We start from the raw sequence: 72,089 nt of genomic DNA, 5'->3' as shown, positions 1-72,089 counted from the left end.
TTATTGATAATACTGATGATCAGAAAAAGCCTTCCTGGAAAAATGGCTCATGTTTTATGTGTACACTTACATTCTATTTAGAAGAAAATTGTTGGAAGGTGAGGAAATGGAAAGTGTTTAGATAAACTACTATTTAACAAGGTCTGGGTCAGAGGCAGAGCAACTGTGAATGTGATGGGTTCCTCCGGCAAGCACAGCCCAGTAGGCCCCCTGCCAAGTATTCCTGGGCTGATATGGCTGACAAAACTATTTTAGACACAATCGATCAGCCACTGCCTCTCTCCACTCCATCACATTTCCGCTTATGTTGGGTGATGTCAAAATTGTGGGTATTTGGGAATGTACCTAAGGGGAATTACAACGGGGGGATATTTTATTTGGGCCAGAGGAATGTATTTATGTGGTGATTGGTTGCTGTGAGAGGTTATTTGTAGCCGCTTTAGGGAAGTGAAAATATTAGGAATACCCCTGCTTTGCTCTGGGCCTCACCTGCTCTCACCTGCAGAGGGCGAGCGGGGCATGAAACAGATCAGAAACAGAGTTGTTGAGTAGCAAAGTGCTGCAGAAGCATGCGGTGGTAACAAGCAGAAAACATGATGCCAGCTCTCAGGACTGACATCATGTCGGTCAGCTTTTAAAACTTCCAAGTTATTGAGAGTTTCTTGTTCTGCCTACATTTTTTAAAATTCTCGGTTGTATTAACAGTTCAGCTATTTTTTTCTTATGGGGATCTTTTGAATTATATTAAGTCTTAGGTTCTAAAAAAACTTAGTTTGGTTAGGAAAGAAGAAACAAAAGGTAATAACTAAAATGCTTAAGATGGAGGGAAGTCTGGTGGCTCCTTTGGTGAAGGGAGAAGCTAAGAATATGTATGTGTCTCAGAAGGAACAGCAGAAAACAGATAAAAGTAGAAGAAGGTGAAGACAGGCATTTGGTAAGCGGTTCAGACATTGCTTGAGACAGAATAAGAAATTCCCAATGACTTGGAAGTATTTTCAAAACAAGTATCAAGATTTCGGATTGTGTGTTGAATTACAAGGTGAATAGGGAGCCATCTTCTGAGGTAGGAAGTATAATGAGTTTAGTAGGCAACACTGCAATGGAACATGAGGATCAGGAAAGAGAGAGAGCAGAAAGTTAGCTAGCATTTTAAGACATTTCAGTGTGATGAAAAGCGAGAGGGAAGGGAGCTTGAAGGGTAAGGAGAGGTCCTGTTGTCAGTTTTATTTCAGGAGGAAGAGCAAATTTAGCAGTGATGGGTCCAGAGGAAGAAGCCCATTGGGCAGGGCCTGGAGGGATGTGGAGGCGACAGAGGAAGCTGGGCTCTGGGGATTGCAGAAGGATCCCCATCCTCTGAGGAAAGCGAGGCAGAAGAAGCCAGTGTGGTAGAGAAGTTTCTGGTACAGAGGTGTTGTGTAGCAAGTAACGGTCTCTAGTCCCCGCCTCTTCAGCAGAGGAGGAGGCCAGTTCTTTGCTATGAATGGGGTGAAGAAAAGAGCCGGGGGCGGGGGGGATGCTGTCACTGTGGGAGTGGAAGAATGACTTTATCAGGGTTGTTCTGAGCCTCCAGCTTGGCTTACTCGGTGAGTCACACTTTCCTCCTTCGCGACCTTCCTCTGCACACACACCGTTTTATTCATTTAGTCATTCATGTAATGACCATATAGTCAGCACTTACTGGGTGCTAGACTCTGCGTCCCCTCAGGATGCATCCATTCCAGGGAATTGACAACTAATACACAATGCCTGGTGCCAAGAACCAGAAAAAGGAAATGAAGAATCCTCAAAGGGCACATAAAACACTACAATTAGAATTGGGGAACAAGAGAAACTTCTATTCAAGTGGGTAGGAACTCTACGGTTGTCTTTCTCTCTCTGCCTCTTAAATACATGAAGACTTAAATAGCAGCACAAAGCGCTGAGTGCCATCCACCCCCAGGTTCATAGGGAAAATAAAGAATGGTTGCTGTGTTAAGCCTCCATGTCACTACTTGTTTAGGAGTCACAGGCAACAGAAAAAAGATGAGTTAAGTTTTGGACTTGAGTCTGAGAAGTCTGGCAGAGGTAATTAGAAGGCACCAGTTTAGATGTGGAGCTCAGGTGACTGTGTTTGGTTTCATCCCAGGCTTTCATCTGTCTCAGATTATGTGTGTGCATGCACGGATGTGCCACAGTTACAAAGCTATTGCTGTTTGTTTATTTATTTTTTATTTCATTTGCTATGAATAGCAACCCCTTGGAGAGAGGGACAGCATACATGTTCCTTAACCCTGAGAGAGCTGAGGAAACCAAGGCACAGTTAACTTTTCTGATTTAGAGAAAACCCCATCTCGTACAACCTGCATAGAGCATAGATTTGATTCTCAGTACATTATTTTTGGTATTGCCTCCTACTAAATACTGTGGGGAGGCAGGTACACCTCCACACAGAGGGTGTCTGAAATTACAGCCTTGAAATCAGAAAGTTGGGGAATGATGAAGAAGGAGAAACGAGTAATTCTCAGGCAAAACCATCCTTTCCTGCTGAGGAGAGAATGACTTGAATTCCAAGCAATGCAAGGAAGATGCGGTCATACATTTCGCAGACATTTTTGATTTTTAACATGGAAGTGGATCAACAGAAAGTTCTCTGAGGCCATTTGTTTGTCTATTTAGCAATTATTTATTGAGCCATGCTGTGTTCTAGGCACTCTACTAAGTTAAGGAGCAAATTGCTAAATGGTTCCTGTTTCCATAGAGTTCAGAGAAACAGTTACTTCACAAACCAAAATGTGGAGCCAGAGGTTTCCAGGAGGAAGTCATATGATGTCCATTTTGTACAAAGCCTAAAGAAAGGATGGGGCAGAAACAAAGGCGCATACAAGGACACAGAGCAATGAGAGGAAATATTCATCAAGGCACTCAGCAAAATTCAGCTTGGTTAGAACGTGGCAAAGTCACAGCCAACATGCATGCAAAGAGGCAGACACATTGACAGGTTCCCTTGGGATTAATCTCAGAAAAGCATGATTCTGTTCATATGTTTGGAAATTTGCCTTGTGTGTCTTTAGGAGAACCTCTCGATCTAAAAGTTGGCAAATTTATGTAATGATTGCTACTGATGGCCCTGTCACGAAAATCAAATGAGGTCAATGCCCAACACACAGCCTAACACAGAGCAGTGTTTAAAGTTTATTTTATTAAGATACAGAAATCAATATTAATCTAAATTGAACCAATGCCGTCCATTCCAAGGATAACATAATTAGGAATTGGCTTTTTGTTCCAACCGAAGGAGCTACACAGTCCAGAAAAAGAGAAGTCAGAGAATGAGCAACTGTCCGGGTGTTTTTGCCGTGACTAGGGAAAGTCCTGAACTCAGTAAATGGATGAATACTTCACTTCAGCACTCATGCTCAAGCCTATACCAGCAAACTATGAGTTGAGTCAGCCCCATAGCAACCACACATGTGCCTGAAGACACCTGTTCCCATGCTTATACCGTTATTAAGTAGATGCCACCCTGAGAAACCCAGTGTGAGTCATCAACCATGCATCCTCCAACCATTTCTTTCTCATTTCTTGAAAAATTACATATCCTGTTATAACTTAGTGACGGCACATAACTTCCCCCATGCTTGCTCATTTTTACTCATTTTTACCTAAAGTTATAAACATCAAGGTGCTTTAACATAATGAGATTAGAATATTATTTAAGGAGAATAACATAAAAGACAAAAAAAGGTGTGACTTCTGCTTCTCAGCTGGCAAGGAAAGACTGCTGCTTGGTGAAGAAGGAGGGTTGGGCAGCAGTAACAGGGACTCAAAAACTAAGCAGTGTGCTCCTTAGGCACATGAGAGACTGGCACGGCCCTTACTTGTTAACAATCGTGCATTGGATCCTTCGCCACAGAGGCACCTCATGCCTGTCTCAAATCCTCACGTGGAGACATTAGACAATAGTACTTCCCAAGATGTCTTTCCTACAGTTTGGACTCTGTGGGACAGTGACAACAACATTTGCCCCGATTCAGGATCTGATTCCTCCATATAAAGAGATCTCATACAATGCCTAAGACAACACAATTATCTGAACATGAAATATCAGGTTTTAGCATAACACATTGTCTTATTTAAAACAAACAAAAAATAAATACTAAGCTAACACTTGCCCACAATAAAGATATCATCAGTCACGAAACAAGAGGAGTAGTTCTAGTTACACTCAGGGTCTTATTTTTGGCTGCATCTCCTTGGGAAAAGAGATGGATCCCGATTCTCTAATGCCCGGGTAGGAAGGGTCCCCAACCGCATCGCACCCCTGCTACCAGGGCAGGAGTACCTGCAGCCCACAGGCCAGGCCCTACTTCCAGGGCGGAGCCACAGCCCATCTCCCTGTTTGCCTGACCATGCCTCTGATGTGCAATCACAGAAAGACAGTTGGCGGAAAGTACCTTGAGTATTCATCTCCAGGAGCACTGAAGGCAACAGGAGCAGTTCCAGAGCCAGACACCATTCCCATCTGCTGGAACACATGCTAATTTTCAGAGCTTCCAAAGAACGCTGGAGACAGCTGAGGGTGAGGCTTGAAAGGGGCCGGATACAGAAGCAGACTATGACGTAGGCAAAAATGACAAACCCACATTGGCTGGTTTCCCTTCACCCGATGCATGTGTGGGAGAACAGAAACAGGAAGTCTCTTGGGTTTTCTTCTGAAAGTGCTACAGAAATAGCAAAATCATTTTGTTTGAATGTGCATTGGTATTCTTGTTCTCAGGGTCCTGGCTCCTATTGGATTATCAGAGAGTTCAGTACTCAGAAATGAGAAGGGCCTGGTGGGAGAATATCTGATTGGTAGTTTCCAGGCAGAAATCACCCCAATTACTTCAGAAGCTATTTTAGAGATAATCAGGCATACAAGAACCATTAGTAGCAGAAAGTGTGGTGAGATGGAAGAAAGAGGGTAAGCCAACATTTGATAGAGTATACGTTATTGGAGGAACTTAAAGACAGAAGCATAGGGTCTGGTACAATGACTCAACTGGCTAATTCACCCCTTACAAAGCACTGGATCCTATATGGGTGTCAGTTCATGTCCTGGCTACTCTGCTTCTCATCCAGCTACCTGATTGTGACCTGGGAAAGCAATAGAGGATGCCACCCTCCCCCCAAGAAATCTTTTTTTTATGAAGATCTATTTATTTTTTTACAGATTTACAGAGAGAAAGATCTGCCCGCTGGTTAATTCTCCAAGTGGCTACAATGGCCAGAGCTGAGCCTATCCAAAGCCAGGAGCCAGGAGCTTCTTCAAGGTTTCCTATGTGGGTGCTAGGTCCCAAGACTTTGGGCCATCCTCAACTGCTTTCCCAGCCCACAAGCAGGGAGCTGGATGGGAATTGGAGCAGCCATGACATGAACTGACACCCATATGGAATCCTGGCATGTGCAGGGCAAGGATTTAGCCCCTAGGCTACTGCACCTGGTCCCTAAAATAAATAAATTTTAGAAGAAACAAAGGAAAGAAACATAGTTTTAAGTGGCAGTAGAAAAAAGACTTTATAGACATGCGATTTGTTAGAATGGACTTGGGATTTCTCAAGAAAGACTGGCATTTTTTTTTTTTTTTTTGGAAGACACTATACGCATGAGAAAAGAGACAGATTGTCTTGACAACCCTATTTACTTTCTTAGGTCTTGGGAAGACTGTCAGAATTACCTGAGAGGCAAGAACATGGTTAGGTATGAAATACAGCCATGCCAAGCTGAATCCTTACAGAGGCTAAGCCACGGCCAGTGTTCACCCAAGCCTGGGTGGGGCTTCCTCAGGGCAGGAATCCGGGAGATAGGGGCCACACTGCCTAGGCACTGCACAGACCTGAGGGGCGCCACCTTCTGGCTCTTCTTCCTTTTTGAGAAGTTTACCACTCAAAACGTTGCCTAGACCCATATACCGAAAATCAGTAGAGAAAGATCACTTTCCCCATTCCACCCCTTCAGTTAGAATCCCTATTTTTTTGTAGTCTAAGAAATTCCAGGCCCATTCCTCTTGAATTAATAATTTATTTGTCTATCCAGAGTGCTTTGAGAAATGGTAAAGCAAATCATAGCTCCTAGTGCAGCACAGGGGACATTTTTTGATTTTTAACGTGGAAGTGGATCAACAAAACAGTTAACTCCCCTTGAACTGTAAACTGTTTGGGTAGAAACAATCGTGCTCCCGAAGGGCCCTAGACATTATATGACACACACAGCTTATCAAGGAGCAGCATGAGGGAATCCAGTGTTATCACTTGTACTTTCCCGGACTTTGTTATTCTGCATCATACTTGACCCGCGTGAACCCCTGCTCAGGTGAACCCAGTCTTCAGCTGCTCTCCCTGTGTGGGCTACAGTAAGCCCTGGGGCTAAAGAAAAAATGTGATCAGAGCAAGTAAGCATAGTTGATGTGGGATTTACTAAGGAAAATACTGTGTTTTACTGATTTATTTGAAAAGTAGAAATAGATTTAGAGAGAGATTGCTCCCCAAATCCCTGTGCTGGCCAGGGATAGGCCAGAACTTCCCAGGAGTTTAATCTAAGTCTCCCATGTGAGTGGCAGGGACCCAAGTACTTGAGTCATCACCTGAAGCCTCCCAGTGTGTTGCTGGCAGGAAGCTGGAATTGGGAATGCAGTAGGTGATAGTCCCTCCTGGGGTCATAACCGCTGCTTGTCCTCAGAGTCAAAGGACAAGAGGAGATAAAGAAAGGAAGCAAACCGTGGGTGGGCAAACCATTCCCCAGGTATGTCATGGCTCTCCTGCGGAAAAGGGAGAGCAGGGCCAGTTCTTTTCTTTTCATTTTTGTTTCTTTTTCTTTCTTTATTTAAAATATTTTATCTCTGAATGGTTTCAAGTTTACCAAAATTATGAGGTAGCAACACCAAGTTTCCATATACAACTCATCCTATGCCCCATCTATATCTCTTCTTAGAATGTTTGTCATAATTAATAAGCTACATCCAGCTCCTTCTGTTTTCTTACCCAAACTTGTATTATCCCTTGCATCCCTTCCAGCTTCTGGATACCAATATTCTATGTTTAGATTGAGTTTTTTTTTAAACTCCCACACACAAGGGAGCCTATGCAAAAATATTTTTTAAAAGACTTATTTATTTTTATTGGAAAGGCAAATCGACAGAGAGGAGGAGAAACAGAGAGGAAGATCTTCCATCCGAGGGTTCACTCCCCAAGCAGCTGTAATGGATGAAGCTGAGCCAATCTAAAGCTAGGAACCAGGAGCTTCCTCCAGGTCTCCCATGTGGATGCAGGGTCTCCAAGCTTTGGGCTGTCCTCGACTGCTTTCCTAGACCACAAGCAGGGAGCTGGATGGGACGTCGGGCTGCCAGGTTAGAACCGGTGTCCATGAGAGATCCTGGAGCATTCAAGGCAAGAATCTAACCGCTACTTTATCAGGCCAGGTCCCGGGAGCCTATGCAATATTAAGAGTAGACTGGGGTTCCACTCTGTGGCCTAGTGGCTAAAGTCTTTGCCTTGCACATGCCGGGATCCCATACAGGCACCAGTGACCTCTAGTTCCATCCATATTGTACATTTACATTATATAATATAAATGTACATTTTCTTTATCCATTCATCAGTGGATGCACACTTAGGTTGTTTCCATTTCTTGCTAAATAAATATTACTGCAATAACCATGGGAGCATAGATGTCTCTTTGACAAATGGGCTGCATTTGCTTTTGATTTATTAACGGAAATAGAATGGCTGAATCATATGTTTATTTTAGTTTTAGTCTTCCGAGAAATCTCTATATTGTTTGCTGCAACAGTTCTAATTTGCATTCCCATCAATAGCATGCAAGTGTTTATTTTCTCCATATTCCCACCAACACTAGTTAACTTTATTTGTTTTATTAATAAATAGTTTTATCAGAGGTAGTATCACATTGAATTCTCTTGATTTGAAATTCCCTGGAGATCAGTTATGTTGGTTATTTTTTCATGAACTTGTGACCATTTGTATAGCCTCCTTTGGGAAATGTTTGTTTAGACCTGCCCTTTCTTGAGTTGGGTTATTTGCATTTTTGTTATTGAGTTATTTTCATTCCTTACATATTGTACATATTAATTTCCTATCAGATATACAACTTGTAAATATTTCTCCCTATTTTGTAAGCTGTATCTGATTATTTTTTCTACATAGAAGCTCTTTAGTTTGGTAAAGATCCATTTATCTATTTTTGCTTTCATTTTCTATGCTTTTGAGGTTTTTTATTTTTAAAGATTTATTCACTTATTCTATTGGAAAGTCAGATATACAGAGAGGAGAAGACAGAGAAAGATCTTCAACCTACTGACTCACTCCCCAAGTGGCCACAATGGTCAGAACTGAGCCAATCCGAAAACAGGATCCAGGAGCTTTTTAAGGGCCCCCTTCATAGGTGCAGTGTCTCATGGCTTTGGGCTATCTGCCACTGCTTTCCCAGGCCACAAGTAGGGAGCTGGATGGGAAGTGGGACCACCAGGACATGAACTGGTGCCCATATGGGATCCCAGCACATGCAAGGTGAGGATTTGAGGCTTGATCTGGAAAATCCTGCCCATTACAGGCAATAAATAACTTCCATGGCAATAAATAACTTGTGATAGTATGCATAGTTTACCATTATTGATTCTTCCAATATACTGTCATGGGATATCTTTTCATGATTGTCTAATGTGTCACTGAAGCAATGAAAAAGAAATCAAGAACCTTCTTGAAGAAAATGATGCTACTGTATGACCTATAATTCAGTGAAGAATTAAATATGAGACCCCAAAAAAAAAACTGTTTTGAAGAAATGAAGCCATAAACAAAAGCATCAAAATCCACGAAATATAGTTATCACTGATCTTTGTTGGTAAGATGTTTCTCCGGTAGGCAATGAACAGATGGGTTTTGTTTTTTTAATACAGTCCACTTATCTATGACTTTTGATTGATGTTTTTAAGTCATTTACATTCAAAGTTAATATGATTAGGTGGTAGTTTGTCCTATCGTTTTAGCAATGGGTTGTTCATTATTCGATTTACTCTTCTGCTGTTACTTTACTGAGATGTTCCTCACATTTGCCTCTAGGTTTGGTGGGTGCTCTTCTTTTTCTTTGTCCAAAGAACATCTTTAAGTATCATTTGTAGGGCAGGTTGGGAATAGGCATATTCTTTTAACTTTTCTTTACTGTGGAAGAATTTTATTTCATTTTCAAAGACAAAGAAAAGCTTTGCTGGCTACGTTAGTTTGGGCCAACAGTGTTTTGCTTTTATAATTTGGAATATGTTGCTCAATTCTCTTCTGGCTGATAGTTTCCTGTGTGAGCTCAGCTGTGAATTGGCATTCCTGTACATGCCAATTGATTTTTTTTTTTATTATGACAATCCTTACATATTTAATTAGGGTAAAAAAAAAAAAGGTTCAAGGGTTACAGGGAAGTGTGCAAGACCATCACTTCCATACCGCTTCCTTCATGTATCTGAGGTAAAAGGGGATTTAGAGGAAGAAGCCCCACCCAGTTTCCCACCCACCCCAAGTCCCGGATGTGGGGCATGCTCTGAGATACTCGATCAAGTGGTTCCAGTAGTTCACCATTCATAGATCGCTACCAGTCTCGCCACTCCAAGCACAGTGTGGTCGTTGAAGAATCCATTGATTGAGTCTCCATTTTTATGCGCACATGTAAGGATCTTTTCCTTATGTTCAATTGAAGAGAGCTTGCTTATCATATGTTGTGGTAAAGATTGCTTTTGGTCAACCCTGTTGGGAGTTCTGTGCCCTGACTGGGTGCTGTTTCCCAATTCTTTCTCCAGATTAGGGAAATTTTCCTTTATTATTACATTGAATCCATTTTTAAATCCAGCTTTTGTTTCTGTGCCTTCCAGAACTCCCATAACTCTTACATTTGACCTTTTAAGCTAAAAATGTTCTCAGTTTGACTCAGTTCCTCTTCCAGCTTTTTGATTGTTTCCCCAATGTGACAAGAAATATCTTCCAGTTCTGAGAAGAGTTCCAGTTCTTTTGTCTCCTTCATTCTGTTGTTGAGGCTTTCTACTGAATTTTTAATTTACTTCATTGTGTCCTTTACTTCTAATAATTCAACTTGATTTTGTTTGATAAGAAGCTTTATGACAAGATTTTAAGTTTTTTATCCCACATATCCTCAAGTGTATTTTCAGCTGACTCTGAAGTTGGCAAAGCCTTTTGCTCCTTTGCAGTCTTCAGTAATACTAATTGTGCCTCTGTCTCTTCTTTGGTCTTGGTCATTGCACTTCTGATTGTACTTCTGATTTTTCTCCTTAGAGCAGGTTTCCAAGCTGTGTCACCCACAGGTCTTAAGGTCAATTTTGCTGATTGTCTTTGGTACCCTGGTATGTTGTTTGCAGTCACTGTGTCACTCCCTCCCGCGAGTTTCAGGTCTGGACTCTTTTGTTAGACTTCCACCACAGTCTCGGTGGCCCCAGTTCCTGGCTCAGCACTTCCCATCTCCTTGATCCCATGCTGAGATGGCACTGTTGTCTGTACAACCTTTCTCCCACTTAGGGTTCAAGCCATTCCCAGGATTAGGGAAACACCAGGTGTACTAAATAACTAGGTTGCTGGTGGTGCTGATCTTGCCAGAACCTGTTATCTATTAAATCTAAGGGCTACTTGGACCTATTTGGGTGCAATTCATTCAGCCAGAAATGAATTTGCACCCAGCTTAGTGCATGCACAGTCCTGTGCCATAACCATTTCCTCCCTACATAAGATGCAGGTTCAGTCTGTGAAATCCTTTCTGTTCCTGTACAACCTGTTTGGGATCTGCTGTTATGTCTCTGCTCCTGGTCTTATCAAACAAATCAGCAGGGTGGGAAATTCTTTGCCTGAGTTCACCTTATGAGTTTCTGGTGAACTCCCCTTCCCATCTGCCTGTAGAAGCACCTCCAGCTGCCAGTGGAGCTCAGTTCACTCTTCACTGACTGCCACTGGGGTATGTGGTCACTGCCACACCACACCATTGTCTCTGCTGTTTTCCCATATTTGTCAGTCTCCAGGTGGCCGTCTACCATTGGCCTGTCCTCTCCTATTTTCTGGAATGTGTCTTCTCTGCTTTATCCTGGCTAATGATTCTCCATTATACTATGTCCTTATCCTATGTCTGCCATCTTGATTCTCTGCTGATTTTGTTAATCATTTATAATAACCAGTTCTTCATTCCATTTCCTTTTTGTGTTGCCTTTTTAGTCTTTATGTAGCTTACGTGTGTGCTGAGTTTTATTATTTCTTTCCTTCTACTAATTTTGGACTTGATTTTCTCTTGCATTTGTAAGGTTTTTTTTTTTTTAATTAGAGTATTAAGCTGTTCATTTGAGGTCTTCCTTTTTCTTTGAACCAGGTAGTGATTACCATAAACTTTCTCTTATTATTGCTTTTGCTAAGTTCTACAGACTTTGGCATGCCATTTCCTCTTTTCCCTATCTCAAGATTTTGAAAAGTTACTTTTTTGAACAATCCCTTATCTATGGACTATTCAGGAGTAAGCTGTTTGATTCTATGTCTTTGTGTAAATTCTGAAGTATCATGTTATTGATTTTTAGTGTTATTGCAGTGTTTGTTTAACTTTGTTGAGACCTCTTTTGTAAACTGTGTCATAAGCTATCATGAAAAGCTTTTTACGCACTATTGAGAACGATGTGTGGTCTACAGTTGTTGGATGCAAAATTCTGTAGATGTTTTGTGGAGTCAGTTGGCTGAAGGTGTTGTTTCACTCTGCTGTTTCCTTGTAATTATCATTACAGATGACCTGTGAGTTTCAAAATATGATGTGTCAATATTCATTGATTTTATTTTGTTAGAGTATATCTACTCTCCATTTAGGTTCATTCGTGTTTCCTGTAGGTATTTAGATGCTCAAATACTGGATGCATTTATAAGTGTTATTTCCTCTTTCTGGATGGAGCATCTTTTGATTGTACAAAGTTTTTCTTTTTCTTTTTTACTCCTTTTTATTGAAAGTATATTTCTCTGATTTAAGCAGGATGCCTATTCATTTTGGGTTCTATTTATATGGAATATCTTTTCCATTCTGTTACTTTTTCTTTTAAAAAAATTTTTTTAAAGATTTATTTTTATTATTTCTTTTATTGGAAAGGTGGATATACAGAGAGGAAAGACAGAGAGGAAGATCTTCCGTCCAATGATTCACTCCCCAAGTTGAGCACAACGGCTGATGCTATGCCGATCCAAAGCCAGGAGCCTCTTCCGGGTCTCCCACACGGGTGCAGGGTCCCAAAGCTTTGGGCCGTCCTCGAGCGCTTTCCCGGGCCACAGGCAGGGAGCTGGAAGGGAAGTGGGGCTGCCGGGATAGAACCAGCGCCAATATGGGATCCCGGGCGTGCAAGGCGAGGACCTTAACCACTTGCGCCACTGCGCCGGGCCCTAAAAAAATTTTTTTAGAAGATTTATCCACCTTCATTGGAAAGGATCAAAGGCAAGACAGAAAGAAAGATCCTCCACAGACTGGTTCACTCCCCAGATGGCCACAATGCTGGACCCCAGCCAATCCATAGCCAGGAGCCAGGAGCTTCTTCTGGGTCTTCCATGTTGATGATGGATCCCAAGACTTTGGGTCATCCTCTACTGTTCTCCCAGGCCACAGGCTGGGAGCTGGATGAGAAGTGGAATAACCAGAATCTCTATGAGATTTTTCTAGCACTTGCAAGGTAGACAATTAGGCAATGGAGCTATTACGCTGGGCCCATCCTGTCACCCTCAATCCCTGTGAGTCCTTCAAAGAGGACAAGGTGAAGAAAAGAGAATATTTGTTCTGTCAGAAGGTAAGGTAGTAGACCTCTGAGACTCAGAACTTCTGTTTTACTAAAAGAGGGTGTTTGGGGATTTTCAAAGAGGCGATGGGGTGCATTAAAAATACAAGAGTCAAAGGATAGGGCAGCTGAGTGGTTGCTTTCATTCAGGTACATTCCTTCTGTTTTGTGCTCTGATTGTAATAGAGATAAGACAAGGCAGTGTGCAACTTAGGGGCTGGGTAAGAGCAAAGACAGCAGTCCAGTCCTGGAACAACAAGAAAATGCTCTGTTAGCATCATGGTCAAGTGTGTTTTGTCAACCTGGTTGTTACCTGCAGGTGGTATCTTCTGCCCTTGAGCTGGAATTTCCCTGCCAAGACCTGGAGTTCCCCCAAACGAAACCCCTAGAGATAACATAGGTGACCAGCACGCTGTTCATTGGCAAAACAAAGGCCCTCTAGTCAAGTTGACTAAAATATTGTTGGGTCGGTTGCACCACCTTCTCAATTCAGCTAGATAAAACAAGAGAGGGTGGCTAGGAGACTGGCACCTAATGGTATGCGTACTTGAGACAATTTGGGGGCTCAGTTCCTGTAGGGGTGAAGTTGTTAGTGTGGTTTATTGTTATTTCTCCCTGTTCACAACACAAACATATACCTGAGCCCACAGGATGCTAAATGGATGAATTCTACATGTCCAGGAGGATACTAAGAACAACAGAAGTGGCCCCTGCCTTCCAGAACTCAGTTCTGACCAGGGTCTAGACACATTCCCTGGCTTTTCTCCATGCTTTGTGCTTGCTGTTTCCTTGGCCTGAAATCCCCCCTCTTCCTTTTTCTGCTTGGCTAGTTGGCTCCCCTTCCAAGTGGTTCAAGCCTTATCATGTTATGGACCTTCCTAGCATCTCCTCCTCTTGTGCCTGGGATTCTCTCTTCTGTATTTCACTGGAGTGTTGAAGCTGCAAGTCTGAAAGAACAAACCGCTAGCAAGAGTGAAGAGATTGTTCAAATGTTCCCAATTTAAAGAATACATGTGAATTGCAAATCATTTACACAAATAGAAAGCTAGAAGTAAAAATTATCTCAGATTTCCTTAACTGCCGCCCCCTCCCCTGCAAATTCATTGTTAACTTTCCGTAGTCTTCTCTTTTTTTCTACTACTTTTTGTACGTTAAGTTAGATACCTGAGAGCCGACATCACACATACTTTACATATGGCTTTCTGTCTCTTATTGTAACATTGTTCTGTAATAGTGAGCTTCTGTTAAAAATAACATTTTGAATGGAAACAAAATAGTTGTTAATACAGATACTTTTACTTAAGTCATTTCTTATTGGCATTTGGATTGTTTTTAACCTTATTTGCACAGAGATTTTTCATTGGCTAATGGGCTCTCTACCTTCTTGGGGGAAAATGGAGAGGAGAAAGGCTACCAGAGATACTGGAGAGGGAGGGGCAAATGGGATGTGAAGGATTTGCAGGCAGTGTCAGAATGCAAAGGCAGATTGGATGGCTGTCAGAGCTCCATGGAAGGGAGGCTCAAAGCCTGTGGGCAACACTGAACCTGGATCTCTGGAAACAAGGGACCTGGGGTTGAAGTCTCCAGACACCCAGTTAGGCTGCCAGCAATTCAGGTGAAGTACTTTCAACTGTGCCAAAGGGATAATCTGTCCAGCTGTAGACTCTACTCTCCTTACCATCATTCTTCAAAAAAAAAAAAATTTAATATTGATGATGATTACATAGCTGACCAGGGTGGGAAGAATCGAGGGTTAGGGGAAAGTGGGTGAGATCCTTGTTTCCAAATTTTCTTTTTCTTCTTCCTGTATCTGGAGGAAGGGGGGAGATTAAGGGGAGAAGCCACATCCTGCAGAACTATAAATATATTTTCTAAACAAGGATGTAGTGGCCTTTATACAATATTGTAGTTCTGACATTCTTTTGTGATCACTGCAATTAGGTAATTAGGCATAAGATGTCTTTCTTCATAATCTGCTGTGGTTGTGTGTGTGTGTGTGTGTGTGTTTTATGGAATTAACACATATGATTCCATTTTGATTCATTTTTAAAAATACATATTTATTAAAGTGTAAATATTTATTTATTTAAGTTAAGTAGAATTACCTGAGCAGGAGGAGGTGGGAGAGAAAGACAGAGAGCTCTTCTATCAGTCATTCTACTCCACAAATGGCTGCAAAATCCCAAGTTGAGCTAGACCTAAGTCAGGAGCTCAGAATTCTATTTGGTTCTCCCATGTGGGTGACAATGACCCAAGTTCTTGGCCATCTTTCTCTGCTTTTCTAGGCGCAATAACAGGGAGTGGGAGTAGAAGCAGAGCAGCAGGACTCAATGGCGTTAACGGATGCCAGCATCTCAGGTGATGGCTTGACTCACCGTGACAATCACTCCATTTTGATTTTGACAGCTTTTACACACCTTAAGGTAATCATCACTGCTTTGATTCTTCCTTCACCTGGAAGAGAAATAATACTTCTCTTGCTGTTTTCTGTTACAGGTAAAGAAAATTCCTTATAATCCCCATAGGTATGCTTCCATGTGGCGACTAACATCCATGTCTTGTGACCTGTCATGAAAACAGAGGACTGGGGATAAATCTCAGGCGAGAAGTCTTCCTCTCTCTGCATGGTGGCAGTAGGCACTGAAGCCCTGCAAATATCCATTCTGAGGTGCAGGTCTGGCTGTGTAGGACTCTGATCTGTTGTACAACAAAGGAGAAGCAACACATAGAAACTCCTATCTGGCTACGGATGAATCAGCAGTGTAGATATACCCAAAAATGAGGCTACAGAGATGCCAGAAATGAAGATGAAGTACCAGGTCAACAAACCTCAACATGCAAATTAAATAGAAGCTCTTCTTGATATCTTATCTGATGCCAAGGCATTATTTGATATCAAGGCATTCCTCTTACTGCTTGCCTTTAAACAAGGTTATATTAATTCTAGAGCTATAACATTCTGTATGCTTACTGAATCTGGTATTTATCAAGAATTTTGTCTACATTATCTCATTTTGCTAGCATCCCTGTGAGGATGTCTATACACATGACTTCCACTTTACAGAAAACTGAGTTTCAGAGAAGGTAGATGGCTTACTCAAGAACACTTAGCTAGCGGAAACCAGAATCAAAATTGAAACCCACAGCTCTCTGATGCTGAAGCTGCCTGCTCAGCTACTGTGCACATAGTCTCTGGAGTTGCCAGGCCCCTAGCTTGCTGGAGACAAAGAATTGATCAGAAACAATGTGATCAAGCCAAGCCAACCTGGGATCAGTAACTCAGGCTGAAGCCCAGAGTATTCCAAAAATATTTAAGGAGAAATTCGATGTTGTGCTGAGAACAGCTGAGGACAGCAGAACACAAACATGTAAATCCCATTGTGACCATAACTTTGGAAAAAACTCAATCCATTCTAACAAATTTTTCTTGAGGGAAAAAAGAAAGGAGAGCAAAGATAGGAAAGGATCTGCCCGCCAGAGAGCACTGGTGATACTGGTGGCTAGGAGTGTTCACTCTCCACGTTTCTGACTTGAAGGAAGACGCCCACAGATCCCCTGGCCAGAGGCGTCCAGGGCCACTCTAGAGTGGTTGCTGGCCTCTCAGTGGCTCCAGCAGGGGGCAATGTAGCACTGCAAGCACTTGACTGGGCTGCAGCCTAAGGGGCTTTCTGAAGGAGTCTAAGGGAAGAGGGACCAAGGACAACGTCCTGGGATAAACCCACCATTTAAGAAACAGACATAAAGAGTCCTGAAGAGGAAAATGAAAAGTGTTACCTGAGAGGTGTCTAGAAGAAAGTCTCAAAAAGAAGAGAAAAACTTTAAAAACTACATCCTGATTAGCAAATTCCTTGGTATCAGATATGAAGAAGAGCTTCTATTTAATTTGCATTTAAGCAATTGTGTGGTCATTAATAACCTGGACCCTCAAAGAGTGCCTTTTTTGGAGGAGGCACAAGCCACATTCTCCTTTCCTTGTCTCTTGTCTCTCCTTCCTTTCTCCCTGTTCAGCATTTCTTGAGCTCCATCATAAAAATGTTGAAGTGAGAGCTCAGTCCTACACTTTGGCAGCTTAAGTCTCGTGGAGCAACCAGAGAATGTGAAATGTGGTTGTGAAATGGAGAACTAGAAGGTCACATGTAAAGGGCAACAGCATTGCTAGTATGGTCACAGGAGGTGATGGGGAGATCAGTGAAGAGGTGTGGCTCTTCTAAAGTAGAGGACAAGCATGGGGTATATAGGGGATGTCCTGTTTGAAGTCTGAGCACTCAGTGCATGGCTAGTTCAGGAATGTTAGGATATTTAAATGTAGCTGAAAGAATGAAAAGGCTAAATAAGGAAACCAGTCTGGAATGCTAAGATTTAAGTGTCTATGATTAGGTGTTTCCATTTTATCTGGAAGCCTCGTGATGGGAGATCCTGAAAGGGTTTTGAGCAGATAAGTGGTGCATTTGAATTCACAAATTAGGAAGAACACTTCGATGAAGAAGAGAATAAGAAGCAAGGAGCTATTATACAGTGATTGGAAAAATGCACCTGGGCCTGGCGGCATGGCCTAGCGGCTAAAGTCCTCACCTTGAATGTACCAGGATCCCATATGGGTGCCGATTCTGGTCCCGGAAGTTCCACTTCTCATCCAGCTCCCTGCTTGTGGCCTGGGAAAGTAGTCGAGGATGGCCCAAAACTTTAGGACCCTGCGCCCCTGTGGGAGACCTGGAGGAGGTTCCTGGATCCTGGCTTCGGATTGGCATAGCATCAGCCGTTGCGCTCACTTGGGGAGTGAATCATCGGATGGGGGATCTTCTTCTCTGTCTCTCCTCCTCTCTGTATATCTGACTTTCCAATAAATCTTAAAAAAAAAAGAAAGAAAGAAAGAAAGAAAGAAAGAAAGAAAGAAAGAAAGAAAGAAAGAAAGAAAGAAAAATTCACCTGAACAGTAGCAAAGGACTCAGCTGAAGCACAGTTGGTGTTATAAAGGGAAGGGTAGGCTACATGGCACCTGATACTCAGTTGGATTGGCAAGGAGAGGAAAAGGGAAAAAGGGAGTTTGATTCAGGTTTGGGCAAATGAATCTGTGGGCAGAGGAAAGGCTGCGATGGGACCTGGGAAATGGCAAGTTATGCTTAGCTAAATTAGCCAGTCCTCAAAAAAGAAGTATCAAGCATTTCCACTGATAAGTGGTAGTTATTATAGAATACAAAAATATTTTTTAAAAGTATGTTATGGCAAACAGTAGAAAGGAAAAAAGTTTGAAAAAAAGGGAAGGGACGGAAATATAGTTATCTTTTTTAGAGTTGTATCAGAAACATATGAAATTTACTCTTTTATATCAGCAAATACTAGTTATATCAGGTAGCCTGGGGCTGGCATTGTGGCATAACAGGTTAAGCCACCACCTGCATCACGCCTGCAGCACCACTGTCCCATGTGGGCTGTGGCTCCTATCTTGGCTGTTTCACTTCCAATCCAGTTCTCTGCTGATGAGCTGAGAGAGCAGCAAAAGATGCTTTGCCACCTATGGGGATGCAGATGGAATTCCAGGCTCTTGGCTTCAGGTTGACACAGCCACACCTCCAGCACCAGCTGTTTTGGGAATAAATCAACAGATGGAAGATCTGTCTTTCTCTTCTCTTACTCTATTTGTAACTCTGCCTTTCAAACAAATAAATGAATCTTTTGCTTTTAGATTAGGTTGTATAAGATGCAGGTGAATGTAATCTTCCCCATCAACATACTATTAATCAATGTCATGTCAATTGATGCCATGAGGTTGTAAATGGCTGTTGAGGGCATGTTGGGGCCTTTAATCGTTTGGGATGAAGCTTAGCTGGACTTACCTTCAGACCAGAGATGGTCTCACCAAGAAATCGTTGAACCCACTAGGATAACAAGACACTGGACTTTATGCTTGGTAAATATTTCCAATGAAAGAACCACAACTGAATTTGAACTGTGCTAATGCAACAAGGTGGAGAAATCCACCATGGGGAGAGGGTTCGGGGAGGGGTGGGGGGAATTCCAGTGCCCATAACACTGTGTCACATAATGCAATACAATAAAAAAAAAAAGATGCAGGTGAATGTAGCTAAACTAAAGAGAAAGCTGAGCCATAGATCAGATATTTGAGTCATTGTTCATATATTATGATTGAAGTCACACCAGTACAGGTCCAACAAGGATCTCACTTAAATAAACCCCAAAAAGCATAAGAAAAATGTTTGTCCATAATGGGAATTAGAGGAATACAGATTAAATAAATGATGATGATGTTGCCTATCAAATTGTAAAGAGATTTCAATTGCCAGAGGCCACTAATGAGAAAAGTAAAGTGTGGTTATTTTGCAGGGAAATTTGTTATGATGATTCAAAATTTTACCTACATGTTCATGGTTCTGTATTTCACATGTTGTTTTGTTTGTAATAGTCTATGAACAAATATTTTGGCACAATTGAACACATATCCAACAATCTTCATTACAAGGACAGAACTTGCCACAGTGGATTGGGTAGGCCAGCATCCCATACAGAGTCCTGTTTTTTGTTGTTGTTTTGTTTAGTTTCTGATCCAGCTTTTTGGGAATATGCATTCTTGGAAGGTGGCAAATGATGACTCAAGGACTTGGGTCCCTTCTGACTCTGGGAAGACTCTGTTTCACTTCAAGTTTCCCGATTTTGGCCACGTTCAGCCCTCACTGCTGCAGCAGTTTTGAGGAGGATGAGTCAATAAATGTAAAATCTCTGTATATCTCATTGATTCTCTTCATGAAGTTGAAATAAATAAATTTTAGAAAAATTTTGGAAATGGGCAAATGTCGAGTGGCAGCAGGTCAAGCTACCACTGACAATGCCAGTTTCCCATAGAGTAGTGTCAAAATGAGACTCAGATACTCTGCTTATGGTCCAGTGTTCTGATAACGCATCTGGGAAGATAATGATCTAAAGCACATATGCCCCTACATCTCATGTTGAAGACATGATGAAGCTCCTGGCTGCCATCCTTCTTTCTCCCTCTCTCTGTCACTGTTGTTCAAATAAATAAATTTTTTATTAAAAGTTGTAAGAAAACAGTATTCAATATAGTGTAATTTATAGTGAGATAAATTGGAAATAGGACCTGGCATAATGGCTCAATGGCTAAATCCTTGCCTTGCAAGCACTGGGATCTCATATAGATGCCAGTTTCATGTCCCAGCTGTTCCACTTCCCCTCCAGCTCCCTGCTTGTGGTGTGAGGAAGCAGTAGAGGATGGCCCAAAGCTTTGGGACCCTGCTCCCATGTGGAATGTCTGAAAGAAGCTCCTGGATCGTGGCTTTGGTTCAGCTCAGCTCTAGCTGTTGCAGCCATCTGGGGAATGAACAGGCAGATAGAAGATCTTTCTCTCTGACTGTTTCTCTCTGTATCTGATCTGCCTTTACAATAAAAATAAATCAAATCTGAAAAAAAGAAATAAATAAGGTACTAATCAATAGGAACTTGGATAAAGTTCGGTATAAGCATACAGACTCATATGGGACCATGAGATGAGAGAATACAGAATGCATTGACTTCAGATGAAGTCTATATTACTTCCAGATTTCAAAAGAATATTAACTCCTTTCAGAAGAATCACTGTGATGAATTACTGAGAAAAATTATACACACACACATACAGACTTTTATTTATGTTAAAATCTAACATGTAGGAAGATTTCATTAAATATGTTATATATGCATATTTAAAATCTATAAGAAATTACATAAAATTGAAAACTAGTGTAACTAGTGTCTAACTTGGGAATGAAGTGGGGAGTTTGAATAAACCTTATAAATCTCCTTCGAAACTTTCGAAACATTTTTTATTTGAGAAGCAGACACACAGAAGGGGCGGAGAGAGAGAGACAGAGAGTGTGTGTGTAAACATTTTCTTATCTGCTGCCTCACTACTCAAATGTCCTCAGTGGCTGGGGTTAAGCTGCCCCTGGGTCAAGCTGAATCTGGGGACTTGGAACCCAACCCAGCCTTCCGCGTGTGTGGCAGAAATTCAGTTAGCCATGTCTCCCAGGGTCTGCCTTGGCAAAAAGCTAAAGCTAAAGCATTGAACCTAGAGAGTGTGACATGGAATGTAGCATCTTAGTTTCTCAACTTCTGGGCTAACTGCCAGCTCCTACACATTTTTTTTTTTAAAAGATTTATATACCTTTATTGGAAAAGCAGGTTTACAGAGAGAAGGAGGAGCAGAGAGAAAGATCTTCCTTCTGCTGTTTTACTTCCTAAGGGCTACAATGTTCCAAGCTAAGAAGATCTGAAGCCAGGAGCTTCTTCCAGGTCTCCCATATGGATACAGGGTCCCAAGGCCTTGAGCCATTCTCTGCTGTTCTCCCAGGCCACAAGCAGAGAGCTGGATGGGAAGTGGAGCAGCTGGGACATGAACCAGGGCCGATATGGGATCCCTGAACTTGCAAGGTAAGGATTTAGCCACTGAGCCATTGTGCCGGGCCCCTAAAGTTTAATCTTTTTTTTTTTTTTTTTTTTTTTTTTAGTAGCAAGCATGGGTTTATCTTTTAACCTGTTAAGATACACTCAAAGGACTTAAGCTTCCCTTGGTTTTAATAAATTATCAATTTCAAAAAAGTCATAGGAGAAAATACAAACCTGTATTGAGTCTGGGAATACTTGAGAAGTGAAGAAGGGGGAACAGAAGTCTAAGGCTAAAATACAATGATGAGAAAGGCAAAGAAGAAGAGGCCAGAGTAACTTCTGGACTGGCTATCATCCACCACTCATCCTCACATTCACCATTTAATCGGTGCTGCTGCCTCTGCACCACGCCCAAGATGCAAAGGTCAAGACAGACCAGTGAGGAGAACCACAGCTTGTCTGGTAATTCCTGCTACAAAATCAGAAACCAAAGCTAAAAACTTGATTCAGAAACTCCTGCAAAAAAACCCAGAGAAGATAATGAAAAGAGTGGGGGGACACTGATGCCAGCAATGCTGCAAATGACACTGTAAGAACAAGAGAGACCGCACAGACCAGGAGCAAACGGTTGAAGGTGCTGGAATGCAAGGTATGCTCATTTTGATACATTGGTATTTCTGTAACTGTCCTATTTGCTATTCTTTAATTTTTTTCAAGGTTTATAAAAAACAGACTTTTAATTTCTTTGAAAGTTATGTTGTTAAAATGCTTCCTTGTCGTTTCTGAGGCGAGGTTAAAATGGCACTAACCTTTCTTGTGCTTTCAAAGAAGTTTTGGTTCCCATGAGGAGAGATTTCTGAATGTCAGCATGCATCAGCCATTTAGCACAAGCGTCCTGCTGGGGAGAGTCACAACACTGAAATAAGAAATTCTCTTCTCTTGTAAACCAAGACGCAGCATTCTGAATCATAGGATCCCAGTAGTGGGCAATTTGGATCTCCCAATGACAATATTGAAATCACTCAAGTATGATTCCCTTTGTGGGTTATTGATACTGAGACTTCCCTAGCTTTCATTTTATTTCACCAAAATCAGTTTCATAAAATATTAGCAAATGAACTTAAATATATTCTTTTTTTTTAAGATTTATTTTTATTATTTTTTCATTGGAAAGGCAGACATACAGAGAGGAGAGACAGAGAGGAAGATCTTCCGTCCGATGATTCACTCCCCAAGTGAGCGCAACGGGCTGATACTATGCCGATCCGAAGCCAGGAGCCTCTTCTGGGTCTCCCACGCGGGTGCAGGTTCCCAAAGCTTTGGGCCGTCCTCGACTGCTTTCCCGGGCCACAGGCAGGGAGCTGGAAGGGAAGTGGGGCTGCCGGGATTAGAACTGGCACCCATATGGGATCCCGGGCGTGCAAGGCGAGGACCTTTAACCACTTGCGCCACCGCGCCGGGCCCAAATATATTCTTAATATCTAGAGCTGAATAATTCTTTTTATTTAATGACATGATTTAGTTGAAAAAGTTACTGAGAGAATGAGAGACACGGAGAGAGTGAGAGAGAGAGAGAGATCTTCTATCCTCTGGTTCGTTCCCCAAATCCCAGCTACACCCAGAGTTGGACCAATTTGTAGATGGGAGCCAGGCCTTTCTTTTGGTTCTCTCACTTGGGTGCAGAGGCCCAGGGACTTGGGCTCCATTGCTTACCCAGGCCATTAGCAGGAAGCTGGATCAGAGGTAGAGCAGCCAGGACATGACCTGGTTCCTGTATGGGATACTAGCACTAGGAGGAGGATTAGTGAGCTATACTACTGTGCTGGCCTCATAGATAATTCCTAATTCTTTGTTTTGAAGAGCTAACATGCACACTGAAGAACAGCACACTCCCGTGGTATACTCCTGGCTTCATATGTAACAGCCAGAATGTCTCCAGACATTGTCAAGTCCCAGGCTAGGGGTAGGGGCTGGGGATAGGGGTGTGTGTGTCAGACTTGTTCTTAGTTGAGGACAATTGCATCGTAGTTCCCTGTTCAGAACATCTGATAAAGATATTACTGGGGTTCTTGGTGATTTTAAAATTTTGATAGATCATGAATGAAAGGAGTTTAATAGCTGTTGCATATTACTTTCGTGGTTTATCCGTGTGTTACTTAAAATATTGTGGTCATTTAAGACAAAATCATGGTCATTTAATGAAGCCAGATATAGTTTAAACGAGTTGGTAACTAGCCAAAGGGTAGGGAGATTCGTGCCTGGAAGCTGTGGGATTGGACAGGGAGGTGGTGACCCTTTCTACTGGAACCAAGGGTGGTCTCAAATAATTCTAAAATGGAGGTATTTGAATAATATGTGGGCCAGAGAAGAGGTAATACAGGGAATGGGGTTGAACATAATGAAGAGTTAGGGGACACTGGTGGGTCACATTCTTTAAAGAAACAGTGGTCTCCATTGCACTAATGGACAAGAAAAAAAGATATCTTTTCCATGAAGAGTAGATCGGCAGGTAAGGGCCCACACCTAATATTACCTTGGTGTGTGGAACGCAGAGGACTTGGTTATCTACAATATGATGTAATATGGTCAGTGCAGTTGGGAGCCAGCAGAAAATGGCTGTAATTGACACAACCATTCTGGGGAGTTGGAAAGAGAGTTTTCCAGAAAAATGACACCAACAATGGTGGATCCCAAATGGCCATTGTAGTGACTCAAGCTCACTGTCAAACCCCATGTGCTGGACGACGCACAGCAGTTTGTGCTAAGGACACAGTGAGGTTTGCTTTATGCTATATTTTGATGGGGATTTAACAAAGAATAAATAAACCAAAACTGAGAGAAACACTCTATTAGTTTTTCCCTCTTTGAGACAGATTCACTCATGTCTGTTTTCTTGTTCTTAGAAGATGTCTTGCTCCAAATGACTTGACCAGCTTTCAGTTCTTCCCTGAGGCTTTCCTTTCGTTCAGGTTGGGTAAATCTCTAATCTGTTTCAGCAATTTGAAGACCGAGTGTGTATTTGTACATACAGACAATTATTTCCCTTACTAACATTTATTCTAATCCCTGCAGAAGAACAAATAGAGCCTACCCTGACTGGTGAACACATTTGGGGCATTAACAGAAGGCCGGGCTAGGGAGAACAATCAGCCTGCACATGTGGCCACATCCACGTGGGCTATCCTTTCTCATGCATGGACGTTAGATTCTGATTGTGTGGTATTTGACGCTATGAAGGTATTCTCTGAGTGCATTCTCTCAAGCTTGAACCTGAAAATGACTTAAAATCAGTTCCGGCCCACTCTATGTCTCAGAGTTAAATTTGGGATGATACATAAGTGCCAAGCACAAGCATGCTCTGTTTTCCAGCTCTGATGTCCCTCTGATAACAATGCATGCTGATGTAGTTTATCACTGTTCATAACATCGTCTGTGGGAAGATGTGCTCTGGATAGCAAGTGATCAGAGTACACAAGCATGGTGCTAGCTCCTCCAGGGCCGTGCGAGATGAAGAACACTGAGGAAGAATTATAAGATGTGGTAGTCTTGCATAAAATAACTATCACTCAGCAAGGAGCACATGATCCAGGCTTTGCACAAGGGCTTGTCTCATGGAAAATGAAATTAAAATTTATTTTGGAGCCCAGTGCGATAGCATAGTGGTTAAAGTCCTCACCTTGCACCAGGATGCCATATGGGTGCCGGTTCTAATCCGGATGGCCCAAAGCCTTGGGACCCTGCACCTGTGTAGGAGACCCAGAAGAGCTCCTGGCTCCTGGTTTCGGATTGGCTCAGCTCCACCCATTGATGCCGCTTGGGGAGTGAACCGTTGGACATAAGATCTTCCTCTCTGTCTCTCCTCCTTTCTGTGTATCTGCCTTTCCAATAAAAATAATAATAAAAAAATATTTTGGTGCAAAAATTTTGAAATCTAACCATAGGTGTTTTTCTCTTTTTTTAGACTATGCATTCTCCATGAACTTAAAAAGAAAGATTTATTTATTTTATTTTTTTAATCAAAAAGGCACATTTACAAAGAGAAGGAAAAACAGAGAGAAAGATCTTCTGTCCTCTGGTTCACTCCCCAAGTGGCTGGAATGGTTGGAGCTAAGTAAATCTAAAGCCAGAAGCCACGAGCCAGGAGCTTCCTCAGGGTCTCCCACATGGGTACAGGATCCCAAGGCTTTGGGCCATCCTCTACTAGTTTCCCAGGCCAAAAGCAGGGAGCTGCATGGGAAGTAAAGAGCTGGGATAAAACCGGTGTCCATTTGGGATCGTGGTGCATCCATGGCAAAGATTTAGCTACTGGGCTATGGTGCTAGGCCTTCTCATGAACTTTGGATGAGCTGTCCATGCATGGGTTACAATTTTTTTTTCTGCAGCAAAATATGCTTCTAAGTCTGTTCTTTAAGAAATTCTCACAGGGACTCAATGAAGTAGTAGGTTTTAAAGTTCTTGTTCCACATAAGAAGTTACTAAGGCTCAAAGAAGCCAAAATGTTCACATTTGCAAATGAATATGATGAAACTTGTCATTTAAATCCAAATAGCATTATACTACCCAGGTTTCTTAGCAGGTTGTGTGGGAGAACTGGGAGAGGGTAAATGTGTCTGGGGAAAGCTGACGCCACACTGTAGAAGACTCACTAGAAAATGGGTTGGTAGTGATGGAGGCCACACCCTTGACTGTCACCACTCTAGATGCTGTGGGCTGAGTCTTACCTAGATCTTCATTAATGCAGCTGACAGTTCTTTTGCTCATTCTTGATCAACTTTGTTTCATCCACACTGGAAAGTGACATTTACACATGCCCTCTTGGTGCCCATTGCATCTCATCTCCCTTCCAAAGCTGACGATCTCGTCTGTCCACAGATACAGCGCTGCTTGCCCTGCATAAAACTCAGTCTAGGAGTTATCAGTGTGACAAAGCAGGATAAGCCATTACTTTCAACATTGGATTCCTTATTGGAGCACTGCTTTGAATCCAGGCTGATGCAGTCTAGCTCTCTGCTGAGGTGTCTGGGGAAGCAGAAGATGGCTCTAGACAGCCCTGTCACACATGTGGGCAGATAGGCTGGAGGTCCTTGATCCTGGCTCTGGCCTGCCCCAGGTTTGGCTGCTTTGGCCATTTTCTGAGTGAAGCTGTGAAGGGATGATCTCCCCGCCCCTGTGTGTGTGTGTGTGTGTGTGTGTGTGTGTGTGTGTGTGTGTGTGAGAGAGAGAGAGAGAGAGAGAGACACTCTGGCTTTAAGACAGTAGCAACAGCAGTAGCAGTGGCAGTTGTAGGAGTAATAAGGTTAATGTAGGCCACCTTACCCTTGCCCCCACATACTTCAGAAAAATGAGTGGCATCTCTGTATGCGGAATCTACAGTAATGCACAGTCAATGTCTCTGCCCCCTCATCTCCACCTGCAACAGACGGGCTTCCTTCCTCCTTAAGCCACCCAGTCTGTGATTTGATGCCAAGTTCAGCTGCTACTTTTAGACCTCATCCTCCCAGCCTTCCCCTGAGCATGTGCTCCTAGAACACTGGAACCCACTCCTGTTTTCTGACTATTTTGTGCTCATTCTTGTTATCAGCATCTCCCTAAATCAGGTCCTTCATCCTTTTCCCTTCCCACATATGGCCACACTTTCCCTGTGATTTCAAGTACTCATAGCATATTATTTCTGAGCAAACCTTTATTATAAAGAACCTTAATCATGAACATGGCAGCTTTCTGTAAATTATTTGAGTCCTTCCCATGAATTAGCAAACTTCATTTTAGTTTTGGCAAGTCCCTGAAGTTGTAAGTTAGTGTCAGAAATGAGGGGATTCTTGGGGACTGTCCCCTAACTTTGTGGTTGGCTAATTTGTCACAGTTTTTCTGGAGGCTAAGAGAGTGTTGAAACAGGTTCCCTAGCCTCTTCTCATTTTGGATTTTATAGAATTAAGCAGAACTCAGTCGTCAGAGGTAGGGATTCCCAACAAAGGGTTTAAAACAATGGCTTTCAATTTTTCTGCCATGGAAGCAATGCACTATAAAAGGCTCAATTTGTAGGGCCTATAGACGCCGGGCAGGAGCTTGGCCACCCCTTGAAACACCCAAGACACCTAATTGATCCTAAGACTCAGTACTTGGGATCAATTCCCACCTCTACTTCTAATCCAGCTCCCTACTAATGCATCTGGGAGATAGCGGATGATGCTATACATGCTTGGGTTCTTGCCACTTATGTGGGAGATGGGGGATCTCCTGGCTCTTGGCTTTCACCTGATATAGCATTTGTTGTTGGAGGGATTTGGGGAGACTTAACCTATATGCCTCTCTCTCTCCTCCTCTCTCAATTCTTAAAAGCTTTTTATTATTATATATAGGACAGGACCCGGTGGCGTGGCCTAGCGGCTAAAGACATCACCTTGAACGTGCCAGGATCCCATATGGGTGATGGTTCTAATCCTGGCAGCTCCACTTCCCATCCAGCTCCCTACTTGTGGCCTGGGAAAGCAGTCGAGGACGGCCCAATGCCTTGGGACCCTGCACCCGCGTGGGAGACCCAGAAGAAGTTCCTGGTTCCCGGCTTCGGATTGGCACAGTACCGGCCGTTGCACTCACTTGGGGAGTGAATCATCAGACGGGGAGATGGGGGATCTTCCTCTCTCTCTCTCCTCCTCTCTGTATATCTGCCTTTCCAATAAAAATAAATAAATCTTTAAAAATGTATATATACAGGACAGAAGATATAGAAAGCCTGTAAAAATTCATAAGCAAGACTGAGATTACATGAGCAATAAAGAGCCTCCCAACAGAGAAAAGCTCGAAATGGATGGCTTCACTGCTGAAATCTGCAAGACCTTTGAGGAATGATTAATCCGAATTCCTGAACTATTCAAAAACAACTGAGAATGTGAACCCTTCTAAACTCATTTTCTGATGCCAGATAAAGAGACCCAGAGACCAATATTCCTAATAAACATAAATGCAAAAATTCTGACCAAGTTACTAGAAAACCGAATTCAACAACACATCAAAACGATCACCCACTTGGACAAAACTTATCTCAGGGATGCAGGGGATGGTTCACATATGCAGATCAATAAATGCATTACATCTTATCAACAAGAGAAAGAATAATATGATCATCTCAATAGATTTAGGAAAGCATTTCATAAAATAAAACATCCTTTAATGATAAAAAGGTTAAAACTTGGGTATAGGACCCAGCACGGTAGCCTAGCAGCTACAGTCCTCTCTTGGCTTGTGGTATAAGAAGCAGTAGAGGATGGCTCAAGTCCTTGGGGTCCTGCACCAATGTGGAAGATCTGGAAGAAGCTCCTGGTTCCTGGCTCCTGGCTTCAGATCCACTCAGCCCAGCCATTGTGGCCACTTGGGGAGTGAATCAGCAGCTGGAACATCTTTCTCTCTGTTTCTCCTTCTCTCTGTAAATCTGACTTCCCAATAAAAATTTTAAAAAATTAAAAAAAAATCAATAGCATTCTTATCCACTAACAGTGGTCTGGCTGAGTAATATATCAGTCTCATTCAAAATAACTATGAAAATTTGAATAAATGAGGATCAACTCAACCAAGAATATGAACTATATCTATAATAAAAAATGATAAAAACATCACTGAAAGACATAAAAGACAAACAATAAAAACAATTTTTCAGGTTCAGGATTTGAAGGATTCATAAAATAAAATGTCAATCGCATTAGCTAAGATCTGTAATCAGTATGAATCTTCATCTGTTGATGACTGGATAAAAAAATGTGATACATATGCTTGTATACATCTATGTATTATATATATTTATATATACATATGTGTGATTTATTAGTACTCAGCCATTAAAAAAAAGTTCTGATATTTGTAGCAAAATGGATGCAACAGATCATTACACTAAGTAAAATACTCAGACGCCAAAAGACAAGAATCACATGTTTTCTCTTACTTAAAGTAGACAATATAAAGAGCATAAAAACTGTGTGGTTGAACCCAGCGCAATAGCATAGTGGCTGAAGTCCTTGCCTTGCATGCACTGGAATCCCACATGGGCGCTGGTTCATGTCCCAGTGGCCCCGCTTCCCATCCAGCTCCCTGCTTGTGGCTCAGGAAAGTGATTGAGGACAGTGCAAAGCATTGGAGCCCTGAGCCTGTGTGGGAGACCCGGAGCAGGCTCTGGATTCCTGGCTTTGGATTGGCTCAGCTCTGGCCATTGTGGCCACTTGAGGAGTGCATCATCGGACGGAAGATCTTCCTCTCTGTATATCTGCCTTTCCAATAAAAATAAAATAAGTCTCTAAAAAAAACTGTGTTTGTTAAATGATTTAGTATTGTACATGTTGTTCCACTGAATCACACCATGTAAATGACAATATACTCTTCTGCCCCATGTTTTAGAAGAAGAAAAAGTGAGGCTAGAGTAATGACGACCTTTACAATGCTTTGGCCTTGATTTGCGTGTTGACTATGAGTGTAATCAGGGAACCAAATCTCATTTATCTGTATGCTCATAGATATACTGATTTCAGTAAAATGTTGAAAATAAGCATCGTTTTAAATGACTGACAATTTCTACCTCTTCACTAATCTTTCACATATGTGTTTTTTAATGAGTTTTCACTTACAGAAGCTCTGTGCTTAATCACCCAGGTTACTGGCCAATTATCTGCTTTCATGGGATCATAGCTGATCACAGCCTGTCAATGTCATGTGGCCAGGAATTCTTTCAACATGTTTTCCATTCTTGGTGTGAATTTTATATCATTTCAGCTTAGTGTCCTAACATAATCTCTCTTCTTATATCCTAATAGGGTGTTTTATATAAAAATTATCCTTAATTCCTACAAAATAGAACCCACCATAATTTGGGTAAAATGTGTGAATTTACAATTAGGATACAAACCTCCTGGGAGAAGGATTGTATGTAACAAACGCCCATATCTGTCACCACTATAGGTCTACCTACCCCTCCCTGGATCTCACTACTCTAAGCCAAGCCTGACACAAGAGGCTACCTGTGACAGCAGAGGGCAGCAAGGAGTCAGGATGCATGAGGTGAGGTAAGGGGGCGCTCTGGTCTGCCTACAGGAACCAGATGGCTTCTTTCTGGATAACAGGAAGCTGGGTTCTTAACTTTGAGGACAGAGACAAGGAGAGATGGACCAGACATGTGGCTCACCCAATTTCCCACTGAAGACTGGAACTGGATCTCCGCTGCGTACCTCTAGCTTGGATGATCAGAATTGTCAGAGCACACGCATTTGACACAGTGGAAATGTGCTGCCTGGGCCCCTGTATCACATTTTGAATTGCCTGAATATGAGTCTTAGCTATACTCCTACTCCTGGCTTCTTAATAATGGGAGGCAATAGGTAATAGCTTAGGTAGTTGGCTCCCTGACACACAGATCAAGGTCCTGGATCCTGGCTTCAGTCTAGCTCAGGCTTGGATATTGGGAGTATTAAGGGAAATAAACAGAGGATGAGAGAGCTCTGTCTGTGTATCTCTCTATGCCTCATTGCCTCTCAAATACAATTAATTTGTGATTGAGTTTTTAAAACTTTTCAGAACTGTTTTAAATTAATTTATTAAAATAGCAGCTATTACTCACCAAAGATTTCCTAGGAGCCAATCCCTTAGGCTATTTTAATATATGGATTATAGCATTTAATAGTTCCAACCCTGTGAACCAGGAACTGTGGGTATTCCCATTTCGCAGATGGGCAAACTGGGAAATGTGCAATAAAATCAACTTTTCCAAAACCAAAGGAAGGGAGGGACAGAAAGACAAAAGGGTAGGCAATGTGGCTAGAGGATGTGGAGTTCGTTCTCTCAGCACACAGCTGAACAGAGTGAGAGAGACAGGGTGATGGATTCAGGCGCCCAGTCAACAAGAAGAGCTGGGGGAAGGAGTGAGCATAGGGGCCGCACTGTGAGTCACAAGGAAGTGGTAGCTGTTGCGTACACATCGACAGTGAGCACATAGCAAATGCCTTTCTTCCTACCTGCCTTGACGCGTTTCAGGGAGGAAATTTCAGAGAAGCTTTGTAATTGTCTTCTCCTCCAACGGAATTGGAAATGGTCACATGTTACAGCAGGATAGACAGAAGTTAAATCCCAGAACTGTGCTCTAGGACCCTGGAGTGGAAGACCAGCTGAGAGGGAGGTGGTGAGCTGTCTGAAGTGACCCTACCTTTGGGTCCTTGGAAATGCATGCTGAAGAAGAACTGAGGTCTGACACACTCTCCTTTCCTCTAGCTTGCTTTTCACGTTTCAGAGGTTGCGGAACTGAGCCAGCACCACTTTTAAGCTTTACGTGTCTGAGAAATCCAGTCAAACTTCAGGAACCTGGCTCAGGAGGCCTGCAATAAACACGCCTCATGTTTCTGTGGTAGCCGTAAGGCTGCTGGTTCAAGTAACAAAGGGATTTTACATTCATCCAACAGGGTTGTCCTCACAACAGCCCATGAGGTAGGCAAGAGGAGGTGGTTTTGTTCTAATTTTACAAACGAAGATATTTTTAATCATAGAAGTAAACTGACTCGTAGTAGCAGTTCCTATATTAGAAATTCTTTGTCCGCCTAAAAGCACCCTGGACTTTACCCATGGAATTCCTTGACTTTTGCGTTGTAATTCTTAGTCTATGTGTGTTTGGAAAAGCATGATGCTTTTGAAGACAGGGACTTGCAAGTGTGTTTTCGACACATAGAAGTGTGTAACAAGGCAGGTCAATGACAAATTTGGAGCCTGGGGTTTCAGTCCTAGGTCCTCTACCCTCTACATTTCAAATGTGTAGATCTTTGGGACTCAGAGTCAGTGTATGGGAGCGTAGTCACGTCAGGCTCTTTCTGGGAAACAGGAGAAGGCCAACCTTCTCTTCTTTCTTGAAAAGACATGCCCTGTGATTGGTGGAGACAGTGTGAGAGAAGTAGCGTGGAAACTGGAATTCACAATGGAGATGGCAGATTATAACGATTCTCTCACCTCTGCCCACAAAATTGACATGTAGTAACTGGGGCAAGTTTCCAGAAAACAAAGCTATGTGTCACTGTCAGCTGAGCTAAACAGGACATGGCGATGGAGCAAGGTCAATGCTGAGTGGCGAGGAGAGAAAATAAGGCCCATAGAGGAAAAAGACAGGCTCCCAGGTTTGGGGATGTGAACTTAGGATTTTAGCATGACTCTCTGTCCTGTGAAGCAAGAAAACCACTGACTTATGACGAAATAACATTCTTGTCAGCTGTACACCTGATTTTCACGAGGCACCAAGCATTATGTTTTTAATGTTATGTGCAGTTCCAGGAATACTTTAATACTAATACAAACATTTTAGAATAAAGTAGAAGATACATTTTATTTAATTTGTCCAAAAACTTGGTTAAATGTTAATTAAAAGATATTAGATAGCAAAATGCCTAAATGTTTCCTTTTTAAAAACAAACTTTCCTTGAAATATAAAGCTCTGGCTTTGCATTTTAACACCATGCTTGTTATTTTTTCAGAGATGTATTGGGTCCGGTACAATGGCCTAGTGGCTGAAGCCTCACCTTGCAAGCACTGGGATCTCAAATGGGCACAGGTTCATATTCTGGCAGCTCCATTTTTTCCATCCAGCTCCCTGCTTGTGGCCTTGGAAAGCAATAGAGAATGGCCCAAAGCCTTGGGACCCTGAACTTGCATGGGAGACCTGGAGGAAGCTCCTGGCACCTGGCTTTGGATTGGCTCAGCTCCAGCTGCTTACACTTGGGCAGTGAACCAGATAATGGAAGATCTTTCTCTCATTTCTTCTTCTCTTTATAGATCTGCCTTCTCAATAAAAAATTAAATATTAAAAATGAGAGAGATTTATTTATCTACTTGAAAGGCAGAGTTCCAGAGAGAAAGAGGAAGAGTCAGTGAGAGATATTTCTGCTGGTTCACTCCCCAAGTGGCTGGATTATGTCGAGCTAGGCTGATTGGAAGTCAGGAGCCAGAAGATTCATCATGGTCTCCCATGTTTGGTCCAGGAGCCCACGTACTCAGGCTAGCCCCTGCTGCTCTTCCAGGCACACCAGCAGGGAAATAGACTGGAAGTGAAGCAACCAGCATTTGAAACAGTGACAGTATGGTATGCTGACACAGCAGGAATCAACCTAAACCTCTATGTCATAGTGCTGGCCTCCATGTTTAGTTATTTTATAAGAAGAGATTTCAGACAATAATCCAAATCTTGGAAGATAAACACTGTTCTTGTAATGTGATCACTTCTGCTTAACATGATATGGTCTGAATGGATCTTCCAAAGTTTATGTTTGGGAGGCTGATGTGTTGACTCAACTTGCTAATCTTCCACCTCCAAGTGCAGCATCCCATATGGGCCAGGTTTGTGTCCTGGATGATCCACTTCCCATGCAGCTCCATGCCTGTGGCCTGGGGAAGCAATAAAGGACGGCCCAATGCACTGGGACTCTGCATCCAATATGGAAGAAAGTTTCTGGCCGTGGATTGGCTGAGCTTCAGTAACTGTGGTCATTTTGGGAATGAATGAGGAGATGGGAGATCTTTCTCTCTGTCTCTGCTTATCTCTATAAATCTGTGTTTCCAATAAAAAGAGATAGATCTTTTTTTTAAAAAAAAAAATCATGTTTTAGAAGCTTAGTCCCTGTGTAGCAGGGACGCTTGTTGGATGGGGCAATGCCAGTATCTTGGGAATAGCTTCCTGAGGAAAGGATGAATCCCCCTCCCTGCTCATGATTTCTTTCATTTTCCTTCTCCTTTCACCATGAGGTGATACAACAAGAAGTCCTTGGCCATACACAAGTCTCCTTACCTTGGACGTTGCAGTCTACAGCAAGGTGAGCAATTAATTTCTGTTCTTTTTCTGTAACCCAGTCTCAGAATTCTAGTATAGCAGTACAGAATTGCCTAAGACAAAACCCTAATAATAGGCATTTTGAAAAACAAATGACTACTGAACTACTGGTTTTAAAATAAAATAAGTTGTAGCAATACTGTCAGGATCTAAAAAGGTCAACAACAGTTTCTCACTTTGAGACAACGCAAGTCCCCTCCCCCCAAATACAGAATCATTTTTTTCCTCTTTCAATTATCTCTCATAATCACAAAGTTTCTGGAGTTCCTGCCATATTCTGTTCTGTCACCAATACTGATTGAACAATACCTGCCTTGGAAATCCCACTCTTTTTTTTTTTTAAGATTTATTTTTATTATTATTTTTTTTTATTGGAAAGGCAGATATACAGAGAGGAGAGACAGAGAAGAAGATCTTCCGTCCGATGATTCACTCCCCAAGTGAGCGCAACGGCCGATGCTATGCCGATCCAAAGCCAGGAGCCTCTTCCGGGTCTCCCACGCGGGTGCAGGGTCCCAAAGCTTTGGGCCATCCTAGACTGCTTTCCCAGGCCACAGGCAGGGAGCTGGAAAGGAAGCGGGGCTGCCGGGATAGAACCAGCGCCCATATGGGATCCTGGGGCGTGCAAGGCGAGGACCTTAACCACTTGCGCCACTGCGCCGGGCCCAAGAAATCCCACTCTTTTATGTCCTCAATTATTTTGTCCAAATAGAAAGAAGGAAATAATGAATGTAATTCATATTCACTGAATTTTATTGCTCATGACATTTATTTATTTATTCATTCAGTATCTCAGTATTTTTAACAGATATTTATTTATTTATATATTTGCAAGGCAGACCTAGAGAGAAAAGAAACAGAGAAAGCAACTCCATCGGCTGATGCACTCTCCAAATGGCTGCAGTAGGCAGAGCTGAGCCAGTCCAAATCTGGAAGACAGGAGCTTCTATGTCTCTCATGTGAGTACAGGGACCCAACTACTTGGTCTATCTGCTATTACTTTCTCAGGCTGTTAGCAGGGAACTGGGGTGAAAGCAGAGCAGTCAGGACTTGAACCTGTGCCCATAAGGGATGCTGGCATCACAGGTGGCTTCGCCTGCTGTATCATGGCGCTGGCCCCTTAGTAACTGTTTTGAGAGTTACTATTACCAGGCACTATTCTAGTTTTTGGGATAAGAGAGTGAACAAAGCAAAATCCCTCTTCTGACGCTTCTTATACTTTAGTATAGTGTCCCGATGTGGCAAAATAATAATAGAGCAGAATAAGAGATTAGAGAACAAAAGATGAGGATTTGTCTCATAAAACGGATAAGGAAGCCCTGTTTGGTAAGTTGTCATGAGTAGACCTGAAGACACAGATTGACCTGTTGACTACACTGGGAAGAGTTGTTCTAGAGCAGTGGCTCTGAGTTGGGAGTATGCTTATGGTATGCGTGAACAATGAGGTGTTTAGTGAAACAGGTGTGGATCAGACCGGGGGAAAGTGACAAGAGATGACACTGAGAAGCAGCCATGAATCATCATGTAGAATATTGAAGACTCTTAAAGGGCCTTGTATTCTAGGTGTTAAGAGAGACACCTGACAAGCAGAGGAATAACACGTTCTGACTTGCATGTTAAAAGTATCATTCTAGTAGCCTGTGAAAAACAGATTGTAGGAGGCCAATTTAGAAACAGATTGCAATAGTGCAGGCAAGGGATTATGCTTGATGAAGGTGATTGGTTTCTGGTGGAGCCAAGATAATTTGCTGATGAATGGTTATTAGGTGTGGGAGAGTAGAGTGAAGGGTAATTACCATTTAAGGGCTGAAAGACTGAATGATTGAAGCTGCAATTTACTGAGGTAAAGAAGACAGTTGGAGGAGGAGGCAGAGAGTTAAGACACAGGAGTTTGGCCAGCACATGTGAAGTTTTAGGTGTCTGCCAAACATACAAATGGACATGATGAGTAGGATGCAGAAGACTTGATTTCAGGAAAGAAGTCAAAGTCAGAATAAAACTGTGTATCTCAAGGCAAGAAACTCACTGAGATCAAGCAAAGAATGGGGTGGTTAAGTAAATTAGTTTACTCAGCATCAATCCAGAGCTAGTTCAGTATTCACGGATAGGAGAGATTTTCAACAGTAAGCAGAGAAGACCAAGAATATTTTGGAAAGAAAAAGCTGAGAATGGGTGAGGCAGATCTTTTGGATCAAAACACCTCAAGGAAAACTAATTGAATGCTGCTGATGAAAGATTATGTTTTAAAGGTCCTCATTTCAGCAGATACTTTCTTTTTCATCTTGTCTCAGATGTTTCTAAACAGGGCATCCCCAGGAGTTTTTACTGATCTCATTCTGCCCCATGCAGGGTCCTCCCTGTTTCTTCCCAGAAACCTTGACTTGATCCAGGAACAAGGAAAACTGTGACGTTGAACCCCAGAGTGAAGTTGATTTAAGGAGAGTGAAACATCAAATCCAAAACCACCTGCAGGTCAGTTTATTCAGAATAGCTTCTCTCTGTTCTCACTCTGTTTACCAAAATTTCAGGGATCAAAGTCATAACCTTTTAAATCTGCTGTTGTGACCATTGTCACATTTGTACTAGCATGCTACAAATGTGTTAGTTCGTGATATAAACTTCACTGAATCTGAACTCACAGTACTTGTATTTCTGTCTTGGGTTGGCTAATGAAATGCAGCATAACATTGGGGAAGCCACCTTTCTGGCACTTAATTGAACTAGAACAACGTTAGTAAACAAGTAGAAGCAGACTTGTGAGTCAAGTTGGAAACATAACTATGGGACACCATATAACATGGTAGTTAAGACACCCTTTGGGGATCTTAATCCTACATTGGAGTGCCTGGACTTGAATCCTGTCTTGGCTTATCCCAGCATCTTAGAATGTGCACTCCAGGAGACAGCAGATGATGACTCAGGTACTTTGGTCCTGGTGCCTATGATAAAGACCTGAATTGAATTCTGGGTCCTGGTCTCAGCCTTATCTTTTATATTTTATGTACAACTAGTGGTTGTGTTGGAATTCTTGCACACTCTCTTGTTAGCCCTCAAGTTGCTTTGAGGATTCCTTTGTATTTTCTATGTCCACAACAATGTTGATACAAAAACAATAATAATTTGTCTCTCCTTCTCTAATCTATTTACAGCTTAATTACTTTTTCTGTCTTGTTGCTTTGGCTAGATACTAGTGAACTAATGAACCTTCTCAGTGACTTGAGAAACACTTTTTTTTTTGTTCTGAATCCACCACATTGCTTCTAAAGATTTAACAGTAAGTATAATGTATGCTATAGTTTCCTACAAAATTTTGAAGTTGTGTTTATTGAATTTTGATAGATTTTTGTTATCTCTTCTGAGATGATAAAATGTTGTTTAGCATTGTATTAACGAGCTGGATGATGCTGAAAATTTTTATAGGACTGGACCATTTTTAACATTGTTAGGTAAGTGCTATTTTGTCATTGTTTCATTTGGGCTTTTTGTGCCTATTTTCATAAATTATAATGTTCTATAATTTTCTTTTCCTGTTTTTTGAGCAATGTTAGTATCAAGTTTCCTTTTAGATACTCTCTGTTTTCATGTGCCATGGATTTCTGCACCGTTACTCATCCATGAAAATCGCTAACTTCATTTTGAGCAAAGCCATATAACTTACTACATTAGAAAATGTTTCTTCTATCTTTTTTGTCAAAGCTGAGAAAAGACATGTTCACATAGACTAATTTTGCCCACAAGAAGTAGTATTTAAAAATTTTACTACTGGGGACCAGGGTTGTGGTATAGTGAGACAAGTCCCCATCTTCAATGCCACAACATATTAGGGCACTGGTTAATGTCCCAGCTGCTCCACATCTGATTCAGCTCACCACTAATTTACCTAAGAATGAATCAGAACATGGCCAAATTGCTTGGGCCCCTGCCACCTGTGTGGGAAATCCAGATGAAGCTTCTTGCTCCTTGCTTCAGCCTGGTCATTAGAGTTATGTGGGGAGTGAATCTGTGGATAGAAGATTTCTGTCTCTGCAACTCTGCCTTTCAAATAAATAAGTAAATATTTTTAAAAATAGAGAGATCTCATCATTATTTCAATGGAGCCAGCCGAGAGAAAGATATTAAAAGCACATGATCAGACTTCTCATTCCAGGTTATATGAAGTAAACACAGCTTTATTTTCACCACTAAGTATAAACTTCATTTTAGAACACAAACATGGGAAGTTTCTAAAAAGTTGGGATGCACAAGCTAAGAGCCTTGAAATCAATGAACAGCATGGCAATGAGTTCCCTAAGTTTCATTTTTATCTTCTCTTTATTCTGAGATGTGAGACTAAAACCCAGAAACATCCTTCAAGAAAAACCTGCACCAATTCATCGAAAAAACAAATAGGGGTAGTCTAGCAAGACAGAAACCTTTAGTAATAACCATTCTGTTGGAGACAAATGTCGTGGGAAATATAGGCAAATCCACCCCATCAGCAAATGTCAAATGAAAAGCCTAGACCTCTACAACTCTTGGTAGTAATAAAGTTACTCCCACTTCCCCCTTCGCACCCTGCTCCAAAGACATAGTAGGGCGACATCAGAAGAGGCCAGGTCGCAAGGATGAATACACATTCCCTCCTTGCGGTAAGGTGTCAGAGAGTCCTGCCCTGTACATCAGAAGTCATCAAATCTCAACCTGGATCAAATCTCAACTTGGATGAAAACTGGCAATCAACAAATGGCAAGATCAAGATAAAACAGATGTTGCAATCATCTGACCAGGATTTTAAAGCAGCCATCATAAAAATGCTTCAGAAACATCCAGGCATGGTAGCCTAGTGACTAAAGTCCTCACTTTGCATGCCCTGGAATCCATAATAGGCACCAGTTCATGTCCCAGCAGCCCACTTCCCATCCAGCTCCCTGCTTGTGGCCTGGGAAAGCATTCAAGGATGGTTCAAAGCCTTGGAACCCTGCATTTGCATGAGAGCTCCAGAATAGCTCTTGGCTCCTGGCTTTGGATTGGCTCATCTTTGGCCGTTGTGGCCACTTGGGGAGTGAATCAGTGGACCAAAGATCTTTCTGTGTCTCCTCCTCTCTGTATATCTGACTTTCCAAATAAATAAATAAATATTTTTTAAAATGCTTAATAAAGCAATTACAAACACATGTAAAACAGACAAAACCCCTCTAGAACTTCTTAATAAATGAATAGAAAATATGAAGAACCGAAGAACCAAAGAGAAAACTTTGAACCAAATTAACACAATTACTGACACTTGAAATTCCTTGAAATGGATGGACTTAATAAGGAAAATGGAAGATCATGAAGGACCGAATCCGTGCACTTGACAGAAGACAATAGAAAGTGTCCAGTCTGACTTATGACTGCTTATGAAGGACTATACTACTGTAATAACATAGGGGAAATCAGCATTAGGGAGATTGTATCATAAAATAAAATAACAAAAACAGAAAATAGACTGCAAAAAAAATTTAAGAGAGCCTCAAGGACCTACAATTGTAAAAGGTAAGACAAACATGAATTAAAGTTCCAGAAAAGAAGAGAAAAATTTTGGACTTTTGAAGAAGATATTCTTAAACATATTGGAATTTCCTCACATGTAGCAGAAGGCATAAATCTGTTCATTCATTCCAGAGATAGAAAACAGGAAAAAGTCAGAGAAATTCACATGAATTAAATTTTTGAAGACTAAACACACATACACACACACACAAAATATTTTGAAAACAGCTACAGAATAAAATTCCTTACAGGGAGAAAATCTTCTTTCTGTGTCTTTCAAGTGATGAAAAAGTACTATGCATCTGGATTCAACATCGCTATTTTAGTAGTTGAAACTACAGCCTGTGATCCTGGCAACCCCATCCCACATGGGTGCTGGTTCAAGTCCCAGCTGTCTGATCCAGCTACCTGCTAATGGCTGAAAATAGAACAGAAGATGACCCAGAAGAAACTTCTGCCTCCTGGTTTTGGTCTGGCCCAAATTTAGCTGTTACTGCTGAAAGGACTAATTGTAATGGTGACTTTATCTTGGATGTCTGGAATCTACTAAAAAATGTCTGCATCCTGTTACGGGAAAACCCTGCTTTTTGAGACACCAGGTTGCAAAATAGGAGATAGGAAGGATTTTGGAATTCTTAGGATTCCCAGAAAGGACAGTTAGTTACCTTTGAGGCATGTTGTGATAAGATCAGAATCCTGAACCTTTGCATTGTAAATGTTTATTGAAGTAATAAGATCGGAATCCTGAACATTGTAAATTTTTTACCTGCTTTCTGCTCTATGTCATGAAATAATCCCTCATTTAGTATTTGTCCAACATGTAGCTATTGATTCTTATATAGAAAATTGCTATAAACCCTCCTCCCATTTGCTTTGTTCAAGGTGCTTCTTGTACATGGCAAGAGGTGGCCACCTGACTGAAGATTAAAATTGTTTCACTCGCCTTGGAGTCTCACTCAATTTCTTTGCACCCCAGCAACTGCTACTTGGAGAGTGAATCAGCAAATGGAAGATCTGTCTCTGTCCCCATCTCTCCTCTCTCCACAACTCTGACTTAATAAATGAATGCATAAATAAATAAATCTTTTTTTAAAAAAAAACCTACCAATTTAGAATTCTGAACACAGGAATTGGAGGTAAACTCAACCACACACTGGTTAAGGAAAACAACGAGTATTTGTTACCATCAGGCTTATCTGAAGACAGTAGCTGAAAGAATGTCTTGAAACGGAAAGAAATGATAACATAAGGAAACCCGGAAAATTAGAAGTGAATAAAGAACAGAAAGAGTACAAACATGGGCAACTATAGTACATTGTTGTAACTGCTTGAGTTGTCTGAATTATGTTTGCCAGTTGAAACCTAAATTGTAGCAATATCTAATATGGTTCTCATTATATATTAGTGATATATTTAAAATAAGGATTGTACAGAGGAGGAATGATAAGATTTCTATACTTCAGTTAAACATGGTAAGTTATATACATACAATGTAATGATGCCTGGAGCATCCAAAAAAGCTGCATTCAAGAGTCACTGCAAATGAATAAAAAACTTATAAAAATACTCAATAACCCTTAGGGTGGCCAGGTAATTAAAGCAGGGGGCAGGGCAGATGGAGCAAAAACAAGCAAAAAAATAGACCGGTCAACTTAAATCCTAATATATTGGTAGTTACATTGTACAGATCAGTAAAATAAAATAGATAATTACAGAATACATCCACACAAGTGCAACCATCTGGTTGATGATAAAGGGACAAAAATAAGGAATATTTTATAGTACAGTGTGTTATACATCTACTTGCAATGCTGGCATCCTTTAATGGAGCATTGGTTTGAATATCAACTGCTTTTCTTCCAATCTAGTTTCCTCTAATGTGCCTGGGAAAGCCATGGAAGATGGCTCAGATACTTGGATCCCTGTCAGCCAAGTGGGAGACACCGAAAAACTTTCCAGCTCCAGCTTGGTTCAGCTTTGCCTATGCTGACCATTTGAGAATTTAACCAACAGATGGAAAATTTTACTCTGTTGCTTTTTCCTTTCAAATAATTTTTTAATAAAGTAATTTAGTGTGGGAAGGATAATGTTTCAATAAATGTTGCTGAAATAATTATACATCCACAGGAAGAATCTTAACCTAAACTGCATTTCTTAAATAAAAATTAATTTGTAATAGAGTTTATATTTAAATATAAAACATAAAATTGTAAAATGTTATGAGAAAACATTCAGGATTTCGGGTGAAGCACTCTTTTTAACCATGACATTAACAGCAAGTTCTCTGTGGGGAGCGTTTGGGTGTTACATAATTCTGCTCAGTTGAGATACTATCTACCTAAAGTTAGAGCAGACTCTGTAGATCTGCCTTACAAGAATACATCCAACATCAGATATCAATTGCAATTGGTTGGATCCCCAGGGTACCACAACTTTTGTCCAATTTGATTAAAAATCAGGTTGAATTCCCACGGCCCCACCTGGACTTTGATCACTTACTAGAATAACCACACAGCTCAGGAAAACATTTGTATTTACTGTTTGAATATGAAGGGTATGTCAAAGGATACAGATGAAGACGTGTTTAGCATGGAGTCTCTGAGGCGCTCAGCACAAGAGCTCAGTCCATGCAAGGTGAATACGCTGCCCTCCGATATCTGGATATGCTCACTAATCCATTAGCTCCCTGATCCTTGCATTTCCGGAATTTTTCTGATGACTTCATCATTCAGGCATGACAGATGATTAATTCATCTGCAGAAACTATCCCCTTCAAAGAAAATGTACACATATTTTGTTATGTTGCAATATCACAAGCAGTATACACAGTCTGTATTCTTATTCCTTTCTAATAAATTGACCGTTAGAATTATGAGGCGCCCCTCATAACTGGCATTTTCAATAATAGGGGTTTTCTAGCATGCTTAAGCCTAAGTGGTGAATGACAAATCTTATCCATCTATTAAATTTCATTCCTATCCGTATATTTTTATTTAAAGTACATCTCTTGTAAAAGTATATACTTCAGTGTTAATTTTTAAAATACGTCTTAAATAGAAAGTTTAGTTTGATGATACTTAATGTAATTATATAGCTATATTTAAGACTACCCTTATGCCATTTATTACTTTAAGATGTGGACAGGTGACAGAGTGGGCATGTGTGTGAGAGAGACAGTGAGAGTGCTCCCATCTGACTTACTCTCCCAATATGTTTTGTTTTGTTTTATGTTACATTTTATTATTATTATTATTACCATTTTATGATACAGTTCAATATTCCCTTATATCCTCCCCCCACACCTAGTTCCTCTATATCATTACGAACATATAGTTCTTCATACTCAGTCATATGTCCATCATTGCAGGCATGGACAATGGCAGAGAGTCCAGAATCCTATTGTCAAGATATAGTAAACAGTTTCATTGTAAGTCCATCTTTGTCTGGAAGCAGAAATGCATACTACACTGCATCCTCACATCTGGATGTTAGTCTCCATTTCACAGCTATTGTACATCCGCTTAAATGAAAAGTCATGATACAAAATCAACAATAGAAAGAAAAATGGAAATTTACAATGCCATGAAGTTAAATCGCATGTTACCAGATATGACAATCTCCATTACACAGCTACTTTACATTCCCTTAAATGAAGAGCCACAAAACAAACTCAACATCCAGGAGAAAAAAGAAATTAACAACACCATGAAGTTAAACAACATGCTACTAAATGACTAATGTGTAGCTGAAGAAATGAAAATCAAGAACCTTCTTGAAGAAAATGATGCCACTGCATGATCCACGAGTCACTGAATGATCCAATCAGAAGAAAGTGTCCCGAAGAGATGAAACCAACAGAAAACAACAAAACCCATGTGATAGAGTCTCCGCTGATCTTTGTTGAAGTGTGTCTCCTCCAGACAATAAACAGATGGGTTTTGTTTTTTAACCAGTCTACTAATCTATGACGCTTGATTGAACTTAAGCCATTTACATTCAGAGTTTAATATGTGTGTGTAGTACTTTGGTCTTGTTATTTTAGGAATGGGTTGTTCATTGGTTTAGTCTTCTGTTGTCATTTTAGTGGAATGTTCTTCACGTTTGCCTTTGGTTTTGGTAGGTGCTATTCCTCTTCTCTGTCAAGAGAACATCTTGAAGTATCATTTGTAGTGCAGGTTTGGAAGTGGCAAATTCTTTTAGCTTTTCTTTACTCTGGAAGAATTTTATTTCATTTTCAAAGACAAAAGAAAGCTTTGCTGGATATGTTATTCTAGGCTGACATTTTTTTCTTTTAGAATCTGGAATATATCATTCCATTCTCTTCTTACCTGTAGAGTTTCCTGTGAGAGATCTCTTGTGAGCTTAATTGGCATTCCTTTATATGTCAACTGATTTTTTCACATGCACATTTAAGAGTCTTTTCCTTATGTTCAATTGAAGAGAGCTTGATTATCATATGTCGTGGTGAAGATGGCTTTTGGTCAAGCCTGTTGGGAGTTCTGTGCCCATCCTGGATCTTGTTTCCCAATTCTTTCTCCAGATTAGGAAAATTTCCTTGATTATTTCATTAAATACATTTGCAAACTCAGCTTCTCTTTCTGCACCTTCTGCGACTCCCATAACTCTTATATTTGGCCTCTTAATAGTGTCTTACAATTCTTGAATACTTTTTTTGGCCTGATCCAGCTCTGCTCCCAGCTTTTTTGTTTGTTTCCACCTGGTGACAGGAGATATCTTCCAATTCTGAGATTTTTTCTTCTGCTTGCTTCATTCTAGTTTGGAAACTCTCCATTTTACTTTTAATTTGGTCTACTGTGTTCTTTTTTTTTTAAAGATTTATTTTTTATTATTTTTTTTATTGGAAAGGCAGATATACAGAGAGGAGCAACAGAGAGGAAGATCTTCCATCCGATGATTCACTCCCCAAGTGAGCACAACGGCCGATGCTATGCTGATCCGAAGCCAGGAGCCTCTTCCAGGTCTCCCACATGCAGGGTCCCAAAGCTTTGGGCCATCCTCAACTGCCTTCCAGGGCCACAGGCAGGGAGCTGGAAGGGAAGCGGGGCTGCCGGGATAGAACCAGCGCCCATATGGGATCCCGGGGGTGCAAGGCGAGGACCTTAACCACTTGCGCCACTGCGCCGGGCCCCGGTCTACTGTGTTCTTAATTTCTGATACATCAGTCTTGATTTGCTTTATTGCTTCCTTAAATTCTTTGAACTCTTGCATGAGCTTCTCATTTTTTATCAGAATCTTTAAAATGAGTCTTATGGATTCTGTGTCCCCCATTTTCTCGATGTCTCCCTCAGTTAACTCTAGGGTTGGCATAGGGTTTTGCTCCTTTGCAGGGGAGTTTTCAGTAATATTCATTGTGCCTTTGTCTCTTCGTTTGCTCCTGATCATTGTACTTTTGGTTAGCAGAGTCTTCTCCTTGGGACAGGTTTATAAGCTGTGTCACCCACAGGTCTATAGTTTGATTTACTTATTGCGGTTGGTACACAACGTTTTGCTTGCAGCCACTTGTGCCACAACCTCCAGTGAGTTCTAGGTCTGGCTTCTTATGTCAGATTTCCACCGTGGTCTCCACAGGGCCAGCTCCTGGCTCATCACTCTCCACCTCCGGTGATAGCGTGCAGAGGCTGCACCGTTGTCTCTGCAACCTTTCTCCCACTTTTGGTTGGAGCAGGTCCCAAGATTAGGGAGACACCAAGTGTCCTATATAATTAGGTTTTTGGTGGCGCTGATCTTGCCAGAACCTGTTGGACGTTTGGTCTGGGTGACACATGGACCTATTTTGACCCGTACGATGTCACAGTCAGTATTATTTTCCTGCAGGACCAGTGCAATCCATGGAACTCAGTGAGTCTTGTGAGCTCAGCACATGCGCAGTTCACTGTTGTCCACTGCAGTCACAAAGCTATTGCCACAGTGTGCAAAATGGTGCCTGATGTACCACCACTACAGTTCTTGATCTGCTGGCTGTCAGATCCAAGGGCTATCCAGACCTGCCCTTGGTGGAACCTGTAAAATGCCAAGTCATTGCAGTTCACCGAGTCAGAAATGAGCTCATTCCCTCTCAGAGCATGCTCTGTCCTTTCCCTTGCCCTTTCCTCCTTACACAAAATGGCGCCCAATTCAGCTCTAAGGGATGACTGGGCTGTGAAACCCACCCTGTTCTCATACTGTCTGCCTGGGATCTGCTGCTCTGTCTCTGCTCCTGGTCAAATCAAACGGATCAGCAGGACAGACAGTTCTTTGTCTGGGTTCACCTCCCAAGCTCCCAGTGAAAGTCCCTTCCCACCTGGTTGCTGGTGGAGTTCCGGCAGCTGGTGCAGTTCAGATCGCTGTTAGCTGAATGCTGCTGGAGTATCAGTCCAGTTGTGGCCGCTGCTTTCCCGTGTCTGTCAGTCTCCAGCTACCCCTCTGCTGTTGTTCTGTCCTATCCTATTTCCTGGAATTTGTCCTCTAGGTTTCATCCTGATTAAATGTTTTTCTGTTCATTTAAACGTGTCCTTACCCTATTCTGCCATCTTGGTTCTCCTACTCTCCCAATATCTAATATGGCTAAGATTGAGCTAGGCCAAAACCAGGAGCCAGGAGCTCAATCTAGATCTTCCAAATGGGTGGTAGGAACTCAAGTACTTGAGCTGTTGTTTGCTGCCTTCTAGAATACACATTAGCAGTATGTTGAAATTGAGAGCAGAGACAGGACTTGAACCCAAGTACCCTAATATAGGGCATAAACAGCTTAACCAGTATCTTCAGTGCTAAACCAAACACCTGCAATACACTTTTCTGTGCTTCATGTTTGATCACCCATTTCTCCTTTTCACTCTTTTTAAAAATGTTATTATTAGAAATATTTTTAAGTTAGTGCCTCTGTTAACTTCTTAACTATTTTGCATTATTTTTAGTGTTTACTCTTTATTGAATATTTGGATATACTTTTTGGTGAGGTCTAATTTGAGTTTATTGATCACTGGATTTTCTGCATAATTATTGATTTATAGACCCCCTTAATATATTACAGATATAAGATCCTCATGGGATATCTGCACTGCAAACATCTTCTCCTACTCGGTGGCTTTGGTTTTAATTCTCATAACAGTTCTCTTGGTTAAAACAACTTCTTGTTTTTATTGCAGTACACTCCAAATCTTTATTTTCTCAGCTATAAAACAGAGTTGTTACAGGGAATAAATAAAAGAAAGCAGATATTCCTAACAAAGTTCCCACTGCTTAGAAAACTCAAGCAATGTTATTATTATAGTGTGCCTCAGCTAACCTTCCAAATCTTTGAAAGATTATGTGGTTCAGCAGAACAGAATAGAACCTCTTCAAGTTATATTCTTCACATAATTTCATCACTTTGGGGTTTTAACTTACTTTTCCTCAAATATTGATGGAACGTACACCTCATGTGATTGCTGTTTTTGAGAAGCAAGAGATGACTCATTACACTTTCAGTCCTATGACCCCTCCTACCTGTTAAAACCCAGCTCTCTCAGGATCAGAGTGCTAGTAGCTTGAGCGCACCTTAGTGACTGAGATCCACAGAGCAACATGGCCGGTTTCCCAACACTTCCCATCCTCATCTTTCTTCTCTGCCAACTCCCAGGTGAGTCCAGCTAGGCCCTCTTCCATTCTGATTGTATTCATCCTGAAGTGCAGCTCCAGGTTTCTGGATTGAACAGGATCCTCTGCCTCAACTCAGCAGTCTCTGTTCCCTCTAGCACTTCTTTTTATCATTTTCTGACTTCTGAATTCTAGAGCACAGGAAGAGTCTGAAGTAGAAGCAAGGAAACCTTGCTCCTCCTAGTAGCAAAGGGAGCTAAAGGATGAGGGAAGTGATGCTGAGTAAAAGAAAAATGTGTGTTCTGATGCAGATTCTGCTAAGTTGGCTGAGGAATGCTGAGTTGGGTTTCATAATTTTTTCTCTTCTAGCCCTCCCTCCAATGGGAGGCAACTAAACGTTAAAGGTGTGTGTTCACTTAGAAATACATTTTATATGCATATTTTCTGAATATATTTTTATCAGTGTGCTTTAAATTGCTATTACGAAAGAAACCACTTGAATTTTTCTTTCTTGATGCAAGCAATGCAATTGATCTTTGCTTAGGAAACCAGCTCTCACCATTCATAGTCACTTTATATTTAGCTTCATGCCAAATGGAGAGCTTTTCTGTACCTGCCTCAGGTATTGCTAGCCTCTGAATAGTTTATCATCCTCAAGGTTTTCATGAAGACTCAGAAGGCCCAGAAGAGAGCAATGTCTTTCCTGTCATCATACTCATGGGGTGATTCCATGTGAGCTTTCTTTAAGGACTTGCTGTTAACTGCTCCTTATGTGCAACCCATATTAACCTGCAGTCACCTGCCTCAAACCCTGCACAGGCAGTCATCACTCTCAGTCCTTGCCCATCTGTCCCTTGGCCTCACTAAGTGGGCAGCATCAGCAGACTTAAACCCTCTTGAATATATCAGATATTTCCATTTTTAGGGAGCACCTGGTTCTGAGCAGGTGGTCCCGAAAGAGGCTGTTTCTTTAAAATTACTCCATAAACGGAAGTGATGATCAGAAACGGAACTTGAGAAAGGTAAGTTGGGGAGGGTGGAAGTGCTTTCCAAAGTTCCAGGTGCTCACCTGAAACCTGCACTGTGAATAACAGGGAACAAGCGTGAAAATCTGCCACTGGGGTGCCAGTCTGCCCTCTCCAGGGGGTTCCAGGCAGTCCTGTGGTGTTTCTCCTGCAATTGCAAGGAGTCAGAGATTGTCCTAGAACCTCCAGTGGAGAGAGCAGTGGAAAAGGACTAGCCTTAGGAAAGGACAACCTGGGTGTGGCTTAGTAGCTACATTCTTGTGAGCAAGTTACTGAGGCATGCCTTTCTCAAGTGCGTAAGAGATGATGAACTCCAACTTGCAGAATTCTTGTGTTTTCAATGAGATGTCATACATTAAATAGTTATGATAGTAATCACCACTTATGAAGCTCCTACTGTAAGCAGAGCATTTCTCAAACAATTTCCCCAGAAGCCTGTGAGGCAGATATCATACTCCTCTTCACAGATACAGAAAATTTAAGCACACAGAGATCAAATTTCTTGGACAAGATTTTATGTTCTTGTCATACCAAACTGCTTCACTCAATAAACATGTCTTTGAGTTAAATGGTCCACAGGGAGAGTCAATTGGGTTGCTTCCCTCTTTGGGTACATGAACTCAAGACAGGAAAACAAAGAAAAGCTAATAAAAGCAAAGAGCTCTGTTTTGGGAATGTGATGCAACAACATGAAGGAAACAAGGACCAAGGAGCAGGAGATGAGTGGATGGCAGTGTACTGGAGGAATTGAATGGGAGTGTGGTGGGCTAGGATGGGACTGTTTCTTGTAGGGAGTTGGAACACCTGTGAATCTGTTCTGTCCATGTCACATGTGATCTTCACATATGGTGCTCTTCTCAGGGGCATTTGTTTAGAAGACATTGAGTAAGGAACAGTAGATTATAAATTTTCTTTCTTTCTTTTTTTTTTTTTTTTACTTTGTGTGCAGTGGTTTTCTACTATGAAGTGAAATTTTATGTATAAACAAATACAATAAGTGATTGTGATGGATAAACACAAGTGACCAAATCGTGTTGGCTCTGAAGGACAGCAAGTTCCATAGCAGTTGCCATGTAACCCCTTGTCTTATATTCCTCCCTGTATGCCTCCCTCAAAGGGCCCCCAAAGTACAGTAAGGCACTGTCACAGATTTCAGGATACGACACAGACTGGGAAGGTCTGCCAAAGCAGTCTTATTTATTTATTTTTTTTATCCTGGCCTTCTCCTGACACGGGACCCATCACCATAACCCTCATAACCCTCGGCGTCCCAGCCTCCTCATTTGTAAAACAGAACTGAGCTAAGGAGCTCTCAGGCTTACCCCCAGTTCTGGTTTCTGTGAAAAGGGAACCACAGCATGCTGGTGCATTCTGTCCTGATAGAGGCACCATGTGTGTAAAGATGAGCTTGGAGACTGGGTTACTGAGCAGCAAATAGGCCTTACCCTCTTCTCCCTGAACACCTGTTCCTAGATCATCACCCTAGGCTTCTGGCTGCATTGGTGTTGCACCTTCCTTGCAATTTGGCTGCTTCCCTCCGCTCAGCTCTGGAGCCTCCAAGAAATAGGACAAAGTGAGGAGGTGACAAGCAAGAGGAAAGGGACGTGACGAAGCAGAAAAGATGTTACCCTTATCCTTTCCAGAGGGTGTCTGTAGGCTGATTTTCTGATGCAAGATCATCCAAGCATGGCCAGGATGGACAGTGGAGGGCCTTCTGCTCAGCTCACCTTCAAGGCAAGTTGGCTGTGGGATGCTCACTGCCATTTTAACCTTCTAGAGCATTTGCCGAGACACCATCCAAAGACAGTTGACGAAATCACTTTTTCAGATTTTGAATTATCCTTGCAGGAAAGAAACCAAAGCATGTGAGGCTCCCTCAAAGCCTGACTCTCATGACCGTAGTCCTGTCCCTAACTCCTACTCCCTCCCTCCTTGAAAGTGTTCAATACATCTCATAAAAGCTGTCAAATCCATATTCATGGTTGCAGTTTCACGGCTTTCCTATCTGACCATAGCACTATGCTGTCATCTTGGCTTTAGGAGAGAAGTTCTTGCGACTGTTGCCAAAAGACTATACAATTGCAAAAATATGGGGGAGAATGGTGTGGGGTAGGAAGAGAATGGGAAAAGAGGAAGGGGAGGTGAAAGGGGAATTCCTATATCTACAAAACTGTATCATGGAAAAATAAAAAATAAAAACAAACAAAACCCCGAAGTCCTGGCCTTCTCTCAGATCTGACCAACCCATGATGTTTCAAAACCAATTACTCTTCCAAGGAGGAAGGGCCACTGTTTGAGCCACGTGCTGATCAGTCTTATCGAAACTATTTAGCAGCTATATAATGAGCAAGAGGTGAAACACTGGCTTAGGTGGAAGGTAGATATTTGAGAATGGCTGAGCCTTATGGGACCCATTCCCTTGGGATCTTACAGTCAGGTATTGTAGCCACTTGTTCTCTTGAATCTTCTGATCCCACAGGTCATGTTCAGCTCCCTCCCTGTTACAGATTTTCACAATACCTGTTACTTTCCTTTTTATGACATATGTAGTTATCTAGTGACTGCTAAATCCATGCGTACAGCAATCATGACTGATTTGCTTCCCCATTTCATTTTTTTATTTAAAAACAATGCCTGGCATAAACAGGCAACAAAAGAAATGCTTGGAAAGGATGACTGGCTGGGGCAAGTGATAAATGTCCCACACCTTGCAGGTGGTGAAAGTCATCATAGAAATGGAAGTATCAAGTCAGCCTTGGTCACCTGCAAAGACAGGTCTCTTGTTTCAGAGTCCATGTCTCACAGACACCTAGGTAGAAGAAGCAACACTGTTCAGGACTAACCAACCCTGTTCCTGTCCTCTAAAGCCATAATTAGGAAATAGCAAAAAGGCAGTTCTCCTTTCATTCTCTGTTCCTTAAAGACCTGTCCTGAGGTTTGTGTGGGCAATCTGACTACTTCACCTTCCAATTTCATTCTAACAAAGCACAAGGAATTTGGAGAAATTTTCTTATGCCTCGTTATGATTCATATCTTTTGGCAATCACCCCGAGAATTTTGTGTCATATGTGCTGAAAAGTGAGTATCTGCTCTTAATGCATGCACAAGTGCTGAAGCATTAAAGCAACATCCTTACAGTTTTGTCACTTACCCACTTTGCTATGGTTTGCATGTGGTTTGTGTCCCAAGAGTTCGTTACTAAGAACTTGCCCTCCTGCCACCTTGGTGGTGTTGAGGGGGTGGAACATTTATAGGTGAGACTTAGTGAAAGGAATTAGACATTGGGGACATCATCGTTGCAAGGTCTCGTGGACAGAGTTAGCTCTCTCCAGAGCAAGCTGCTTAATGTGAGGCCAACTGGCTTTTTGTTCTTTCTTCGTGTGGCCAGTACTCTCCATTTCATCTCCATGTTGTGATATTGTTGTGGGGGCCTCACCAAAGGCCAACCAGATGTGGCTGCCCAATCTTAGACTGACAGACTCTTTAAACTAAAGGATAAACAAACCTCTTTTCTTAATAAAATACAGAAGTAAGAAACAAATTAATGTATGCCATAAATGTCTCCCTAAAACTTAATGTGAAAATGAAATAACTTGAAGGTTGCCTGAGTTCAAGGTTTGTATCACTTGCAGGGCAAGGGATCATCTCTATTTGACTTCAAAATACACACACGTTCAGTCTCTTATTGAAGTAAAAGAATAATCATAGTAACAAAATTTCAAAATAAAATTGAATTTATCACCTTGAGCTAGTTTTGATACTTCTTGAAATGATCAAAGAGACAGCAGTCAACACACTTATGCTGGCCTTGTTATCAAAAAAGAGGAAAGAGCAAATTTTAGAAAAAGTGGTGAACAAGATGAATTGATACAGGCTTGAGGAATCTAAAATATATGTGTACTGACTGATAAATGATAATGTGTGGGTGGGGAGTGGGGAATTTACTCAGAAGAGAAAGTAGTGCTTTTAGGAATAAATTTAGCAAAAAGTTGCTACAAACCTCAGACAAGGAGAGACCGGAACAGGTCAATCTGAAAAGGGTGCACCAAATTTCCCCTCCTTAGGGTACTGGCAGAGCCATCTGTGCTTAAAGGAAAGTCATCAAACTACATAAAGGAGAATGTGGGGCCAAATGGGCCCAAGAGCTTTGGAGTTCACACCTTAGCCTATTAAAGGGACGTGGAAGGAAAGTGAGGGAAAGAACTGGGGCTATTGCATATTCCAGGGATCCTACAAATTAAACCAGAAGTTGCAATTTTCTGAGCTGTCAAAATATTTACTTAAATCCTCAGTTCATCACTTACCAGCTTTGTGCCCAGGGGTAAGTTATCTAGTTATCAAAAATTTATTTCTCATAAACTCAAGATTTAACGAACTTTTCTATAAAGACATAGAGTATTTTGGGCTTTGCAAGCACTATGAATTGGATTGCAACTATATGACTCAACCTTTGCAGTTCAGAAGTATCCTTAAATTATCTGTAAATAAAGAAGATTGTGTTGTAATGTAATCTGTTTATATAAACAAGTATTGGATCACGTTTGTCCCATGGGTTGCCCTATAGGTTCTCGCTTGTGGTGTCATAGGTTCAAAACACCTAATTTGCTGGATTGTTTTAAATATTAGTTCTAATTTTTATTCTACATGCTTAGCATGGAGTAAACCTTTAATACTTGGCCATTAATTGTCATTTGGGATCGCTGATCAGAATGAGTTTTGGCAAGAACCAATGGAATATAGCTCTAAGGAAGTCATTTTGAATATATAGATAGATCAGTATAAGAATTTGTCTTTCTCCTAGGAAAAACATGAAAAGCATCAGTGCTAGAGGGGTAAATCATATTATAACAACAGTAAATTGTTAAATGAAAAACATCCCAAGTGCTTGGTCAATAAAATAGGATCAGTTAGGCATAAGAGATAAAAGGCTTAAGAGTCACAAGAGTTTTGAGTTTATTTTCTCTTGGAATCAGAAGAAAAATAAATAATTCTAATGATGAGTATAAATAATGAATAGAAACTGGATTAAAACTGACCTAAAATAAAATTCTGACTAATTTTTAAATATTTATTTACTCTTATTGGAAAGGCAGATATACAGAGAGGAGGAGAGACAGAGAGGAAGATTTTCCATCTGATAGTTCACTCCCCAAGTGACCGCAATGGCTGGAGCTGAACCAATCCAAAGCCAGGAACCTCTTCCGGGTCTCCCACATGGGTGCAGGGTCCCAAGGCTTTGGACCATCCTTGCCTGCTTTCCTAGGCCACAAGCAGGGAGCTAGGTGGGAAGTGGAGCTGCCGGAATTAGAACCGGCACCCATAGGGGATCCCGGCGCATGTAAGGCTAGGACTTTAACCACTATGCTATCAATCTGGACCCTGAATTCTGACTATTTCTAATGGGCACAGGGCCCACCAATGCACAAACACATAGATCCTTGGAAGCCATAACACAGTCTTTTTATAGAGTCATTTCAATACTCAAAACACCTGTCAGAATTTGGGAAGTTGGCTGTTTTCTTGGCTTTTTAATATTTTCTTGTTTTTTTTTTTTCCTTTTGTGCTTTCCATGTTGGGATTAATAAAATGCCTTAAAATTTCCTCCTTGCACAGTATGTTAAAAGGAAGAAGGGAAAATAACTTTGGGTTTTGCTACTTTTGAGAGCATACCCTTAAAATTAGTTTTATTTTTGCCAGATCTATGAACCTTAAGTAAATTCTCCATTTCTTTACTATTTAATTATAAAGAGGTTTGCATAGAATATGCCATTGAAAGTCTTGACCCAATCGCGACTCATGTGGGTTCTGTCAATTAGTATGTAGTCTGAGTATGTCACTTAACACCACTGTGCTTCAGGTAACTGACCTGACAGAGGAATGCAACACACCTGTCCGTAAAGGTTTGTGTTAATAGTTCAATGAGATCACAGCAGACACTTTAAACTGTTACTCCCAATATAAATTCTCTCAGAGCTCTGTGTTTCTACAGCAGTTTGCCTCATATCTTTGTGGCAAAAGATGTTTGTTCCCTGTTTCAGCTCACCTAAAATGCCCAGATGGCCACTTCTGGAAGTTTCTTCATCAGTCCTTAAATATTTTCTACTAGGAGCTACATCAGCTACTACTGATGTTTTCTTGCATGCCCTGCTTTTTGAAATAGGCCAATATTTTGACAAAAAAAAAAACTTGAAAAAACAAAACTGTTACATTTACTTTATTTTTTATTGCAAAGTCAAACATACAGAGAGGAGAGACAGAGAGGAAGATTTTTCGTACAATGATTCATTCCCCAAGTGAGCGCAGTGGTCGGAGCTGAGCCAATCCAAAGCCAGGAGCCTGGAGCTTCATCCAGGTCTCCCATGCGGGTGCAGGGTCCCAAGCTGCTTTCCCAGGCCACAGGCAGGGAGCTGGATAGGAAGTAGGGCCACCAGGATTAGAACTGGCGCCCATATGGGATCCTGGCATGTGCAAGGCAAGAACTTAAGCTGCTAGACCACTGCACTGAGCCCTATTACATTCTTAATAGTTTAAGATCAGTGTCACACATTAACCTGGATATTTTGAAGGTTTCTTGTCACTTACCTTTTCCCCTCATCCTCAAGCACATCAGAATGCAAGCAGAGAAGGACCACATTTGAAGGTCACCTTGAAACCACCCTAATCTATCACAAGAAAGATTAAATCATCCTCAAACTTCTGAAGAATCACCATCATCAGGAACATGAAGCTCACTTAACAACATTCTAACCCATGCTTAAGAACCATGGTTCCAGGGTCAAGGCCAGCTTCATCAAGTTCAAACCCAGCTGGGTTCAGGGCATTTATTAAGGAAGACTTGCATGGTAACTCCTCTGCTTGACCCTGCAACCCCCAGTAACGTGTCACATACTCACCTGGGTTTCCACAGGGAGCTTAGCTTCTACAGAGCTTAGCCTTTTCAGTATCAGGCACCTGAAACTGAGATAGCATCACTTACAATCATCCCTCTAAGCCATGTGTTCTAATCCCAGTGCTGTCAACAAATGGTATATCGAAATAGTTCCTAAGGCCTGTTTGGGTTACACTAAGATTTTTTTTTTAAATCAGATTCTTCCCCAGACTTAAAGGAGGTGAGTTATTTGCAGCAAAGGCAAACTTGGGCTTATTTTGTGGTTTTCTGTGTCTTTTGTGATTTTTCAGTGTTGGACGCTTCAGAAGAATTGAAGGAGCTGGTCTGTGCCCTAGGTGGATCTGTGACTTTTCCTCTGAATTTCACCATAGAGCCGGTTGACAGTATTGTCTGGACCTTCGAAACAGTCACTCTTGCCACCATACAGCCAGCCATGGAGAACAATCCAGCCAAGATCATAGTGACTCAAAGTCGTAACAGGGATAGGATGAACTTCACAAGTGAAAACTACTCCCTGAAACTCGATAAGCTGATGAAGAATGATTCGGGTGCCTACCGTGTGGAAATACACAGTTCATCCTCCCAGAATCCCTTCATCCAAAAGTATAAGCTGGATGTCTATGGTGAGACGACTCAGATTCAGTGGTGGGGTAGTGGGTAAGGTGATGCCTGCATCTTATATTGGAATGCCTGGGTTTAAATTCTAGCTGTTTACAATTTCAGCTTCCAGCTAACATGCACCTTGGGAAGCAGCTTTTGATTGATCAAGTAGTTGGGACACTGCCACCCACATGAAAGACCAGGATCCCAATTTTGCCTTTGTACAGACTTATTGTGATAGCTGCTTACAGAGTGAAGCAGCAGATGAAAGATTTCCATATGTCCTTATCTGCCTTTCAAATGTTAAACAAACAAGTAAATAAATATTTTAAAGGAAAGATTTTTCAAATAGGAAAAAAAAAATGTTTGCTGCTGCCCCTGGCTGAGATGCTAGAACCTATCCAGGCTAGCTGAAGCTACTCAACCAGCTGCAAGGAGGAGCAGCTGAGCAGCAGTAACAGGAACACCAGGAAATGGGCCTCCAGAATTGTTTGTTGGAAGCGCACTGTGAACCTTGCTCCACCTCCCCCAAGGGTACTTTCGAAAGTTTCCAAAAAAATGGAATTACAATATGAATGTCTCTTGACAGATACAAAATAAGAAATCATGCATCATTTTTTCATAATACGATTTTCTCCTGAACGTTTGGAAAATTCCTCGTGCATCTTTATATAAACATGACCAAAGGGAACAGAAGACAAGCATTTTTCAGGCAAACGAGCTGGGGAAGGGAAATCAAGAGCTTCCACAGCCCATGTGAACAGCAGGCTTTGTCAGCTCAAACTCATAAGCAGAGAGAGATGCATCACTGGTGTCACACTCTCTTCACCTCATTGGAGGGGAAAGATAAGTTAAACTTGAAGAGGGAAACAAAAAGCATTCCCATGCTATTTTCTTGAGGGTAAAAGTATAAGTCTCTTCAGGGAAGCCCAAGAACAGGGAAAAGGAAGCTTTGAAAAAAATTGGAAAATTGGTTGATACCTAAAATGCATTGAGCAAATGCTTGCTGTGCAGCTATGCTAGTAAAGGCAGTAGTATTTTCTTTTACTTTCCTTCTGTTTTTTAAAGATTTATTTGTTTACTTGAAATGTAGACTGGCAGAGGAAAACACACACACACACACACACACACACACACACACACACACCTTTCACTAGCTCACTGCTCAAATGACCGTAATGGGCAGGAGTGGTTCAGGCTGAAGCCAGGAGCCCAGAATGCTCTGGACATGCAGCTAGATGGCCAGCGCTCAAGCGCTTGGGCCATTTTCTGCTGCTTACCTGAGTATATCATTAGCAGAGCAGCTGGAAGTTAGGACTTACATTTGCATTCTGTTATGGGATGCTAGAATCGCAAGTGGCTGGACTTAACCTGTTGGACCACAATGCATGCATGCATCACAGAGCAACATTCTTATTGTATTTGAGATTTAATATTTTCAGTTGTTTTGAAAAAAAAAAACCTGAGGTATGAAAACCAGTTGTGAAACACAGAAGGTTCCAGGAGACTAAATATATACAGACATATTTCCTATTCCTGGTTGTCCTTTGTCCTTCACAGAGTACCTGGTAGAGCCCAAAGTCACCATGGCTCTGCAGAGCAATAAGAATGGCACCTGCATGACCAATCTGACATGTTCCATGGAGCAAGAAGGAGAAAATGTGACCTACAGCTGGAAGGCCCAAGGGCAGATGATGAACATGTCCTATAACGGCTCCTTCCTCCCCATTTCCTGGAGTCTGGAGGAAAGAGATATGAGCTTCATCTGCATTGCCAGTAACCCCATCAGCAGCAACTTCTCCCGACCCATCTTTGCCAGGAAACTCTGTGAAGGTGACTGTCTTCCCTTTCTCTCCAAGGTTTCATTATATCCTGTTCTCCAAGGTAACAGACACTGCTTGAAAACTGGAGGCCACTGGGAAACCACCAGGCTGGAAGGAAAGAGGCAGGTGCTGTAGGAGTTGGGCCATGTCCCCTAGCTGACTTTTCCTAAGCCTTTATCTATTCTCTCTTTAAAGGTGTCACTGGTGACACAAATTTCTTCATATTCTTCTTGTGTCTCCTGTTGGTACCCATCACGCTTGTTCTCCTTGTTCCGGTGCTGGTTCATTGGAGATCACAGAGAAAGAAAGAAAAAGGTAAAGCGTATATGATTTTTATCTTCACCCTCACCATCCTTTTTCCCCAAGTACATGGCCAGCTGTGTGCCAGGCTCAGTGCATTGCACTGAGGATTCGGGGAGGAAGACACCATAGTCCTGCTGTCCTGAAGCCCATGAGCAATCTGTACTTCTCAGCTCTGGAACATAAAAAGTGCTGGGCTTCTTTTCTCTTGATGACAGGGTCCTCTTCAGTTTCTGCTCTGCTTCTTCCCCCAGAACAAAGAGCCTCTAACTCTCAGTCCAACAGACCAGCATCTTCCAATTAACGCTTCCTGTCTCGGTGTCTGTTCTTATGATTTTCCCCCAAATCAGTTCCAATTCTTTGTCTTTGATCAACCTTATGACTTCTCTTTAATTCCCCACTTGAATCCAGATACATTCCTCCTTGAAAAGCTGTCCTCTCTTGCTCCATCCTGCATCCCAGGCTGTTTGTCCCAGAACCCTAATGACTTGTTACCTTGGGCTCCCATCCATACTGTTCAGGTATGATGTCACATACGTACATATGCATTTGTTGGGTGTGTTTGGCAGGCTTTGAGGTCTCTCACCCCTCTTGCAAGCATTCTGGAAGTATTTGTGATCTCTGCTTTCCACTGTGACTAACTTAGTCCAAGGGTCAGGAAGTGATAAAAATGACAAATTCAGCATGGTTTTCTACTATTTTCCAAGCTGTAGCACTAGAAAGTCTCCTACCCTGGAAGACTTGTGTTACAGAGAATCTTGGATGGTTGGACAGCCTGAGTAGCTCATCAACTGAAGCAGTGAGCCTGTAAGACTGGTACGGAGTAGGAGAGCCTGGTTTTGACTATCACCCAACTTGGTTTCAGAGTTCATGGAAAAGAAGAGAACAAATTCTCACCAGAAAAGTCCTGAGTTCCACCCACATTCTGGAGAGAACTCGGAGTATGCCACAATCTCATCTTCTGATGTGAGTCCTTCTCCATTTTTCTGGAACATGGCCCTCCACTCTGAGGCTATCTTTGCTTTACTCAAAAAATTTCCACAAGTTTGGGTACCATGAGAATGGGGAGGTGAGACAAGTGTTTATAGCCGTTATAACTCAGTGCACCTGTTGAGTTTGTACTTGGTGAACCTCCACCCTTGTGACTTTATGTTATCTTATGTACAGAAGTTGACAGCCTCTGAAGCATCTGGTTCTGACCCATTCTGTAAGGTTACATGAGTCACTTCTCCCCCTCGATATTCAAACAACATGATTTGTTTTTGCAAGTGACTGTGGGTAGAGAACGGTGACTTTGACATGACATTTGAGTCATGGTGTCAGAAGATTGGTTGCTTCAGAGATGCCTTTTCCTGTGAGGTAACACAAAGAGATGTCACCAGCAGAGGACCCATTTGACTGTCTACACTCAAGGTTCCCACGTTTTTACCTGCCTGAGCCAAAGTGAACACAGATGTAATTTACAGGAAACTCTGAAAAGAAAATCATAATGGAGCAGAACACATCTTTTGAGATTTGAAATAAGTAGGCAACTGAAACATCTCCTCAGGAGCAATCACTGTACTCCAGTGTGAGGGCCTGTTAGAAGGCATGGAGCCCCCTTTTTCACACTGGCACATTTAGCAAAGAAATAAGATCATCTTGGTGCCTCAAAATTCCAACTGTACCCCAGCCTTTGGTATCCCTTGATCAGCTTGTATCTTCTTACAGTCACCTGCATTCACACCTACAAAACGGGGGCATTATATTCCCACTTCAACGTAACCAGTGCCCAGGGAGTTGCTTCCTTCTTCATAAGGGAGACTGCTCTGTGCTCCCCTCCACTGGCTAACTGATCCTGTCATCTCTCTTCCTCCCGCTCAGATGCCTTTCTCTAGAGGTACCAGGAATAAACTTACCCAACAAGAGTATTTTTTTTCCAGTGATGAAATAATTATTTTTTCTTTCGTTCCTCAGTCATACTTACCAAAAGCCCTTTGGTTGTTAGAAATGTGTATTTGCAACATTAAAACAATGATTTAAAATTCATTTAAAACTCCACCTTAGGAGGCTCATAGCTGATGAAACAGGTTTCTTATATATTTTTGAAATTCATCTAACTTCAACAGTTAAAAGTAGTGTAATAAACAAAAGAAATTTAAAAATTTGAATTAAAAGAATGACACCCTGAAATGCATTAACAGTTACTGAAATAGCAATCACCAATAGGAATACTTCCTTCTCACTATCCATCCCAATTCCAGAACCCTCTCTTCCCTCTTATCATTTCTTCCCACTTCCATTTTCCCCTCTCTGCAGTCACAATATCTCTCTGGCCTTTCCTATGTGATTGAGAGTAAGTGACAATTTATTTTTGAACAAATTATTTTGTTGTTTATTTTTAAATAGAAAAAAACCTCAGAAGAAGATCCTGAGAATATATTGTATTCTACTGTACAGATACCAAAAAAGGTAAAATATTTTACACTTGGATTTTATTTACCATATCCCTTTTTTTGTTCCTATTTTAGCTTAAAACTTATTAGACCCTAGGAATCTCACTTTCGCTGATATTAAATGGTGTACTTAGTAAGTCCCCATGACCTTTCCTTAGAGTTATATAAGAATCTAGGGAATAGCAGACAATGTAATTTAGAAGTCAAATGGGAGTGATCAGGAATAAATAAAAGGAATGACAAAGAACATCAGAAGACTTCCCATTGAGGTCATTGAACAAGAAAAGGCCCTGGCATGAACTGTCCTTAGGGGCGGGAGGTAGCAGGAGGTAAGATTTAAGACTTACTTCTTCACACGTGGCAGAGGCAATGGTGATTCTCTGTTGTTTTTTCCTTCCTCTCCAAAGTAAATCTGAAAAGATGGAGAGGATAGTGAGATCACTTGACTTAGTAAAGGTGTGGTGGGTTTGTATTTAGCTGCCTTGGAGAAAACAAACAAACAGTGTCTGGGATAGAAAATGATCTGGAGTCCCACCCAACTCCATGCTGCTTCCTGTTGTCTGCCCGCAGGTGGAGAATCCGCACTCGCTGCCTGGGATACCAGACGTAGCAAGGCAAGTCAGCTTTGAGAATGTCATCTAAAAGCAGTGCATTCCATCAAGTCCTTCCCAGAAGAAAATGACAGGAGCAGTCAGTGACCTGACCAGAGCATCAAGGAAGAATTAAGAGCACTGACTTCTAGAACACACCAGCTTGTAACTAGCTTTCACATTTAAGAATTCATAATTCTACTTACCTCTACTCAGACTCTAAAAGAGAAATCATTTCTTCCTGAAAATGTGGTTGTCAGCTTGTCAGAAAACCCCAAGAAAGCAGCTTAGAAGAGATTTTGTAGAAATGGAGATGTAAAGTAGTGTCACTGGTATTAATGATAGCCTCTGTTGCATTAATAACGGCTCCAAGCCAAGGCTTGGCATCCCATCTCACTCCACGGCTGGAGGTCAGAATATGCCAAGAGTCTGCTTGCCAGGAGAGCAAGTCTTCTGGCCAGATATATGGGAATAGCAAGTCCAGCAGAACCAGGTATAGATACTGACTCCTCAGTACTGGGTGCCTGGTACTGTGCTATGCCAAGACACCATCTTGAGAAAATGGTTCCTCATGGACATCTTTAATGGGCAGCTTTAGTAGACCTGATCACAGTTGGCCAGAGAATTGAGTATATAGGACTTGAAGGCCAAAGTACAGAAAGATGGAGAATCCAGGCCAAAACAGTGGTTGGCACCATTGACTGAGACTCATAGATGGACCTGGACAAGGACAAAGACCTCCAGCACTAACTTTATTTATATTCTTGGGCTACAGGAAAATAGCCTGGGACCAAGGTTTGTATAGGAGCCAATTTCATTGGTGAAATGGAAACAGAGGGCACATTTTGGACCTAGTAAAGGAAATCAGGGGTCAAAGAATGGTGGCTTGGGAGATGATTACTGGAAAACCTTTCACATCTTTAATTTGCTCAGCAAATGTTTTTTGAGAACTTGTACTAAGACAGTCTGGTAAATGAAACAAACTTGATCCCTGCCTGCAATAGAACTCACCTTCTTTTGAAGAAGTAAAAACCTGGAGAGAGGGGGTGGGGCAAGCTGCTTCTGATTGGTTCCCTGACACATGTCTTAACTGGAGCCATGAAGGAATCTGGTGTCCCAGTGCTGGCAGTAGGAACTCAAGTAGGACAAAGTCTGTTTAACCTTGTGAAAGCACAAAATATCTCTGGAATGGTAGGGGGTGAGGTGGGGACAGGCTTCTGTTGTAAGAGGGACAAGGTAAAAGAAAATAAACTTGCAAGAGAAAAGTGAGGCAGCAGAGACTGGAGAAACAGGCTGAGCCTGATTTGAGAGGAAATGGAAATTAATAGTAGGATGCAGTCCACTAAACTGAGACAATAGGAGGATAGCCAGACCCACCTCCTGCCTGAACCATGCTTGAGGAATGAATTATGTGACAGATATTATGAGTGTTTGTAATTTTAATATAATTTAGGTTAGAAAGACAGAAATAAAATTTTAAAATTCATATTCATTTTGATTGAAAGGCAGAGGTATTTTCTACATGCTGACTCACTCTACAAATGTCTTTAACAGCCAGGGCTGGACCTGGTCAAAGTCAGGAACTTAGAACTCAAACTGGCTCTGCCATATGGATGGCAGAGACTGAGTCTTGGGGACCATCACAGGTGTGCATTAGCAGGAAGCTGGACTGCAAGAGGAGTGACAGAGAAGTGGGGACTCAGACTTGGCACTCCAGTTTGGAATATGATTGTCTAAAGCAGTGGCTTAACCATTACACCAAATATGCAACCCCCCTGCCACCACCAAGTTTCTCATTTTAATAAAATCAGCATGTCTTGAGAAGTGTTTTTAATCCTTTCCTAAGTCTCACAAACATATTAGGAGGGTGGGGTAGTGAAGAAAAACATTGAAAGGGAAAACCATTTACAAGGGAACCAGAAGTGAAAGCCAGGGCTTGAAGCTTGTCCAACACCGACGTCTTGTTGATGTCACCTCAACTGTGACACTATATACCATTTTAGGACCCAAGACGAAGTATTCATCAGAGCACAGAATTTAAAGGCCACTGAAATCTCAGCAATCAAGATAAATAGTATTTTATGAAATAGTTTAACATATTAAAATGAGTAAAAAATCCTTGACAAAGCAAATATAAAAATGTTCAGCAAAGAAGTGTCATATCAAATCAGATTGGAGGAAAAAGGGAAATCAGTGATATTGGTTCTTTAATCAAAATTATTCTATTTTCTTCACCAAGCATCACCATTTTCTGTCCTCCAGCCCAGAGCCAGTTGAACCTTTAGGCAAGAGTGTGAGCCCCTCAATATACTGTCGAAAAAGAAACAAATCCATAAGCTAATTTACAGCATTCCTAAACCATGACCATAGCCTTTCTAGGTAAGATCTAGCTCTACTGGAAAAAATGTATCATTGGGATTTCACTACCCTATTGCATATTGCACTTGCCAGAACTTCCCCAAAACAGTAATTTCTAGTATCCCCTCACTCACCACTATTCAGCAACTCCACCAATCTTACAATCCCTTGATTTACTTTCATGTAAAATTGTCCAGTAGATATTCATAGAATTTCTGTGAAGAGAGATGGTCTGGAGTACTTATGTTTAGTTGGCAGATATTCAAATAGAGGCCAAGAAGAAGACTTGTCTGAATTTTCAGTGAATGTAACACACGGTCGGAATACATAGAATGCCCATTCTACCATTCTCCACTACAGAGGAGGGGTGAGAGGGCTCACATGCTGGGGAGACTGGATCCTTCCTGTCTTGGTGTAGACCAGAGGCAAGGAATTAACTTTGGGAGTGGACAGGCCTGAGATTAGATCCTCTTCCTTGCAGTGACCCTGGCTATGACTTGGGTTGAGCCTCTGTTTTCTTGTCTGTAAAGGCTCTCTGGTGTAGCCTGCAGCAGTGAATAAGCGAGTCACATGATCCATGACACTTAGAAAAGGGAACAAGGGTCAAAACTTCCTAACAGTCAGTGAGGGACACAAGAAGAATCAACCCTTAAAATAAGAGCCCTTTTGTTTACCGTAAAAAGGAGTGGGGATATAAAGGAGAAAGTGGGATTTATTCCATAGCCATCCCAAAATGTTAAAAGAACTTAATAACACAGCTTCTTGGACAAGAATGGGAGTGAGAGAGTTGAGCTGATCTCTCTCCTCTACTGCAAAGCACAATTGTCATGGGCACCCTTAAATAACATCGTCTTCATTGTCTTTTGACACTGAGAGGCTCACACAAAAACATGCTTTATTTTACTCATATGGAACAGTGAAATTCTGAGAACTAATTGAGGGTCTAAACACAGGTCAAAGTCAAAGATAGACAGACCTTAAGGATATCCGGTTAAAGAGCCAGGGGGGAGTATGACAACACACATGGAAAAAGTGGAGTATAAAATTCATTGTGCTGTATGATTGTAATGATATTTGAAAATACTTGTGGATGCAAAAATTTGAGAGAAAAACATTGAAAATATTAACACTCCAGTTGTGTGGAGAAAGCTTGGGTGAGTCGCTTTTGCTCTTCTTGATCCTCCAACTCATTTACATTTAAACAGAAGAACTTTTTAAATAGGTATGTAATGAGAACAAAAAAAATGTTGCCCATAAAGAGGGGTTGAGACTCTCATGTTGAGGGTGTGATGAGGGCGGAAAGTGCCCCTCTGAGGGAGGAAGGGTGGGATGGAAGAAACCCCTCCACTGCTGATCGGTGGAAATGATTACTGCGGCTCAGAAAGGGGGCCACAGGCAGTGGAATGGGTCAGAGTGTGAAGATGGGGGAGGGGAAAAAGGACCGCAGTGCCTTTCTAAAGCATCTGCTCCTCCTGGAGCAAATTCAGATGGCGAATCAAGGGAACTGATGACCCAAGCTGCTCTGTCTTCCACCAACCACCCCTTACTCGCCACTGTTGTTCAACAGTTATGCAGTGGGATCCTGGGGAGATCAAAGACTTGGAGTCTGGAGACTAAAGCAGAAGATTTCCAAGCTAGCTACAAAATGAGGCTTTGGCTTACAAGCTCAGCCAGCAGCAGAGGAAACCACCAGCTCATTGGGGTGAGAAGCCACATGCATGTGCACACACACATGTGCAACCCTTAGGCTCTGATCTGCAACTACTGTGGCCAACAGCTTTTCAAGTACAGAAAACTTGGGAGGATGGGGTAAGGGACCCAAGAAGGTATGTATACAACTTTGAGAAGGTCATCAGCCATTTGTGCATGCATGCCTTCACTCAATCACTCTAGCAATGGTCCTTATTGAACATCACTGAATGCCAGGCACTAGCCTGAACACAAGAAATACAATAGTGGACCAAAACAGAGGCCTCTGTTTGCATTCTAGTGGGTGAGGCCAATCTAATGATCTTTCCAATGGTCAGCAGTGATAACAGGTCTGAAAGAGAGATGCGTGAGGCTATGCCAACCTGGAACATGACACTTTCCTGTGATCTGAAAAGACATCATACACACACACACACACACACACAGATCTGAAGCTAAGTACAACTGCTTACAAGCAGTGTGGAAAATAAAAACCCCTTTCTTGTCACTAGTAAGAGTGTTAAAGAACTGAAAAGGATAAAGTTAATATGACTAGACCAGACAAACATAAGCTTCTAGAATCGAATCAGTTGCAATTTGAGAAACACTGCAGGGGGCCAAGGCCAGGTGCAGACAAATTATTCAGAAGACTATGGTAATGGCCCAAGACTGAGGAAATGGTAGATTGGACAGGGTGGCAGGATGAAGATGGAGAAAGAAGGAGTTTCAAGGGAGTATCTAGGGGGTAAGGAGATCTCTTTGTTCTGTATGGTCTTGAGGGGTGTTTGCTGATCTAAAAGAGACTAGAAGGCTGACCTTAGCTTCTCATAGTCTCTTGGGACTGGAGAGACAAAATTTTTTAAGTCTAGGGTCACCAAGATTAGAGAATCAGTTAAGTCATTTGTCCCTTTGACCTTGGACTCCAGAGAACTTATCCTAGCAGAAAGAGTAAATAAGAAGCACACCTGACTTTGCCAGCTTTATGTCACCTGTATGACCAAGAAAGCCGGAAACCAGGGAACTGGCTTAAAGAGATCTAAGATGGCTGGTGTCCACAAGTGTGGCAGAAGATCTCTGGAAGAAAATCATATTCCTAGGTTTCAAGTTTTTCCCACAAATATTCTTTCATACGCAGTGTTTATCACACAGACATTACCAGGCACATGGGGAGGAAGGACCTTTGAAGCAAGAACCTCATGTGGGGAAAGAGCCTACCACAGCCTATACCCCAGGATGTGGTACCATCTCTCTTCCTCTTATGTCATCCCTAAGAGAGGGAAAGAGTGACTGCTACCCTTCTCTGTGTATGTGCAGATAAAACTTGAAGATAGGCTGGATCCTATCTGCTTATCACCCTCTTTATCTCAATCGGTCAAGATGACAGTCAATAAGAGGGGAGTTGACAAATCACGAAGTGACAATCAGAAACATTTAAGGCATTGACTGTAAGCCAGACACTTAACACACATCTGTGTATATATGTGGGGTCTGCAAAAAGTTCACGAAAATGCATATGAGAAAAAAAGTCAACATGATTTTCAAAATCTTGCGGCCAAATAGAAGTCTATTCTGATTTTATTCTGCCTAAAGTTTTAGAAGTATACAAACATATGCATGTACTAATTTAATCCTTCTAACAGAGAACCATTCCACAAATGATGCTATTGAAGTCAAAGCATTTTTCTGTTTTTCTAGTTTTGTGGGTTTTGGGGTTTATTCCCAATGATCCAGCAATCTTTTTGTTTTCTTTTTACTTATAGTGCATGAATCTCCAGGGAATGAGTTCCAGCAGCTGAGCCTGCTGTCCGTGAGTCCTGCCAAAGTGGGATTCTTTCGGGCTTCAGTTAAATCCAGCTCTTTTTCTCTTTGCCTTCTTTTTCTGCACATTTTCCTTTTTCATGTTTTCAGGAGTTATCTCAGCTTAAGCTAATCAGTAGGTGTCTTAGTTCTCTTGTCAAGAATCATGCCCCTGATTTGTTTGGTTACAACAATGCCACAGCATGCTGGGTAGCACTGTAGACTCCTCTGACTTTGTCATGGGACCATTTATAGGACATTCTCTCTCTCTTTTTAAATACATATGTATATGTATTTTTTATTATTTTTTGACAATCTTTACCTAGTCAACGGGGTAAAAAGATTCAAGAGCTACAGGGAAGTGGGCAACACCACTGTTTCCACGTTGTTTCCCTCCTGTACCCGAGGTAAAGGGGGACATTGCGGGAGAAGCCCCACCCAGTTTCCCACCCACCCCAAGTCCCGGATGTGGGGCATGCTCTGAGATACTCGATCAAGTGGTTTCGATAGTTCACCATTTATGAATTGCTACCAATCTCACCATTCCAAGCATGATGAGGTCGTGGAAGGATCCACTGACTGACACAGTCCCTCATAGAATCTCCATCTGCCCAGTATTTCACTGCCGACAAATAGCTGAGGTTGTTGATTGACTTGCTCTATCTTTCCTTGGTTAGGGGTCTGAGTCCAGCATCTCGACTGGGGAGATCCCCAAAGAAATTTTGAGGTATTCCCAGCCCAGATTCCTGTGTGTTCTAGCAAGCACAGGACCCGGCATAGTCCATTGCCCCGATCAGCTGGTGGTTGCAGTTGCTGGGTCGGTTCTGTTTCCATCCATGTCTTCCACTGGAACCAATGGGTGTTGCACTCCAGCCTGGTTCTGCCCAGCACACACTCGGCCCTCACACAAACCAGTGGGAGCTGCAGCCCAATCGGAACTACCAACAGTAACCCCAACCAGGCCCACCCCCTACCCTGGCTTGCCAGGATGTATGGCAGACTAGTCCAGTCTGTCCCACATTTCCTTCTGCTCTCATACATGTCGCCGGGTATTGTAACCTAATTCCATCCAATCATCTTATCCATCCAGCCCTCATGGCTGTTGTTGGGTGTCTGTCTAGCCACCTAGTTCCCATGCCCTCCCGTGGGGGGTGTAACCCAAAAGGGAGGAACCCACTACTTCCCTCCCAGGTCTCTCCCACTCCCCGATTATGTCCTTTCCAGGTGGCCCTGTGGTTCAACTCGACAGAACTAGCCCCCAGTGCCAGCCTCCGCCAGCCAATGCTGCAGCCAAGCCCCAACAGCCCTCACCCACTCTAATTGTAGATTGCACCAGTAGGAATAATCAGCCCAGGCTGGTTTTCCCCCGATCTGGTCCACATGAGACACACAGGTGCTGTGGCCCTGCCTGGTCTGGTCTACCCCCTTCCCAGCTCACACTCCACAGTGGGAGTAGCTGTTCAGCTAGGGAACCCCTTATTCCCCTGCCAGCTCTGCCCCTTCCCTTCCTGATTCTTGCGTGTGCTGGTTGGGTGCTGTGGTCACATCCAGCTCAGGCAACCCCATGTTGGCATTCCGTGTTGTGTACTGCTTTTGTCGCGACCGAACCTGGCTCGACCCACACTCTGTTCTGGCGTTCAGATTTACCAGTGGATGATGTAAACAGATTCAGCCTGGTCTGCCCCTGACCCATGCCAAATGTATGCCAGTGGGACACTTTCCATGATCTCTTGGCTGTTTCCTTCCATGCTTCTTGCACTAACCTGCAGGGTCTGTGTCCTGCCAGAGGAGTTGCCTGGGCTCCTCCATCAGAACCCCTCCAAGTACCAGCCTTTGTGCACACCAGTGGGTCTATGTGCCAGTTCGCCTCCTGTCCTAGCAGGAACAGTGGCCTTTCCTAACTGGCCTTCAACCCATTCTGGTTCTTGCTGTAGGATGTTTCAGCCCAGCCACAGCTCCTCCACACCCCCATATAGCTCATATATGGCTCAGTTTGGGTTGAGACCTAGCCTAGTCCGTCCCACATCTACCCTGGTCCTTCAGAGCACCAGAAGGTATTGCAGTCTGGCCCGGCCTGGTGCATCTTATCCCAGTCCACACTTGTGCCAAGGGAGACAATAACTGTATCCTGACCCGAACGCACCTGTCGCAACCCCTGCCTTAGATGCTGTGACTCAGACCTGTGGCTCATGCAGACCAGTTGGTTCAAAAACCTAGCTGGGCATATCCTGAGCTCCACTCTGTTTTCCAATCATGCTTGTGGGCTAAGGTTTGCTCAGTCCAAACCTTCAGGTCTCAGTCCCACGCCTGCCCTAAAGTTTCATGTCCCTGTTCCTGGGGATCACCAGGAATTCGTGTCTCACCTACACTAAAGCTGGCCTTATTTATGGGTGTCCCTAAGCAGCTATATCATATCATAAAAACCCCAGAGCTCGCCGCTGGGCAGCCAGCAGACAGAGCCTGGCACCATTTGGTGCACGGGCCACCCAAAGCCGAGGACTCTGCCCCCGCCTTGCGACGGGGGCTTTGGCCAGAGTCCCCAGTGGGTTCCATCCGGCAGGGGCACACCCGACAAATCAGGACATTCTCTTTTCAATGGAACTTATTCCTGTGATATCTACAATGTCACCTTCTTTGTAGATGTGCATAAATTGTGGCCAAAGGATCAAGTCTATATGGTCTAAAAAGCATGGAGAACAAGTATCAGGTAACTTTCCTTGCTTGTGTATTTATAATTTTGGCAAGTTACTGGAACATAGCAATTCCAACAAAAAAGTATTTTGTTTTAAACTCACAAGCATTATTGCTCTGGATTGGATTAACTAATTAGTATTATATTTATTATTATTATTATTATTTAAAGATTCATTTATTTATTGGAAAGTCAGATATACAGAGAGGAGAGACTGAGAGGAAGATCTTCCATCCGATGATTCACTCCCCAAGTGAGCGCAACGGCTGATGCTATGCCGATCTGAAGCCAGGATCCAGGAACTTCTTCCGGGTCTCCCACACGGGTGCAGGGTCCCAAGGCTTTGGACCTTTCTCGACTGCTTTCCCAGGCCACAAGCAGGGAATTGGATGGGAAGTAGAGCTGCTGGGATTAGAACTGGCGCCCATATGGGATCCTGGGCGTTCAAGGCGAGGACTTTAGCCGCTAGGCCACTCTGTCAGGCCCTAGTATTATAATTATTATTTAAAATAAATTCTGATGTTGGCTATTTTTACTAATTGGAAAAGTCATTTATTCTTTCAAATAACATCTGTAACAATGTGCTTCTGTAGTTCTGCCCACAATCATGTAGGAGAGACAGATATCAATAGATACTAAAAGCTGAAATGAAAGCTGGAGAGAAAGGAGTGTTGGGAGCAGGTGCTTGGACTAGCAGTTAACGTGGGTAGTATGTATGCATCTCAAATTGGAATACCTGGGCTTGATACCTGGCTCCAGTTTCTTGTTAACACAGATGCTGGAAGGCAAACATGATGGCTTATGTAGTTGGATTCCTGCCACCCACGACACTGTATTGAGTTTCCCAACTCTTGACTTCAGATCCTTGCAGTCACGTGGGTAGCTAAGCAATGAAAGAGGGTGCTCTCTCTCTCATAAATAAATAGCAGAAAAAGGAAGAAAAGAAAGGTGTGTAGAAGGCACCTGGGGGTCTATTTCATTCAATACTCTTTAGAGAAATCAATGGAAGTTTGTGGATGTACGTTAAGAAGAGGCTCATGACAGGAACTGCCTCACACATTAAGAAGCCCGGTAAGTCTCATCTTCCATGACTGGAGAACAAGGAAATTAACTCAGAAGACATGAGAACTGGGGGAATGCTCACTTCCAAGAGCAGAAGATAGGCACATTGGTCCAAGTAGAGAGAATCAAATTCTCGCTTTCTTTGCTTTTCTGTTCTACTCTGGTCTTCAACAGATTAGATGCTGCTCCCATCACTGTTGAGGGCAACCTTCCATACTCAACCTACTGATCCAAATGCTGGTCTTTTCGGAAACACCCTCAGACACACACAGAAATCAAGCTTTACCAGCAGCCACCTGATAAAGCAGCCGGCCAACCTGACAGGTAGAATGGATCGTCCTAGCAACTGGGAATCATTTTCCCTTGCCAAGATGGAGTCTGCACAAGACTGACATGCTCCAATAAGGAAACTTTCAGAAGAAACAATCCTAAAGCTGAATTAGCCTAGGAAGAAAGCAAATAAGGCTGAGATGAAGATGAGACAGAAGCTGCAAAGGGGCCAACAGCTGAGATCTGCAAGGCAAGTGGTCCAGGGGAATCATGCAGTTAAGACAGAAGTGGAGACCATGGCCTCTCGGGGCAGGGGCCACCCTTGGTCTTCCATACCACTTCCATCCCAAAACAGACAGAATAAAAACCCAAAGGTGAACTGGCGTTACAAACACTAGGATGAAAATTAAAGGATAATTTAAGATGAGAGAGAGAAGGAATAGGCCATGTTCCCATTAAAGGCTCGTCACTAACCTACATTACTTTTTAATTTTATCTTACTTGTATTGGAATGTTAGATATACAGAAAGGAGGAGAGACAGAGAGGAAGATCTTCCATCCAATGATTCACTCCCTAAGCAGCTACAATGGCTGGAGCTGCATTGATCCGAAGCCAGGATCCCAGAGCCTCCTCAGGATCTCCCACATGGGTTCAGAGTCCCAAGGCTTTGGGCCGTCCTCAACTGCTTTCCCAGGCCACAAGCAGGGAGCTGGATGGGAAACAGGGTGGTCAGGATTAGAACTGGCAGCCATATGGGATCCAGGCCTGTGCAAGGTGAGGACTTTAGCCTGTAGGCTACTGTGCCGGGCCCTAACCTAAATTTTCACTACCTTGAGAACTGATGGAGTGATGGAGGTGATGGAGACACAAAGAAGGAAAGAGAGAGGCAATTTCAGGCATCATTTTTTCTTCCTTATAGCATGACCAAGTGCTTAGCTTTTCTTATTTATAAAATGTGATCCCAGCATCTATATCATGGTGATAGTGAGATTTAAGCTTAATCATACCTATAAAGGATTAGTGAAATTTTGCAAAATGGGCGTCCCAACAAGTTAATTTAGTATAAGAAAGCTGAAGTGCATTTCTGCAGATTCCATTCAGAACTCAGCCTCCCGAACTTCAAGTATAAAAGGCAATCAGAGAATAGAATAGAATATTGAGACCACTAACATGCTGAGACATGTGATAAACACGTATTTGACTACACTCACAGACAGGTGTAATAGCAATCCCCCATGTTTCATTTATTCATTTGTGCAACCTTTAGAGAAAGCCACCCTAGCTGCATGCTTGAGTTCCATTTCCTGGTCCTGACCCGTGGCTCCCCCTTCTCTCGTCCTGCACGTGCCCTCCACTTTCGCACTGAGCCACCACATGTTAGGATCCGGGCACCTGCCCAGCAGAAGTAGGCCCTGCCAAGGAGTGT

General features: G+C 42.1%; 2 protein-coding genes and 1 long non-coding RNA gene across 3 annotated transcripts in view; 2 read left to right on the top strand and 1 right to left on the bottom strand.

Annotated features, from left to right (window-relative positions):
• CD48 (CD48 molecule) overlaps positions 1-4,598 on the bottom strand; it is a 12,562-nt gene extending 7,964 nt beyond the window's left edge. The window contains exon 1 of the mRNA XM_041003176.1: positions 4,434-4,598. Coding sequence (XP_040859110.1) covers positions 4,434-4,515 — 82 coding nt within the window. The 5' untranslated portion in view covers positions 4,516-4,598. The remainder of the gene's footprint in view (positions 1-4,433) is intronic.
• Positions 4,599-34,969: 30,371 nt separating this feature from the next.
• Positions 34,970-37,362, top strand: LOC121171644. Its single transcript, XR_005886156.1, has 3 exons — positions 34,970-35,005; positions 36,396-36,518; positions 37,231-37,362. It is a non-coding gene; the product is annotated as an uncharacterized LOC121171644 (long non-coding RNA).
• A 9,696-nt stretch (positions 37,363-47,058) lies between these two features.
• Positions 47,059-61,960, top strand: SLAMF7 (SLAM family member 7). Its single transcript, XM_041003261.1, has 7 exons — positions 47,059-47,175; positions 55,337-55,669; positions 57,207-57,479; positions 57,665-57,784; positions 58,635-58,735; positions 60,158-60,220; positions 60,775-61,960. The coding sequence occupies exons 1-7, from the start codon at positions 47,121-47,123 to the stop codon at positions 60,844-60,846; spliced, it is 1,017 nt and encodes a 338-aa protein (XP_040859195.1). The 5' UTR covers positions 47,059-47,120; the 3' UTR covers positions 60,847-61,960.
• The last annotated feature ends 10,129 nt before the right edge of the window (positions 61,961-72,089 follow it).

The sequence above is a fragment of the Ochotona curzoniae genome, unplaced genomic scaffold, assembly GCF_017591425.1.
Source record: "Ochotona curzoniae isolate NIBS_2020 unplaced genomic scaffold, NIBS_Ocur_1.0 scaffold_2683, whole genome shotgun sequence".
Classification (NCBI taxonomy): domain Eukaryota; kingdom Metazoa; phylum Chordata; class Mammalia; order Lagomorpha; family Ochotonidae; genus Ochotona; species Ochotona curzoniae.
This window is presented reverse-complemented; position numbering and strand designations above follow the sequence as displayed.

Excerpts from the sequence above, each read along its gene's own strand:
- SLAMF7 (XM_041003261.1), top strand. The coding sequence starts at position 47,121 with ATGGCCGGTTTCCCAACACTTCCCATCCTCATCTTTCTTCTCTGCCAA. Across the intron at positions 57,480-57,664 it reads TGCCAGGAAACTCTGTGAAG|GTGTCACTGGTGACACAAAT; the intron begins GTGACTGTCTTC and ends CTCTCTTTAAAG. Across the intron at positions 58,736-60,157 it reads CCACAATCTCATCTTCTGAT|AAAAAAACCTCAGAAGAAGA; the intron begins GTGAGTCCTTCT and ends ATTTTTAAATAG.